Raw genomic sequence first — 72,089 nt, 5'->3', positions numbered from 1 at the left:
GGACCCTTTCCTGACACCTTACACTAAAATTAACTCCAGATGGATTACAGTCTTAAACATAAGACCTAACACCATAAAAACCCTAGAAGAAAACCTAGGTAAAACCATTCAGGACATAGGCATAGGCAAGGACTTCATGACTAAAACACCAACAACATTGGCAGCAAAAGCCAAAATAGACATATGGCACCTAATTAAACTCCAGAGCTTCTGTACAGCAAAAGAAACAATCATTAGAGTGAACCAGCGACCAACAGAATGATAAAAAATTTTTTCAATCTATCCATCTGACAAAGGGCTAATATCCAGAATCTACAAAGAACTAAAACAGATTTACAAGAAAAAAACAAACAGACCCATCCAAAAGTGGGTGAAGGATATGAACAGACACTTTACAAAAGAAGACATATATGAGGCCAACAAACATGAAAAAATGCTTATCATCACTGATTATTAGAGAAAAGCAAATCAAAACCACATTGAGATACCACCTCATACCAGTTAGAATGGCAATCATTAAAAAATCTGGAGACAACAGATCCTGGAAAGGATGTGGAGAAACAGGAACATTTTTACACTGTTTGTGGGAGTGTAAACTAGTTCGACCATTGTGGAAGACAGTGTGGTGCTTCCTTAAGGACCTAGAAATAGAAATTCCATTTGACCCAGCAATCCCATTACTGGGTATATACCCAAAGGATTGTAAATCATTCTATTATAAAGACACATGCACACGTATGGTTCATAGCAGCCCTGTTTACAATAGCAAAGACCTGGAACAAACCCAAATGCCCATTGATGATAGACTGGACAAGGAAAATGTGACACATATAAACCACGGAATACTATGCAGCCATAAAAAACATTGAGTTCGTGTCCTTTGTAGGGACATGGATGAATCTGGAAACCATCATTCTCAGCAAACTGACACAAGAACAGAAAATCAAACACTGCATGTTCTCACTCATAGATGGGTGTCGAACACATGGACACAGGGAGGGGAGCATCACACACTGGGGTCTGTTTCAGGAGGTGGCCAAGGGAGTGATAGCAGGGGGATGGGGAGGTCGGGGAGGGATAACATGGGGAGAAATGCCAGATGTAGGTGACGGGGGGATGGAGGCAGCAAACCACATTGCCAAGTGTGTACCTATGCAACAATCCTGCATGATCTGCCCATGTACCCCAGAACCTAAAGTACAATTAAAAAAAAAAAAAAATCCTGCCCTAATGATGAAGGAGTTCATTACCTGGGAGGTCAGCACACTGATAAATAATTATCATGGTCTGTGGCATATGCATTCAAACAGAGCAGAGCACAAAACATCATGAAAGCCCTAAGGAGAGGCTGATGCATGGGAGGAAGATGTTAAGGACGGTTAATGGTTATGAATTTCAGTTTAGCAATTTTAGGTCCTGGTTTTTATGTCTGGTTTAGTGATGAAGTTTTGTTATTTTAGGAAACTCCCTGTTCAAAAAATATAGTTCTATTTTGAAATGCCTTTTATAAGATTCAGCCCATGTTTTTAGGTTAGGTTTTCATGCTGTTTGTGGAAAATATGAAAGTAATTATCTGGAAAATGTTTTAAAAGCATACACATAGTCCTCCTTCAGTTTCCTACTTTTCTTCCCCCTCATTGTGAAAACTTGGGAGGGGAAAGCTGAGAGGAAAAAAGAAATTGCTATAATCCAACTTCCAAAGGTAACTTTTATTTCCATAGTATACATTCTTATATTTGGAGGGTTTTATTGTAACTTTCCAAGTTTTTTTTCTCTTAAAGAAAATCATGTTTATAGGCTGCATGTGGTGGCTCACAGCTGTAATCCCAGCCGTCTGGGAGGCTGACACAGGAGGACTACTTGAGCTCAGGAGTTCAAGACAAGCCTGGGCAACATAGCGATACCTCGTCGCTACTAAAATAATTAGCCAGGCATGGTTCTGGACACCTATAGTCCCAGCTACTTAAGAGTCTAAGGTAGGAGGATCTCTTGAGCCTGGAAGATCGAGGCTGAATTGAGCTATGATGCCACTGCACTCCAGTCTGGGTGACAGGGTGAGACCCCGACTCAAAAAAAAGGAAAAAAGAAAGTACTGTTTATAAATTTAATTCATGTCCTGGTGCTTCTGCTTCAGGGGCCTGAGGTATGCCCACAGTTGTGTTGCGTAATGTGTGGAGACACTACAAAAGAGTTATGGGACATGGCATTGTCCTCAGTTAGCCAGCAAGCTTGTGGAGGAGTTTAGTCAAACTGTATGAAATAAGTAAATACTGTGTAAATTGGTATATTTCCTGTTCATATCTCCTGAAGGTTCGGAAGGGTTCTTGAAACGTCCCGTCTGAAGAAACAGAAGCATCAGACAATGTTGATGGAGGTCATGATTCTGTCATTTTGGATCCAGAGTGACTTGAGCCTGGGCTAGATGAGGAGGATCACTTCTTTTGGAAGAACTAACAATTTTTTCCCTTCAGTTGCGTTATGGAACTCATTTTTCAGAGGCTTAAATGTTGTTATGGTGGTGTTCCGCTTTGAATTAATCAACAGATACTGTGGCCCTAATGTAAAGGTTTATGGTCCAAACTGTTTTTTCACAGGGACTTTGAGGAAGAAGATGACAATCCCGACCGGGTGTCAGAACTGAAGAAGCGAGCTGGATGGCAAGGCCAGTGCGATCCTGAGTCACACTGAGGAGAGGCTTCAATAAGGAGTTCGTGTTGGGCTGATAATTAGTTAACACGATGTATATATTTTTTGGAAACAGAATGAAGCGGAGGAAACGCTTAATACTTAAAATTGTTCTTGATTAGTGGAGGAAAGTCTTAATACTTAAAATTGTTCTCGTGAGTTTGAAAAGTCTAAAACCCTTAAGTTTTGAACTCAAGGGAGAAGGTATAGTAGAATGAGTGTGAGCATCAGGCTTTGCAGTCCTGTAGAACAGAAAGGGGCTGCTAGCCTGCCTCCACCTACTTGTGTAATTGTGGGAAATTACTTGACCTCTTTGAGCCCCAATTTCCTTAACCATAAAATGAGGATAATAATGCCTACCTCAGAGGGATGCTGACCATAGATCATTATAGCACCCCGTATGTTATTATTCACATTATGATTTGTGTTTATTATTATGTGACTCTTTTTACATTTCCTAAAGGTTTGAGAATATATTTAATTATGATACAGTAATGTGTGCAATTTTTCAATGTGACCTGATTCTGAGTAGTTTGAAAATCATTCCAATGATCTTCACCAACTACCAGCTGTCCTTAAGTACAGTCCCTCATAGGATGCACAAAAGAGTCTGGGTTGGAGGGTCAGCCCTGGGAAGCGTGGGGTGGTCTGCAGATCTTGTCAGAAGATGGCAGTCCTGTAGATGATGAAGGAAGAGGCCAGAGGTGAGGAGAGGAAATGGTAAATGTCAGAAACTAGAGAGTGATATGGAACAAATGAGGGACGCATGGCACACAAGTGCTGGGTCCTGTCATGTGTTAATGTCATCTAATAGTGTGTACTTTAGTGAGAAGAGAATATTTCATGAAAGAAGAAACAGGCTTCACTCAGTACCTCTCACAGGTACATGAGCCAGACAAATACAGGGAACAGTGCTAAAGTGAAGAGTAGGGGGAAAATACATTTAGGGTCACTAACAAGCACTTGCTGAAACTAGAGTATATAAGTTTTTTTTTGTTTTTTTTTCTGAGGTGGAGTCTTGCTCTGTTGCCCAGGTTGGTATACAGTGGTTCGATCTCAGCTTACTGAAACCTCTGCCTCCCAGGTTCAAGGGATTCTCTGCCTCAGCCTCCCAAGTTGGGAGGCTGTATTTTTAGTAGAGACGGGGTTTCACCATATTGGCCAGGCTGATCTTGAACTCCTGACCTCATGATCCATCTGCCTTGGCCTCCCAAAGTGCTGGGATTACAGGTGTGAGCCACTGCGCCCAGCCAGGAATATATACATCTTTTAAAGATTTAACAATTTTTGGCTGGGCGTAGTGGCTCATGCCTGTAATCTCAGCACTTTGGAAGGCTGAGGCAGGTGGATGACAATGTCAGGAGATCGAGAACATCCTGGGCCAACATCTTGAAACCAATCTGTACTAAAAATACAAAACTTAGCTCAGTGTGGTGGCGTGTGCCTGTAGTCCCAGCCACTTGGGAGGCTGAAGCAGGAGAATTGCTTGAACCCAGGAGGTGGAGGCTGCAGTGAGCTGAGATCGTGCCACTGCATTTCAGCCTGGTGACAGAGTGAGACTCCATCTCAAAAAAAAAAATTAACAAATTTTAAATCTTAACATGCAAAACCTGTGGTATAGAACCCAACCTCACACATACGCTGTATTTACATTTAGACATCTTTCATCTTTCATCTCTGGTGGTCTCTGGCAGTCCGTAAATCTTTTCTTGTTTTTCGGGACCCTGACGTTTTTGAGTACTGCTTAGGTATTTTGTAGACTGTTGCTTAATTTTGGTTTGTCTTTCAATTGGACTAAGGTTATGGACTTTGGGAAAAACCACGAAGGTGAAGTGCCCTTGTCATCACATCTCGTTTCAGATGAAGGTTTGGGTGAGGGACCAAACACTTGGCAAACAATGCCAAACATTTGGCAATGTTCTCTGCCAAATGCCGTATTTGGAACATAAAGTGCATCAGGATCTTTTCCTAACAGTTTAAATGCTTCGTGTGGAATGCAGTTGAGGTCATGGGGTTGAAGATGAAAGGTCCTCCCCCTCCTCTTGGACACTCCCTTCTCCCAAAGGGGAGGGTCAGGGGCTTCAATCCTGTCCATGAAAAAATTCTATGGAGATATATTAAATCCTGAACAAATAACCAAGGAGCTAAGTGAGGCAGTTTGCTTTTACGAAGTGGCATTGTGAAATTTACCAGGAGGGTTTTTTAAAAAAATGGTATTGGCACCAAAGAAATGCAAAGGGTGCTCCTGAAAGGGGCGATGCTGAACCTCTTGGAATGACTGTAATTATACTGTCTCCTGCTCTCTAAGCCAGTGACAACATGTGCTTAGAGAGCTCTTCCGTGATGAGCAGACCCCTCATTCCTCTTTTTCTGGATTTGCAGCTGCATTGCAGGGGCAGCTTAAAATAACCCAAATCCAGGCCAGGCTGCAACTGATGTGGGACCTTCCAGTCTACAGAGCCCGGGGCAGTGCCACATAGAGACTGCAGCCATTATGCTGTATGTCCTTCTGGGGGATGCTAATGACCAGAGGATTGGGATAGCCAGGAAATACAGCCTACCCTCATCTATTCCCTTTTCTCCTGGAAGAGATGTCTGCAGGACGAACATCTGGAGCCTCTAGGAAAGAAATGCTGCTATACAAGCTCTAAAGGTGACAAATAAAATCACCACAGCCTGTTGTCACCAGGCAGGCCTGTGGTGATCAAGCAGCATGGCTAGGATTTGGGGTGCATTTCGGAGGACCCAGGCAGAAAAAGAATGGCAGAGGCTGTCAGCCTGCTGCACAGCTGCAAACATGCTAAGAGAGACAGACAGGCAAAGCTAACATCTCTCAGGGAACAATTAGCTGCCATCAAGCCTTTAGCCTCTGCTCAGACCTCTGCAGGGTGTGAATGTTTGCAGATGTCCTTCTGTTCTAACACCGTCTCTTCTTCACACACATTGAGAAAAAGGAAGCTGAGAGTACATGCTGCAAGAAGTAGTCACTTGATTCCGAAGGTCAGTTTAGCCCAGGAACAACAATGATCAGTTCCATGGTGCTGTGGGCCAACACACGCAGAGTCAGATTGTGTAACTAGTCATATAACGCCTCATTTAATCCTGAATAACTCTATGAGGTGGGTCAGCTCGTTTCATGCATAGGGAAACTGATGCTTAGCGGGGCTGAGCGGGCTGTCACCAAGGTGGAAAAAGCCAGGTAAATAGAGTCCAGCTAGGTACGGCTGTCACACTGGAAATGCCAGTGCAGGTCGAGACTGACTGCAGCATCTCAGGCCAATCCCAGGCAACAGGAGTGACAGCTTCCACCTGAGGTGTAGGGGGCTGGAAGGGACATTCCTCTTGGGGACCCAGAGCTGACTCCTGGGACTCCACACTTAGCCCCCTTGCCACCATGGTAGGCGGGGGCAGGAGCTGTGAGTTCAGCCTGTGACTCTGCTATCTGGGCAAGTCCCACCACCTCCCTGAGTGGCAGTGGTTAATTGCACTGCCCGAGAGCCGCCATAGAGCACATCAGCTGAGAGACCCTGGCTCCTGAGTGCGGCCCACAGAGCAGCAGCCTCACGGCACCTGGGCCCCAGCCCATGTCTACTGAGTCAGAATCTGCACCTCAACAAGACCCTGACTCCAGGGACGCATGTTAGAGTCCAGGATGCCTTCTGAGGCCCACGCCTGAATTCCGGCTTCAAATCCTGGCTTGGCCATTTAGTGGCTGTCATTCCAGCTGTTACTTCATTACTCTGTCAGGAATCGATTCAGGTTTTGTGGGCCTACATCTTATATAGTCTGGAGTATTTTCCTTAAGAAAAGAAGAATATAAAATTACAAATACAAAATTAGGTACAAAAGTGATGTCTGGAATGTAAAGACCACGGCAAATCACAAATATTGAAGAGCTGACAAGTACCGAAAAATGCTCAACAATCCAGATACCTAATTTCATGTTTTTATGAACAGTACACTTCTGCAACACTTTTATCTGGTATTTTGGGGCTCTGATGGACTCTTCCTCTGGCTAGGACTTTATAAAAGATAATTCAGCCTTTCCCCTAACCAGGTTGATAGAAATGTTTCACTAGGGAGAGTTGGAATGGGTAGAATATGCCACTTCACACGTAGACACACTCATAGATAGAACACGACTATCGATTTCCACCCTGAAAATACAACAGCTGCAGTGAATTGTATTTCTTGCAACTGCCATTGAAGAAAAAAACAATCCATGATGTGCTTATAAGCATAAAGGCCACATTAAGTACATTCCTGACAAGAGACGCCTTTGTTGATGAGAATCGACTCTGCTAACAGTTTTACAAGTCAGATAATTGGGAGAATTCTCCACAGTAGCTTTGGACTCCATGTGCTACAGGTCTGGGGTTCCTCTACTATTCATGTTCCTCTACATACACGCAGAGACACACCCCTGTCACCATGCTACTGGGTGAGTCAGGAAGTGGACAGAGGGAGTAGTCCTGGATCCTGGAAGCCTCATCTTCAACCTCCTCTCTCCTCACTCCTCCCTGCTAGACTTTGACACCACTGCCCACAAACCGCACCTCGCCGCCGCCCCCCACCGGCCATCTGCCCTAGGATGGGGAAATAGTGAAAACAGCTGAATCATTGTGGTAGGGCCCAGTTAGGTATGGATTTTTGAAACCCCACAGGTGATTCAGATGAGCATCTTTATAGGAGTTAGTCTGCCGCAGTTCCATGTATGCTGGCAGAAGACACGAGACTCCAGGGTCAGAAACAAAGCACAGCAAGCAGCATTGGTTCCTTTCGTTCTCTGGCACCACAGGGTGATGCAGAGTGGCCCAGGTGAATACAGAGCACATATTGGGTTCATCATACAGAAGAGCCCGAAGTTTCAGAAACCCAAATCTTCTGAAAGGTTGAAAGAACTGCTGGCAAACCTGCCCAACTTTTATACCAGAGTGAGATATTATCTTTTTTTTTTTTCTGGAGACAGGGCCTTGCTTTGTCACCCAGGCTGGAGTGCAGGGGCTCCATCATGGCTCACTGTAGCCCTGACTTTCTAGGCTCAAGCAACTGTCCTATCTCAGCCTCCAAAGTAGCTGGGACCACACACCATGCCCGGCTAATTTGTTTTTGTTGTTGTTGTTGTTGTTTTGGTAGAGATGGAGTCTCATTATGTTGCCCAGGCTGATCTTGAACTCCTGGGCTCAAGTGACCTGCATGCCTTGGCCTTCCAAGGTGCTAGGATTACAGGCATGAGCCACCGTACCTGGCCAACATTATCTTTATTATCATACACAGTAAGCAAATCTCTCTTCCCTGGAGGGAGACACTATTTTTGTCTGCCAAGATGATTTCCTTTATAATCTTCTTGAAAAAAATCATTGAAAAGATAACTAGAACAAGACTGGGTATGGAGGCTCACACCTGTAATCCCAGTACTTTGGGAGGCCGAAGTGGGTAGATTGCCTGAGGTCAGGAGTTTGAGACCAGCCTGGCCAACATGATGAAACCCTGTCTCAACTAGAAATAAAAAAATTAGCTGGGTGTGGTGATGCATGCCTGTAATCCCAGCTACTCAGGAGGCTGAGACAGGAAGATCACTTGAACCCAGCAGGTGGAGGTTGCAGTGAGCCGAGATCATACCATTGCACTCCAGCCTGGGTGACAGAGTAAGACTATGTCTCAAAAAAAAGAAAAGTTAACTAGAACAAAAGTGCAGTGCCCCTGCTCATAAACATGCAGAAATACAAGAAACTCCTGGAGAGTTTTCTCCTAACACACTCCTGGTTGAGGATCACTAATATAGGATATTGTTCTATTACTACATGCTTTTCAGTTTTCAAACAACTAATTGAGAAATTACCTCCTTATAATACAGAGGATGGCTGCCTCGTGGATGGAGAAATGGGCAACTGACTTATGGTGTGATGGCAGCTACCACTACATAAATATCATTCATTTTCTGAATATTATACAAAACATCAGATTCACATTTGCAAAAGTAGGAGTACTGTAAGGGTTAAACTAAACAGTATATGCAAAATGTTGCCACATACTAGATAATAAATGTTAGTTTTCTTTCCTCTTCTGCCCTTTGCCTACTTCACAGCCTATCCGGCTGCACAAAGCCAACAAGACTTAGACTTATGTCTTTTTCCTGCTACGGATGATACTGCTGGAAGGAATCCTTTGGGTCCTTTAAATGTGTGCCAGGAGAGGCACCCAGCCTGCTAAAAGGGTAATAAAAAGGACTGTGCCACCGGCAACCTGTTGTCTAGGACTTACTGATCCACCACTCACCAATTCTACCTTGCACCTGCCTGTCATTCCTCCTGACTTTCTCTCCTCAGTCCCCACTCCAATCTCACAGTCCTAAACCTGTTCTCATCCCCTGCTGATCACTGCTGACCTTCTCAAGGCCACCTTCTAGAGACTCTCTAGACTGCAGGAATTACTCCACAGCTCTTACTTATTGATTCATTTAGTGAGAATAACGGTAAGTAAATGAAACTATCTCTATTCACAGATGGTGTGATCTCTTACCTAGAAAATCCATAAAAAACCTTTTAGAACCAATAAATAAGTACAATAAAGTTGCAGGATACAAGGTCAATATGCAAAAAAATCAATTGTATTTCTATAAAGGAGCGATGGATAATCTGAAAATGAAATTAAGGAAACAATTTCATTTATAATAGCATCTAGAGAAAAAATAGGTAAGATAAACCCAACATAAGTGCAAGGCTTCAAAATCACACTGTATCCCATAAATATATACATTATATGTCAATTAAAAGCAATAAAAGGATAATAGGAACTGAAGGAATTTTCCATTTTACTTCTAATCAGTAACATTTGGTACTTGCAAAGCAAATGAGAGTCGTATATTGTAAACCTTATAAGATATGAAAGAAATTAAAAGAGACATAAATAAGTGGAAAGACATGCCATCTTCATGAATCAGATTTAAGTATTAAGATAGCAATATTTTCCAAATTGACACACATATTCAACACTATCCTCTTAAAAATGCCATCTGGCTTCTATGTAGAAATTGACAAACTGATCTTAAAATTCACATAAAAATGCAAGGAATCCAGAATAGCTGAAACTATCTTTTTTTTTTTTTTTGAGACAAGAGTCTGGCTCTGTTGCCCAGGCTGGAGTCTAGTGGTGTGATCTCGGCTCACTGCCACCTCCACCTCCCAGGTTCAATCAGTTCTCCTGCCTCAGCCTCCTGAGTAGCTGGGATTACAGGTATGCACCACTATGCCTGGCTAATATTTGTATTTTTAGTAGAGACGGGGTTTCATCGTGTTAGCCAGGATGCTCTCGAACTCTTGACCTGTGATCCTCCCACCTCAGCCTCTCAAAATGCCGGGATTACAGACACTAGCCACTGTGCCTGGCCAACAACTAACAATAGATTTGGAGGACTCAAATTTCCCAATTTCAGAACTTAATACAAAGCTCTAATAATTAGGACTGCATGGTACTAGAAAAAGCTAGACATGTAGACTAATGGAATAGAACTACATTTTTTATTATGAATAGAAATAAATCCTTACTTTTATGGCCAACTGATTTAGACAAGCCTAGACAATCATATAGGAGATGAACAGTTTTTTCAATAAGTGGTGCTGGGACAACTGGATATTCACATGCAAAAGAATAAAGTTGGGCTCCTATTTCAAACCTCACACAAAAATTAACTCAATATGGGTATAGTCTAACACGCAAGAGTTAGAACTATGGAACTATTAGGAGAAAACATGAGGACAAATCTTTATAACTTGAATTAGGCAATGGGTTCTGAGATAGACACTGAAATCACAGGCAATAAAAGAAAAAAATAAGTAAATCTGACTTCTTCAAAATAAAAATCTTTTGTTCTTTAAAGCACATAACCCAGAAAGTGAAAAGACAGCCACAAAATGGGAGAAGATATTTGCAAACCATAGATCTTACAAGGTAGTCCAAAATAAATAACTCTTACAAATAAACGAGAGGACAACCCAATTTGAAAATACGCAAATGATTTAAATAGACATTTCTCCAAAGAGGATATACAAATGACCAATAAACACACAGAAAGCTGCTCAACATCATTAATCATTAAGGAATACAAATCAAAGCCACAATGATACACCGCTTCATATGCACTGAAAAAAGACAGAGTAACAGTGTTGGTGAGGATGTGGAGAAACTGGAACTCTCGTGCATCACTGACAAGATCAAAAAAGATGCAGCCCATGTGTCAGTTCTTCAATGTCATCGTAAAGACAGTCACCATATTAGCCCAGCAATTCCACTCCCAGGTGTCTCTCCAAGAGACATGAAATATATGTCCACACAAAGGCTTGTATGCAAACGTTCATGCCAGCATTATTCATCATAGCCAAAAAATGGAAACAACCCAAGTATCCATCAACGAATGAATAGACAAACACAATGTGGTATATCCATAAAATGAATTATTATTCAGCAATAAAAATGAATGCGGTATTACTGATGCATGCTCCAACTTGGGTGAACTTTTAAATCATTATGCTTAGTATAAGAAACCAGACACAAAAAGCCACACGTTTTACGTTTCCATTCATAGGAAATGCTCAGAATAGACAATTCTGTAGAGACAAAAAGTAGATACGAGGTTGCCAGGAAAGAGTAAGGCATGACTCCTAATGAGTACAGGGTTTTGTGGGAGAGAAGCGTGGTGAAAATGTTCTAAAATTTAAAGTGGTGGTGGTTGCACAATACTATAAATATGCCAAAAACCACTGAACTATAAACTTCGGAAGGGTGAAATTTATGACCTGAATTGTATCCCAATAAAACTGTTTTGTTTTGTTTTTTTTAAGTGAGACCCAGCCTACTCAAATTTGTGATGGTAATCTCCACGTAACCTCATTTATACTTACTAAATTGTGAAGGAAGAGAACCTGGGTCCACACACACTATAATCAAGCAGGTTTCCTGTATGTGGTTGCATATGGCCCAGTTAGAAAATTGTGCCTGGCATTTGACCTGCTAAAAAGCCAAGTTCCACATCGTCTAGAGTTCAGTGCAGAAATAAACCTGGTACATATAAAGAAACCACTCCTGCTGGAGGGGCGGTGCCCTGGTGGAGCTGCCTGTGCCCCACCCACCGTCCCATGCCTCAAACCCCTCTCACTTGTCAGTCTCCCCTGGAACAGCTACTTCTGGAAATTCATATAGCCAAGGAAAGGCAAAAATAAAGAAGAAGCCAACAAAACACAGGAATACGTCAGTTGACTTGGGTCAATGGCATTACGAACTACCCCCAGAGAAGCCTGGACACATCTTCAATGTCTCTGTTTTCCTTTCTGCCCTCCCCCAGTGCCCACTCCATCCAAAGTCCCTTTACCAAGCTCTGTGACAGTGGCTTTCCTAAGTATCTAGAATCTGCCTGCTCTCCTAAGGCTCACTGCCTCCCCCAGTTCAGGTTCTATCCGCCTCCTTCCTGCTTTCCCTACCTCCAGCCCAGCCTAGCTATAACCCACTGGACAGAAGCCCCATTGGGTCTGTTCACATCCCAAATTTGTGCAGAAAATCTGGATTGGGCTGCCCAATCCAGAACAAACACGCCAGGCCTTTCTCACTCTGTCATCCAAGTTCAAAATCCAAGAGAGGAGTTTCAAGAAGGAGGAGCTTGGGAAGTTACCCACTGGGGTCAAGATCCATGGAAAGGTCATGTAACAAAAGGATTGAAAAGAATCACTTGTGATGTGGTCTCAGGGAGGTTACTGCAGACTTTGGAGAAGCCGTTTCAGGGGTGAGGTCCGAAGCCAATGTGCACTGGATAAAAGAACAAATATAGGTGGATTCTCAGCTTTATGAGATGTAAACATTGAGAGAAGCAAAATGCAAAAGGCACTGATGTTGAAGACAGTTTTCTAGTTGCCTTGTTACATTTTCAATGTGCGACTGAAGGGGTGATGGGAATTGTTTCAACCGAATCACAGCACATTTCGCCCTTCTCATGACCTGGTACACGGAAAAGCCTTGGGAATTATTAGCTGCTGCTATTAATATTGAGGGCACCCATATGTCTTCAGAGCCAGGATGTTAAATGTTCAGCCTCTGAATGTCTAAAATGAACTGCTGAGAGAAATGTTGCAGATCTAAAAATTAGAAGAAAGTTACTTTATTAAATATAATATTTTAGAATATAGGTTTTATAGAAAGTATGCTGTCTTAGCTTCTCTAGAAGCTGAACTTAGGACAGTCCCACGGTTAAAGGGACCGAGCATTCTGCCAACAACCAGCCCCACCTTGCCAGCCAGGCCAGTGAGCCACCCCGAAGCAGGGCCACCTGCCTCAGTCAGGCCTGTAGGTCACTTGCAGCCCTGACGTACAGTCTGCGGGCAACCTCCTGAGAAATCCAAACTGGACCACTCTGCTAAGCTACTCCCAAATCCCTGACCACACAGACGGTGAGATAACAAATATTCATTGTTCATTTAAGGCACTACGTTTTGGAGTAATTTGAGAAACAGATAACTAATACAGCCCTGATGGCAATCAGTTATTGGCTATGGGATGCTGAGGGAGTGGATAACTTCCTAGCACAGTGGCCTCTGCTCTGCCAAGGGCAATTCTTCAGGAAGCAGGCAGCTGCTGTGAGCAATACTCAGAGAAGCTGGGAGATCAGTGCATCCTCCTGGGCAAGGCACCAATAGCATCCACTGGGGGTGTTTATCATAACTGTAGAAATATTTTGCACTTCTTTTGAAGGTCCCACCTCCTTAGTGTGTGTAACCAGGAGGTACACAACTAGAACTGCATCCACGAGGCAGCAGCAGTGGGAAGCAGCAGGGTGATCTAGAGACACTTTATTACTAAATCCTGAAAAATGCTTGCAAATATAGAAAGTGCAGGTAGAGATGATCAATAATAACTGACTATAGTGTCTTCCCTTCATTGCTATTCAGGTCTCGCTTTCCGATAAGACACTTCATAACTCATCCTTAAGTGTTGGAAGTGGGAGAGAGGGAGTGCAAGGTGGCACAGGAACGAGGTCAGGGAGGGAAGAGACACTATGTCGCATGACAATGTCTCAGTTGTCATTTCAGGTTCTGGCTGCTCTCTCCACTGTACAGGGAAAGCCACCAAATAGAGGGCAAACTGCCCCCCAGTCTCAGAACACCCCTTTTCCCAATCCCTAGGGGTAAGTGCAGGAGGCCCTGAGCATTTAATGGAGTCAGATGCCAAGTTAAAACACCCAGGAGACCCAGTTTCTATGGCGCCTTAAGAAAAGGCAGAGTGCAATTTCCAGACTTCGGTGGCAGTTGAAAAATAAAAGACTCTTGTGGGTGTGAGACAAAGGCTGCCCCAGAATGCCCAAACTTTAGCTTCAATAAAACTATGATAACATAACAAGGCAGTGCTGGGGCAGAAAAGAGAGCCACATAGGGTCTTTTGCTCTGGCAGAATCATACCTGGCTGAGCAACCAAAGTGTCTCCTCCCACCTGCCTCCTCTGATGTGCATGTTTAGTGACACCATTTGGGTTTCTCCAACAGTCTTTGTGTGTGTGTGTGTGTGTTTGTATTTACAAAGAAGGATCTGGTCACCAGAAGCTCAGATGCTAATAACTCTTAACAAAAATGCATTCACAGTGAACAAGTGAACACTCAGACTAACACAGAGCACCTGTGGCCCTGCGCTGCTTGGAGTGAGGCGGTTTTCTGCAGCGCTGCTTCCCATTCACCATCAGCATCAGAATCAGCATGAGTTTAGTGACTGCTTGTTGCCTGGTTTGCAATGATGACAACAATGATGGTGATGATGATGACGGTGGTGATGGTAATGATGAAGACGATTATGACGTTAATGAGCCCATGGACCAGTTTTAGTGCTGCCTATTTTGAAATTAAGAAATACATGATGACAGGAACTGAGTTCAGGTAGCACTGGGCTACAGGCAGATGACTGATGACTGTTTGTTGGCTAGCTTATATGGAACTCTTATGATGAGCCTAAAGTAATTGATGATGATGATAATGATCATGATTATATGAGGAAGATCTGGGAAAGCATCACCTGGCCTTCAGTAGCTAATACACAGTAGTAATGAATGACTTATTTCTGGGCTGGAATAGGAATTCATGGTATGGATATGGAGAAGGAGGAGACTGTAAATCAAAACAGATAAGCATGGTCCATTTTCAAGATACTGTGAAGGGTACAGGTTGAGCAATCCAAAAATGTGAAATGCTCCAAATTCTGCAATTTTCTGAGCATCAACATGATGCTAAAAGGTCATGTTCAAAGGAAATGCTCATTGGAGCATTTTAGATTTCAGATTTTCAGATTGGGAATGCTCAACCAGTAAATATAATGCAAATATTCCCAAATCCTAAATCTAAAACACTTCTGGCTCCAAGCATTTCAGTTAAGAAACATTCATTCTGTACTGATGTGGAGGCCAAGAATCTTGAATTTTATTTGCCAGGTAAGGAAACAGCATCATTAGTAGGGTTTCCTAACCCCAACAGTACTGACATTTTGGAACAGATAATTCTTTGATGTAAGGGTCTGTCCTGTGTGCTGTGGGGTGTTTAGCAGCATCCCCGGCCTCCACCCACTTGACGCCAGCAGCACACCTCCAGTAGCTACTGTGTAAATTATCTCTGGACATTACCAAATGGCCCTGGGGAGGGCAAGCACCCTCGCTGAGAAGCACTGAGCTAAGAAAAACAGCAGACACCACGGAGCAGTCGACAGAGGCCAGCCCTAAGCAGAAGAAATATCAGGTGGTTCCTGCAGGGAGAGAGACTGTTCTCTTCCAGAGAAAAGAGGTGTCGCGACACTAAAGGAGGACCCAGAGGCAGGACTTCAGAGCAGCAACCTCACAGAGCCATGATTCCGGAGCAGTCTCAGTGCCTGCTGTCACCACCTCGGACGCAGCAGGCCCCACTCACCTTGGCTAGAGCCGCACCTGACTCGCCGCAGTCAGGGAGATGTCACTGCCCTCCTGAGGCCCTCTCATTTGGAAAGCACCTTCTTCAGGGCATCCCAAAGGAAGCCGGAGCTCCTCTCTTCAGCAGGGCTTTGAGATGTTTTCTAGGCCAGGTTCCTCCCTTCACAAAGGAAACACCCAGGGAGCAGAAAGGCAAGGGGCAAGCCGTCCCTTGTAGTAGCAAGGTCGACCCAAACAGGAAGTGGAATCCTGCAGGGAAGCTGCCCCTAGCGACCCAAACAGGAAGTGGAATCCTGCGGGGAAGCTGCCCCTAGCGACCCAAACAGGAAGTGGAATCCTGCGGGGAAGCTGGCCGGAGCTGCTCTGCCTGCCACAGGTCCCTGTAAAAATGGTAGAATAAGTTCTAGGAAATGCAAAATGTGGTTGAGGACCATGGGACATTTTAAAAACTACACCTTGGTTTCCAAAGAAACAGAATGCTATTATGAGAGGCCCTGCCTCATTAGCCTCGGTCAGTGTCAGCGTGTGTCTGAGCACAATGCCCCGTGGTTTTATGTTGGACAGCAACTCAGCTGAGATGCTGCCTTTTCTTCCTCAATCGGATTCAGAATGACGGCTTCACCTGGGGCTCTGAAGCAGCCAGGCTGGCGTCTCACTGAGACACCTAGATCCAGAACAAAGGACCACCAGAATGAAGCTCCACCACTGCACAGCAGAGGAATGTGCACTGCACCCAGCAGTGACTGGGGCTCGGGCTCTGGAGCCAGTGTGGCTCCTCACAGGCTTGTGTTCTGTAGGGACTGAAATCTCCCAGCAAATGGTGGACCAGGTGGGGTCCTGGAGCAAAGAGCAGCATGCAGGACTGGGCTGTACCTGGGGTGTCAGTACCCCCTGCAGAGATTAACAGGGCCCACAAAGGGGACTGAGGCCTCTAATTCAAAGGGTGAAATAATCTAATGAGTGCAGCCACACAGAATGAGCAGGTATGGGGGAGAGAAGGAATTCACTGAGGTGCTGGCACGAAACGGGGGAGGCTTTGTAGGGCTCCCATAGCTTCACCCTTGGGCCCAGGGTAACTCCTAGGGCCCTAAGCCAATTTGGAGCCCCCAGCAAGACAGGGAGCAGGGAGCCCCTAGAGCTTCAGTGTTCTGATATGAAAAAGTAGGATAATGAGGCCTAACCACAGGTGACAGTGAGAACAAGGAAGAGCACAGGAGAAAGTGCTTCATGGGCCCTAAAGTGTGGAGTAAATGCTCGTTGTTACTGGCCTAATTCCATATGCTTTACAAGTGGTACTTTCATTGTAATAAAGCTTCTGCATTTCAATGGGAGAAGTTCTAGGGTTATTTTAACTCCTGATAAGAAAATAATATGTCTATGAGAGAGCCTGACCCTAAGGCATTCAGTTTGCAAACAGGCCTGGGCTCCCTGCCAGAGCAGGCCGGCACTCTCCCAGGATGCCAGGCCCTGGGGCGGTTTCAAAGACAGCAACCCAAAGCCGTGCCAACCCTCCTCTAAAGGCACAAAAAGTCCCTGCAGGCTCCTGGGCAAACACCCAACTGACCCTCAATGTGGGGACCAACAGTGGGAGGGAAGCTATACCCTGACTCCACACTAGCAAAGACAAATGAGCTGGAACTCAGCTTCTTTCTGCTCTTCCTATTGGATCTGGTCCATTCAGAAAGGCCTTGGCAGCACTCCGAAGCCACATCTTCTGTGGCAGGTTGTTGGCAAAAACAAGGGTGATGACCTTCCCCTGCCACATGGTTAATGTTCCTCTCCTCTCAGCGTGAGCAGGGATCTGGGGTGCATCTGTGACTTGCTTTGACCCATGGGATCAGCAGAAGTAATGTTGTATATCTTCCAAGCTGAGGCTGTATGTGACCTTGTGGCTTCTGCTGTCTTGAACAGTCCTTGACATCCACCAAGGGAGCTCCCTCTAGAGCGCTTCATGAAAGGCCACATGAAGACAGAGTCTCTGATACCATATTAACCATGTCTTTTTATGTATTCTGATGCTTCGACATCTAGGGCCTTGCTGACTTTGGCAAGCCCATCCCTCTCAGGGTTAGCCAGTTCCTAGAGACAGGAAACAAGTTGCCCATGAGCATGCATTTCACACACAAACTAACCAGTCCAGAGCTCATGCCCACAGCTACCCACTTCATCAGCCTTCCATAGGACTCACACACTCTAGGCCAATATTCCTCTGCCCTAATCACCCCAGGGCCAGGTACCAGATAACTAGGGACAGCCCCTAAGCCCAGAGCCTGCTGAAATTACTCATACTGTAGTACCTAAACCGTAACCCAGTTCACCTTGCCTCACTCATTCCTTCCCATGGAAAACACAATAAAGGCTCTTGCCCATGTTTTCCCATCACTCCTGCCTTCTCAGTGACCACAGTGCCTCCTCATGTGCTCCTGCATGGCATAGTACTTTCCCTTCTCATGGGATCTGTCAGTCACAACCTGTCTTTTTAGTGGCAATAGACACTTGATCTGTTGGTCTCTCTGCACCTGAAGAATAATAAAATATATATGTATATATTTTTTAAACCAACTAAAATTTATTTAAGCATAAATTTACTTTCCCATTTGTCTACAACCACAGTAGACCTGGTGTCCTGGTGGAGGAATCATCATACTACGGTCCTGTTCCCACCCAGGTGACAGGAACCCAGTGTCAGAAGGAGCCTTGTGAGGATCCGGTAACCTACCACAGGTTGATTCTCCTCTTTCGTTGGTAATCTGATGATGCAGAGGATTTCCTGGGCCTCTTGAGCCTCTTCCTTTCCCCTCGGGAAGCAAAGGTGAGAGTCTGAGTGGACCCTCCAACAAAGTTGGAGGACAGAGAAAAGCTCTCGTTTCAGATGAAGATCCACCCATTGGTGAGGGATCATATGGAGAATGTTCTCTGCCAAATGCCGTATTTGGAACATAAAGTGCATCAGGATCTTTTCCTAACAGTTTAAACTGTATTTCGGTTAATTTTTGTCTGCTGTGAGCATTTTCTTTCCTTAAATCATTGAGGTTTCCTTTAGCAGTCCGAGCTGCCAACCAATTACGATGTGCTTTTTTCTCATAAGAAATAGTCCGCCATTGAAAGTAATGAATAGTTCTCTTCAATTCTTCTTCAAGATCTTTGGCTCGCTTTCTATAGGTCTCCAGCTTCTCGGTGGCATGGACGATCTTTTTGTCTACTTTAGAAAGTTTCTCTTCTTTCTCTAACTGGCTATTTTCCTGTAATGTTAATTTCCTATAGAGTCTCATTTCATTTTCTTGATAGAATTGAGTCATTAAGTTTCTGTTGAAGCTTCTGATTCTCTTTCTAAATGCGTGCTTTCAGACTGCAAAGATGATTGTTGAGTCTGAAGATTTTTAATGCACTGTGCAAACTCTTTTGTTTTTTCGACTTCAGATAACTGAAAATCAATTTATTTCCTTTGCCCATCCAAGATTTTTAAAGAAGCATTTAACTTGGCAGCATGAATCAGTTTCTTCACAGCTCATTTTGGAGGATGATCTAAGTAAGCACATTCTTCTGATTCACTGTTCATTGCTAATTTCAAGTTCTCATCTTCCATTATGTCTTCTCCAAGCATAGCAGCCCAGTCTTTCATCTTCAGCAAGCGTTCAGTCAGAGTCTCGATGTGATTGTCTTTATCGTTTAGAACTTGCTCTGTGTGTACTCTGGAGTCTTCCAATGTTATTTTCTGTTTATTGAGTTCGCTCACTTGTTCTTTCCATACTTCAGCTTCTTGCAAAAGCTGTTTCTGGCTTTTCTGAAGATGAGAATTTTCATTCAAGGCACCTTTTATTGCTATCTTCAGTTGTTCTTCATTCATTTGAGATATCTTGAAGATGATTTTGGCTTCAGCTACTTGTAATTTGAGAGATTTTGACTCATCTCCTAGAGACTGTATCGTTTTTGAAATAACAGCCATCAGTTGATTTTGTTCAGAATGTTTTGATTTCTGTTCTTTTAACTCTTTTTCGAGACCAAGTATTTCATCCTCAAGTTCATCATTGGACCTGTTCAGCTTTTCACATGTTGCCTCCAAACTTCGTGCCTCTGTTGCCTCCTCCTCAAAGCTGGCCTCCTTTAAAGATGACTCTACTTCACAGCCTTCATGCTCTTTTTTTAATAAGGGTAAATATTTCAGGTAGTTTACATTTTTCGTCAATTAGTCCAGAGAGCACACCGGCAAGCTTTTTCTCTCTTCTCACATAAAGCCGACTCCTAACCGATCTCAAACTTCTCCACAAAAAAATGGGAACAGCGAAAAATCCAACAATAGCCGCCCTATCACGAATTCCCATGGAAACCCATAAGAATTAGAATGTGCTGTCATATTTTGAGGCAGTGCTGCCACAACCCTGCGTAGCTCCACCAGGACCAACCCCAAGTAGGGCTGAGAGGTAGACCCGGGCTCCTGCACAGCGCTAAGTCTGCTCTGGCAGTTGCCACAGTAACCGGGGCAACAATAAGCAGCAAGAGAACACACAGCCTTCCATTTGGAACCCAAATCTTCACGTGGCAACCGGAGCCGACAAGTGCGGAGACCCCTGCTGGGGGAGCTAGGGGTACTCATAAGCCCCACAGGCCCATGCTGCCCACCCTGCCTCCTTGTTACACTTTACATCCTGAGGCAGCGCTAAAATCTATATTTTAAAACAATATCGCATGGAGAGAAAGACTCAGGTGATCCAGCATCCCAGCTATGCCTATCACCCAGCTGACATCCTAGCTAAATGTAGCCGTGTGCATGAGCCCAGGTGAGGCCAGCAGAAGAACCTCCCAGCTGACAGAATGATAAGCAATAACAAATCATTGTTTTAAGTCCCAAAGCTTTGGGGTCATTTGTTATGCAGCAGTAGCTAACTGAAATATCTGCCACCTTATCACTTCGGTGTTTCAGTATTTGTGGTCTGAAATCATTCATTTGGGCACTTGACTAAGATTATGCCTCATGGTAAATTCTGATTCGTAATTTTATAGGTAAAATACACATTTTCTTATTGACCTTTGCTTCATTGAAAAGAGATTTATTTAGCTCCTCCCAAATGAGACAGATCGTGATTTCTAGATTAACTCCTTTCATGAAAGGGTTCATCTCTGCCTAGCACATCCTCAGTGTCCCATGTACAAAAGTAAAACGTTCATGTCGTTCCCAGAAGGCCCAGGGCACTTAGAACAGTGCTGGCACATAGAGAGTGCTCCTCTTCCTCGTCCATCAACTGACCTGCTCTGTGTCCATTTCTGCAACACTGGCACTCCTTCAGCACGGATGATGCACCGCCCTGCAGTGAGACATCATCTCCCATGCGTGCACGTATCTCCAACTCCCCCAAAAGCTATCTCCTTCAGGAGAGGAACCAAACTACCTACAAAATGCCCTTCATGTACTAGGTGTTCTATAAATATTTTTGTTTAATCGGTTTCTAGAGATCTGGAGACTCTTTCTGGTTTTGGTTTTGCTAGGCACCAGTTGGCTGCTCTGAAGCCGTCACCCATGTTGACCTAATCGTGGGTGCTCACATTGAAGCAGAGGTCACAACCCGCAGCGGGACCGAGCCTGAGGCGCCGGGAGGAGGCTGCGCACTTGTGAGCACCTCTGAGGAAGCTGCGAGAAGCCTGGCGGGTGTTGCTCCGGGGGCAGCCCAGGCTCGCGCGCAGGAGAAGGTTCAGGAGGCGCGTGTCCTGCAGTGCAGCCGGAGCCCCTCACTGACTTCACTGCTGCGACCCCCGCGGCTCTCCCGGAACCGCACCGGAGTCGGCTGTGCACCCAGCCTTCCCTCACCGCAGCTCTCGGAACGGCAGCGCCATAGCCGCCGCTGAGCCTCTAGGGGGCGCTGCTCTCCCGGCTGCTGTGAGCACCTCCGAGACCGTGACTATGGCCCTGGCCGGGGGGCGGCCAGTGCGGGTAGAGAGCCCTCCGGTGGCCCTGGGTGCCATGACTAAGGTTCCTGTCAGCGTCTGCATGGAGCCCATGGCGTCCCAGCCCCTGCGGTCCCCCGTGGGGACCCTGGTGACCAAAGTGGCTCCTGTCAGCGCCTCTCCTAAACTCAGCAGCTGCCCTAGGCTGCCTGCTCCTCAGATGGTCGCTGTGAAAGCCCCCAACACCACGACAATCCAGTTTCCTGCTAATTTGCAGCTTCCTCCAGGAACCGTTTTGATCAAAAGTAACAGTAGTCAGTTGATGTTGGTATATCCTGAGCAAGCAAGAGCCGAGACCACAAGTAACATAACTTCAAGGCCAGCAGTACCAGCCAGTCCTCAAACAGTCACAATCTGTATAGTGCCCTCTGTGGCTGTGCCTACCAGTGTTGTCACAGTAACTCCTGAAAAGCCACTGATTACTGTAGCTACCCTGAAGTTTGGGAGCATCATCCACCCCCTCAAATGAGCCCAATTTTAAAGCAGAGAACTCAGCAGCTGTTCAGATTAATCTTTCTCTGACAATGCTAGAAAACGTGAAGAAATGCAAGAACTTCCTTGCAATGTTCATAAAACTAGCATGTGGTGGATCACAGTCCCCAGAAATGCGGCAAAATATGAAGAAACTGGTGGAACAACTTTTGGATGCAAAAATCGAAGCAGAATTTCCTAGGAAACTGTATGTTGAACTCAAGTCTTCACCTCAGCCTCACCTGGTTCCTTTTCTTAAGAAGAGTGTGGTTGCTTAGACAACTTCTGCCTAGCTCCCAGAGCTTCATCCAGCAATGTGTTCAGCAGACTTCTAGTGAGGGAGTCACTGCTACCTGTACTACAACAGTAACAACTTCTCCTGTGGTGACAACAGTGTCCTCAAGCCAGTCTGAAAAGTCCATTATTGTTTTTGGAGCAACAGCACCCAGAACTGTGTCAGTGCAAACTCTGAACCCACTTGGTGGTCCAGGGAGAGCAAAAGCTTGAGTTGTGACACTTCATTCTGTGGGCCCAGCTGCTGCAACAGGAGGAACAATAGCTGGAACTGTTTTGCTTCAGACTTCAAAACCACTTGTGACATCTGTACCAAACACAGTGACAACAGTCTCACTGCAACCTGAAAAGCCAGTTGTCTCTGGAACAGCGGTAACACTCCCTTTCAGCAGTAACTTTTGAGAAACTTCAGGTGCAGCCATTTGTCTTCCATCTGTGAAAACTGTTGTTACTTCTGCTGGGACCACATCTGACCAGCCTGTTACTGGCACTCCAATTCAAATCAAACTTGCCCAGCTGGACCCTGTCCTTTCACAACAGCTGGGATTCCACAGGAAGTTAAAGTCAAGCAACCAGTAGTTCAGCAGCCTTTAGGAGGCAATGAATAACAGGTGACCAAACTCACATTCCTCTGCATTGACCATTCAGAAATCTGGACAGAAGATGATGCCAGGGAACACAGTAATACCTACCAGCCAGTTTCCTCCAGCGTCCACTCTAAAGCAAATTACTCTGCCTGGAAACAAAATTCTGTCACTTCAAGCATCTCCTACTCAGAAAAATGAAATAAAAGAGAATGGAACAACATGATTCAGAGATGAGGATGACATCAGTGATGTGACTTCTATGACAGAGGTCAACCTTAACGAAGAAAATGCCTGCATCTTAGCAACAAACTCTGAATTGGTTGGCACACTCATTTCAGTCATGTAAAGATGAATCATTTCTTTTTATTGTAGCTCTACAAAAGAGAATTTTACACATTGGTAAAAAGCATGACATTACAGAACTTAACTCTAATGCTGTGAACTTATCTACCATGCAACACAGGAACCTTCTAGAAAAACTGACTGCAATTGCTCAGCATAGAATGGCTACTTAACAAGGCAAGTGAAAATTATATCTTGTGTAGTGATACCAGGTTACAGCTCAGTTTCTGAAAAAGCTGGATCAATTGGAGAAGCAGAGAAAGGATTTAGAACCAAGAGAAATGTTGCAGCCAAGAGTCATTCTAATAAAGAAGACCCAGAACACCTGAGATTAAAGCAGAAGGCCAGATTACAGCAGTTGGAACTTGCACAGATACAGCATAGAGATGCTTATCTCACAGCTCTTGCAGCTACTGGACCAAGGAAGAAGAGACCACTAGAATCTGGAAGTGAGGGTTTAAAAGACAACCTTCTTGCTTCTGAGACATCCAGCCTGAGAGCCACCAAACAGTTGCTTCATCCAAGAATCACGAGAAACTGCCTCAGGGACTTGATATTTTGTATGGCACAGGAACGGGAGATGAAGTATTCTCGAGCTGTATACCTGGCCCTTCTGAAGTGACCACTCCACTCTCCATCCAGATCCTTGCTATTTATTGCCAAAGAAGACACAACGAGCATTGTTGCACTGTCCTGAAATTTCAATTTCTGGAAAATAATCACCAATACAAAAGCATTGTTTACAGTTAGAAACTTTATTAAGTCTTACCTATCCGTTCCATGGGGCTGTTACAGACTAGAATTGTCTCTGTCTTTTGAAAATCTGTTATGAAACACACTGCACAGAATTAGGCATTTGCCTACCTGTGCATATAATTACAGCAAGTTAAGGCCCTGTTTGTTACTACCTGCCTCGTTTGCCAAATTGTAACATGTGAGGTGTCCTTTCCTAATATAGTGTGCATTGAGATGCCAGAGAAAGGAAGAGGCACTACAAGAAAATACAAAAATGACGATTTCATTCTGTATTGAACCTGTCCCAAAGTGTAGGTGCTCTGGGCTGGAATCAGAAGTTGCTCAGCTAACTATGACAGTCACTTTCTGTACATGACAGGCCAGAGTAGGGTCTATGGTAACTTTGTTTGGCTGAGTTCCAGTGTTGTCAAAAATGAGACAAATGGGGATAGATCATGCCTGGGGTTGCTAATTCTCTGTTTCATATCACCATGTGCTGTTTCTGATACCAAGTGAGTGGACATCCTTGTCAGGGAAACAAGAATTTGTCCTAAAAATGGAATCTACCGATATATCTTATAAAAATGAAAAAGGTGGAAAGTATTGGAAGGAATGATGGGGCGCTGCATTCAAACTGATGAAGGGAATGTGAAAATGGTATCCTAAAACAGGGAATGTGCTTCATAAGCCCAAGAGGGGAAGGGGCAGAATCAGAACTCCAAAACTACTGGTACATGTTTCGTTGATGAGAAAAAAATCACAGTACAACCAGAATGGAGAATGTACCAGATGTTTTCAAATTATAGTATTTCAAAAGCAAGATGTTATTTTTTGTTTTGTATTGTTTTAAATCCCAAGAAGGATGGTTTTTGCAGTTCCTACTGTCATAATATATTTTAGTTATCCTAAGTTTTAAGCGCGTTGGCACATTTAAAAAATCCTAATTGATGATGAAAAAATTTTAACAATAGGACTTTATGTTGGATTCTGTACTTAAAAGGTACTGTCAGTATCTCACTCTTGGGGATATGAGCACTAAATATGAGAAGCAAGTTATATATGTTCACCTGAGGAAGAAGCTGACAGGCAAAGCTAACCCACTTTAAAAAAAAAAAAATTCCATGTGTGGAATACAGCTGGTGAAAACTAATCACTGTAGTTAGAATCATATACAGAAAAAGATGATTGAATGCTACAAGAAGGTTTTTCAAAAATGGGAAGTGCTATACTTACAAGAATTCAGGGGGAGAAAAAAAAAACACCCCACATATATTATTCTTCATCCTGTTCTTTCCATTGGGACTGTTACGGCCATATTCTATGCTACAGTAAATTTTAAATTGGCCACATTTTCTTTTCGTTTCAGCAAGTTAGTAAAACGCTATATATTGTGTGTATGTTAAAGGAGTACTTTAAGAAGAGATCTTTGAGGAGTCCCTAGAAACCCACCTTATCAAACAGCTTCCGAGATCACAGCCAGGTAAATCCACAAAGATGGGAAAAAACCAGTGCAAAAAAGATGAAACCATCAAAGAACAGAGCACCTCTTCTCCTTCAAGAGATTGCAGCTCCTCAACAACACGGGAACACAACACGACTGAGGAAGAGTGCGATGAACTGACAGAAACAGGCTTCAGAAGGTGGATAATAACAAACTTTTCTGAGCTAAAAGAACACGTTCTATCAATGCAAAGAAACCAAAAACCTTGAAAAAAGGTTAGACGGAATGCTAACTAGAATAATCAGCTTAGAGAAGAACATAAACGACTTGATGGAGTTGAAAAACACAGCACGAGAATTACATGACACAAACACAAGTTTTAATAGCCAAATCAATCAAGCAGAAAGGATATCACAAATTGAACTTAATGAAATAAAAAGAGAAGACAAGAGAAAAAAGAGTGAAAAGAAACAAACAAACCTTCCAAGAAATATGGGATTATGTGAAAAAACCTAATCTACACTTGATTGGTATACCTGAATACGACGGGGAGAATGAATCCAAGCTGGAAAACAAGCTCCAGTATATTATCCAGGAGAACTTCCCAAGCCTAGCAAGGCAGTCCAACATTCAAATCCAAGAAATACAGAGAACTCCACAAGAGCAACCCTAAGGCACAGAATTGTCAGATTCACTGGGGTTGAAATGAAGGAAAAATTGCTAAGGGCAGCCAGAGAGAAAAGTCAGGTCACCCACAGAGGGAAGCCAATCAGACTCACAGCGGATCTCTCGGCAGAAACCCTAAAAGCCAGAAGAGAGTGGGAGCCAATATTCAACATATTTGAGAAAAGAACTTTCAACTCAGAATCTCATATCCAGCCAAACTAAGCTTCATAAGTGAAGGAGAAATAAAATCCTTTACGGACAAGCAATTACTGAGAGATTTCGTCACCACCAGACCTGCTCTACAAGAGCTCCTGAAAGAAACACTAAGCACGGAAAGGAACAAGTACCAGCCACTGCAAAAGCATGCCAAATAGCAAAGACCAAAAAATGCAATGAAGAAAATGAGTCAACTAATGGGCAAGAAAACTAGCCAGTAACAAAATGGCAGGATCAAATTCATATATTAACAATATTAACATTGACTGTAAATGGCCTAAACACCCCAATCAAAAGATACAGACTGGGAAGCTGGATAAAAAGTCAAGACCCATCGGTGTGCTGTTTTCAGGAAACCCATCTCACAAACAAAGACAAACACAGACTCAAAATAAAGGGATGGAAGATATATTATTTATTATTTATCTCCAGGCAAATGGTGAACAAAAAAAAGGAGGGGTTGCAATCCTAGTCTCTGATAAAATGCACTTCAAACCAACAAGGATCAAAAGAGACAAGGGCATTACATAATGGTAAAAAGATCAATCCAACAAGAAGAGCTAACTATCCTAAATATATATGCACCCAACACAGGAGCACCCAGATACATAAAGCAAGTTCTTAATGACTTAAAACGAGATTTAGACTCCCACACAATAATAGTAGGAAACTTCAACACTCCATTGTCAATATTAGACAGATCAACGAGACAGAAAATTAACAAGGACATCTGGGACTTGAATGCAGAGCTGGACTAAGCAGACCTAATAGACATATACAAAACGCTCCACCACAAATCCACAGAATATACATTTTTCTCAGCACCATATCACACTTACTCTAAAATTGACCACATAATGGGATGCAAATCAATCCTCAGAAAATGAAAAAGAATGGAAATCATAACAGTCTATCAGACCACAGTGCAATCAGATTAGAACTCAGGATTAAGAAACACACTCATCCGTACAACCACTTGGAAACCAAACAACTTGCTTCTGAGTGTAGACTGGATAAATAACAAAATGAAGGCAGAAATAAAGATGTTCTTCAAAATCAATCAGAATGAAGACACAACTTACCAGAATCTCGGGGACACCTGCTTAGCAGTGTTGAGAGGGAAATTTATAGCAATAAATGCCCACATGAAAAAAAAGGAAAGATCTAAAATCGACACCCTATCATCAAAATTGAAAGAGCTAGAGGAGGAAGGTCAAAAAAAATTCAAAAGCTAGCAGAAGACAAGAAATAACCAAGATCAGGGAAGAACTCAAGAGATAGAGAAACAAAAACCCCTTCAAAAAAATCAATAAATCCAGGAGCTGGTTTTTTCGAAAAGATCAACAAAACAGACCACTAGCCAGACTAATAAAAAAGAAAAGAGAGAAGAATCAAATAGATGCAATAAAAAAAGATAAACGGGATATCACCACCGATCCCACAGAAATACAAACTACCATCAGAGATGACTACAAACCAGTAAACCTGGAAGAAATGGATAAATTCCCAGACACTTGCACTCTCCCAAGACTAAATGAAGAAGAAGTTGAATCCCTGAATAGACCAATAACAAGGGCTGAAGTTGAGGCAGCAATCAATAGCCTACCAACCAAAAAACGTCCAGGTCCAGATGGGTTCACAGCCAAATTCTACCAGACATACAAAGAGGAGCTGGTACAATTCCTTCTGAAATTATTCCAAGCAATACAAAAAGAGGGAATCCTCCCCAACTCATTTTATGAGACCAACATCCTAATACCAAAACCGGGCAGAGATGCAACTAAAAAAGAAAATTTCAGGCCAATATCCACAACGAACATCAACACAAAAATCTTCAATAAAATACTGGCAAACAGAATGCAACAGAAAATCAACAAACTTATTCATCATGATCAAGTAGTCTTCATCCCGGGGTGCAAGGCTGGTTCAACATACACGAGTCTATAAATGTAATCAATCACATAAACAGAACCAAAGACAAAAACCACAATTATCTCAATAAATGTAGAGAAGGCCTTTGACAAAATTCAACAGCTCTTTATGCTAAAAACCCTCAATAAACTAGGTATCGATGGTACATACCACAAAATAATAGAAGCTATTTACAACAAACCCATAGCCAGTATCATACTTAATGGGCAAAAACTGGAAGCATTCCCTTTGAAAACTGGTACTAGACAAGGATGCCCTCTCTCACCACTCCTATTCAATATAGTATTGGAAATTCTAGCCAGAACAATCAGGCAAGAAAAAGAAAAAAGGGTATTCAATTAGGAAGAGGAAGCCAAATTGTCTCTATTTGCTGATGACATAATTGTATATTTAGAGGACCCCATCATCTCGCCCAAAATCTCCTTAAACTGATAAGCAACTTCAGCAAAGTCTCAGGATACAAAATCAATGTGCAGAAATCACAAGCATTTCTATACACCAGTAACAGACAAACAGAGAGCCAAATCAAAAGTGAACTCCCATTCACAATTGCTACAAAGAAAATAAAATACCTTGGAATATAACTAACAAAGGATGTAAAGGACCTCTTCAAGGAGAATTACAAACCACTGCTCAATGAAATAAAAGAGGACACAAACAGATGAAAAAACATTCCATGCTCATGGTTGGGAAGAATCAACATCGTGAAAATGGCCACAATGCCCAAAGCGATTTAGATTCAACGCTATCCCCATCAAGCTACCAATGACCTTCTTCACGGAACTGGAAAAAACCACTTCAAACTTCATATGGAGCCAAAAGAGAGCCCGCATAGACAAAACAATCCTAAGCAAAAAGAACAAAGCTGGAAGCATCATGCTGCCTGACTTCAAACAATACTACAAGGCCACAGTAATCAAAACAGCAAGGTACTGGTACCAAGAGACATAGACCAATGGAACAGAACAGAGGCCTCAGAAGCAACACTACACATCTACAACCATCTGATCTTTGACAAACCTGACAAAAACAAGCAATGGGGAAAGGATTTCCTGTTTAATAAATGGCGTTGGGAAAACTGGCTAGCAATGTGCAGAAAGCAGAAACTGGACCCCTTCCTGACACCTTACACTAAAATTAACTCCAGATGGATTACAGATCTAAACATAAGACCTAACACCATAAAAACCCTGGAAGAAAACCTAGGCAAAACCATTCAGGACATAGGCATAGGCAAGGACTTCATGGCTAAAACACCAAAAGCAATGGCAACAAAAGCCAAAAGAGACAAATGGGGTCTGATTAAACTCCAGAGCTTCTGTATAGCAAAGGAAACAATCATTAGAGCAAACTGGTAGCCAAAAGAATGTGAAAAAATTTTGCAATCTACCCATCTGACAAAGGGCTAATATCGAGAATCTACAAAGAACTAAAACAGATTTATAGAAAAAAACAAACAAGCCCATTCAAAAATGGGTGAAGGATATGAACAAACACTTTACAAAAGACGACATCTATGAGGCCAACAAACATATGAAAAAGGGCTCATCATCACTGGTCATTAGAGAAATGCAAATCAAAACTACACTGAGATACCATCTCATGCCAGTTAGAATGGCGATCATTAAAAAATTTGGAGACAACAGATGCTGGAAAGGATGTGGAGAAATAGGAACACTTTACATTGTTGGTGGGAGTGCAAATTAGTGCAACCATTGTGGAAGACAGTGTGATGATTCCTTAGGACCTAGAAACAGAAATACCATTTGACCTAGCAATCCCATTACTGGGTATATACCCAAAGAATTATAAGTTTTTCTATTATAAAGACACATGCACACGTATGTTCATTGCAGCACAGTTTACAACAGCAAAGACCTAGAACCAACCCAAATGTCCATCAACAATAGACTGGATAAAGAAAATGTGGCACATATACACCATGGAAAACTACGCAGCCATAAAAAGTGATGAGTTCGTGTCCTTCATAGGGACATGGATGAATCTGGAAACCATCATTCTCAGCAAACTGACACAAGAACAGAACACCAAACACCACATGTTATCACTTATAGGTGTGTGTTGAACAATTAGAACACGTGGACACAGGGAGGGGAGCATCACACACTGCGGTCAGTTGGGAGGGTTAGGGGAGGGACGGTGTGGGGTGGAGAGGGTGGGGAGGGATAACGAGGGGAGAAATACCAGATATAGGTGATGGGGGGATGAACGCAGCAAACCACCTTGCCATGTAGGTATCTATGCAACAATCCTGCATGATCTGCACATGTACTCCAGAACCTAAAGTACAATAAATTAAAGAAAAAAAAAAGTGACTCCCTCTGGAAAACTGCAAGAAGAAGGTGAAGGGAAGAAATGGTTGCTTTGCATTTAAATCTTTTTACGCAATCTATTCTTAAAATCAGACAAGACTGTGGTAAATTTTTTCAATTATTAAAAAAAATATTTCATCTAATAAGAATGTGGGCCTTTGAAAAACCTATTCATTGTACTAGATTTCAACTTAATTAGTCACTCAAGTATTATAAAATATAGCTAGATTTACAGAAATAATTTCCTACCTACACTGATGGTATATTTAAACTTAAAAAAAAAAAAAGCAAAGCATACAAAGTACAAACAAAAGTAAATTTATTTACAAAAATTACAATAATTACAAACTGTACAAATTGAGACAACTTCCCATTCCTCCAACAGAAGCCAAGAGCCTTTACTGTCAAATAAGAGTTTTTGTCATTTTTAAATGACACACAAAAATATGATCCCTATTTAGTTATTCACTGCCAGTTTAAAAATGCTTTTCTAAATAATTCCAGGAAGCCTATGAGTGATATGTACATGGATCATTTCCCTCAACTCTATTTCCTTTGTGCTTTACTGTATTCACTACATGTTTGATAATATGTTGTATTACCTTTGAAATGAGAAAAAAGATACATTGTCTAAAACTCATACATCAAGAAATAGTTGTATAAGCATATTACTTAAACACAGAGGTTAACCACCAGAAATTAAAAGTGGTTAAAAGTGACTTCTGGGAAACTGCAAGAAGAGGAAGGTGACAAATCCAGCACAACTGGAACAGAACAGGGTAAACAGCACTTAGCCACTGCTTTTTCTTTTCAACAGTAAATTTTGACTATTAGGGGCTTAACACTAAAGCTATAATCTTTGGCTTCAAAGAGAAAGTTCATTTTGACTTTTAATGGCTGCACAATTCTACCGAAGCCACTGTTTACCTGGCTATTCTTTGCCATCTGTAGTTTATCCTACCCTGCTACTGTTAAAGAAACAGAATTTGACAGTATTCAATTCTATATATTGTCTTTTACAGTTTTTTAATCAGACTCACTACTACTGCTTGAGGAGTCGGTTGACATAATCTCTACATCGTCTTCATTTTCTTTATTATGCCCAGGAGGTTCCAACAAAAAGTCACTACTATGATTTGGTGGTAACATATTCATTGACATGTCATTTGACTGCCATGGATACTGAGGAGCAAGGACATCTGGAAGAAAAAAGGAATCACAGATAAGAACAGCTCCATTTGTAATTAATCTAGTACTAACTTTTCCCTTTATACAAACAATTTGAAGTATATATATTTTTTAATGTTACTTTTTTCTTTTCTTTTTTTGAGACAGGGTCTCATTCTGTCACCCAGGCTCTAGTGAAATAGCACGAACACAGCTCACTGTAGCCCTGACCTAGGCTCAAGAAGTCCTCCTGACTCAGCCTCCTGAGTAGCTGGGCTACAGGTACATGCCACCACGCTTGGCTACTTTTTAAAGTTTTTGTAGCAATGAGGTCTCCCTATGTTACCCAGGCTGGTCTCCAACTCCTGGGCTCAAGCTATCCTCCTACCTCAGCCTCCCAAAGTGTTGGTATTACAGGCATAAGCTATTGTACCAATTTTTTTAAGACTAGGAAAAAAATACACATTTAGCCAAATTAGTAAAAATCAAATTTATCAAGAAAAAGTATCATATTTTAGCAACTGGGAACTTTTTTTAAATCATACTACTCTGTAAGAAACTATTCAAATAGTCAGCTGATATAATTTTTCTTTTGTAAGACATTTACAATTACAAATGTTTCCTGTATCTGTGTATCCATTATATGTATGTATAATACATAATTATGTATACTAGGTTATGTAGATTATTCTACATATTATAAACAGGTAATAGGTACTTCATTTAGTATTATTATACTAGGTTTGAATGATTTCTCAACAGAGGAACTGCTATTGTAAGTGACTCTCATCAAAGAGAGGCTGATTTTCAATGTATGCATATAAAATATCTTACAAAAAAGTGCCCAAGTCACATTAAAAGTCTGTATTTCTGATGCAAAGGAACAGAGCACATAAACAGGTATAGTTCAAGACTCAAAGAAAGAAGGCAGATTTTTAAAGGGTCAAAAGAAAGAGTTACAGTGTTAACTAGAAAGGCATGCCAGTTAGCTTCAAATCTACCCTTCTCTCTGGCCCCTGAAACCATTTCTCCTTTGCCAGCTGCCACAATTAAGTTTTGTCAGTAGAGGGCACAGGTGAGACTCCACAGGCAAATAAGCTTGACTTCCTGGATCAGGTGTTTTTTTCCTTTACTGCTGTGATGCCTGGTTCGTGTGCAGGACATTAAGTGGTATTCACCACAGCAACTTTCAGTGGCATCCCTAAAGGTGGTTTCCTAGCAGGTTTCACCACAATCCCAAAGGGCAGCTTCCAAGCAAGTCTCCCTGGAACCCCAGTGGGTAAGTTCCTGCTTGCCAGCTCTGGCCTCTGACGCCTCATCTAACTTCTCTGCCATAGAGTGGGCCACAACTACACTACACCCTCTCCAATGACAGCACCATGATTTGAATATCGGCCTTGGGATGGGGCTGGGGAGGACCATTTCTAGGTCTGTCCCTTCCTTGGTCCAAAATGTAGCAGTGACTCCCCATACCTGTTTTTCTTGTACTTTCAAAAAATGAGAAATATGAGGTGATACCCAAAGATATCACAGTGGGTTCCCCAGTTTGTATTTTAGGTAGCTAACAAAAATGATGCATATAAAACATTATTAATGACATAGGGACCACCTTATGATGTAACATTAAGCAAATAATATACAGGGAAAAAAGAAAACAAGCTAAATATTTAAAATCATTACCTCAGAAAGGGCTGGGTTTTTTTTTTTTCCTTTTTTAAATGCCTTTTTCTACTTCCCAAATGTTCTACCACATTAAAACAAAAGTCACCTACAAACTACAAAAGATGAGGAATAATATAAAATAAATATATATAAAAACAGCACAAACCTACGAAAAACTTCAGGAAAACAGAAGTTCAGAATGAACTGGGTCTCACAGAAATACTATTTTATAAAGTTTTAAAAGTTTATAAAAAGGTATTGTTATTCTGTTAACACACAGGAGTGTGTTCACTTTATTCTGTAAACAATCTTACTCTGTTTGCATAGCATGTTTCACAATTATAAAAAAGCTATGTTTAGAGCAATAATTTAAAAAGAGAAGCCAAATGCCTGAGGAAAACAGTGTAATATTTACAAATAAGAGAGAGGTAGCTTGCTCTAATTTCATACCTCCCTCAAGGAGAATCTTTAGAGAGCAGAATAAACTGGCAAATAATCTAGCTACTACAGTGAACTGGGTCTGACAGCTGAGTACACTGGCTCACACCTGCAATTCCAGCACTTTGGGAGGCTGAGGTGGGCAATCACTTTGGGTCAGGAGTTTGAGACTAGCCTGGCCAATAGGCCGAAACCCCGTCTCCACGAAAAATGCAAAAATTAGCCAGGTGTGGTGGCACGAGCCTGTAATCCCAGCTACTGGGATGGCTGAGGCACGAGAATCACTGGAACCCAGGAGCCAAGACTGCACCAATGCACTCCAGTCTAGGCGACACAGGGAAACTCTGTCTCAAATTTAAAAAAAAAAAAAAAAAAAAAATTGCTGGGCACCAGCGGTGGCTCATACTTGTAATTCCACCGCTTTGGGAGGCCGAGGTGGGCAGATCACCTGAGGTCAGGAGTTTGAGACCAGCCTGACTGAAGAAAAAAATTAAATAACAATAATAGTAATTTGTAGCAGCTGTTAAATAAGGTAACTTTTGCTGTGTTGTGTGCTGTTTAATACCTCCTCCCCAGCTCTGCTTAAGACATTAACTGTCTCTCTGTAAACCATTTGACATTATCTATCCTCCCCACATTCTTAGGAAAGTTTCCAGGCATCTAAGGGTTCCTATTCTTCTTGCAGATCAGCTGCAAGGTCACAGGCAGATAAACCTGAAGAATGCAAAACGTATTTCTCAAAATGTTATTTTTCAAATGTAAAGTACAACACAAGACATGCCACAGGTTAATTAACAGCCCTTTGTTCTTAGTTGTGTAAAATCGATGCCTACTTCATTATCCTGCATCACAAAGGTACATAAAAGGCACCCGTTTTCTTTATGCTGTGCTCAGTTTTCAAATGCAAATCCACTGAGCTGGTGCACCTAAATAAAATCCTCCTGTTTCACCCATTGGTCTCTCCAGTCTCCTAATATCTGCAATATGACCAACATAGAGAAATGAGACCAGCCTGGCCAATATAAGAAAACCCCATCTCTACTAAAAATACAAAATTAGATGGGCGTGGTGGCACATGCCTGTAATCCCAGCTACTTGGGAGGCTGAGGCAGGAGAATCGCTTGAACCCAGGAAGTGAAGGTTGTGGTGAGACAACGTCGCACCATTGCACTCCAGCCCGGGCAACAAGAGCAGAACTCCGTCTCAAAAAAAAAATAATAATAATTATGTCGGGAATCTCAAACTTGCTTTACAGCCAGATATCCCATCCTTGTCATCCTGGAAAACCTGGATCTGTCTGCAAATACTCTTCAGCTTAACATTACCTGGCAATCTTCCTGCTGCAAGTGCATCCCCTGGTAAATGGCCATTCACACCATTGGTGGAAGGATTGTTCATCTGACCTAGTAAACCACTTCTCATCTCTAAATCAGTTGGGTAAGGTCTCCGGGGGTCCCCTAAAACAATAAAGACCACATTTAATTCAATCATATTTTTAAAAATAAGCATTAATATGTTCTTTTAAGTACTAACTTCCCTTGGTTCACAGTGAAAAATTCAGGCCACATTTTCAATTTTGAAATATAAAAGTAATCTGGCCAGGTGTGGTGGCTCATGCCTGTAATCCCAGCACTTTGGGAGGCCAGTGGGGGTCAGACTACCTGAGGTCAGGAGTTCAAGACCAGCCTGGCCAACATGGTGAAACCCCATCTCTAATTAAAAATACAAAAATTAGCAAGGCGTGGTGGTGTGCGCCTGTAATCCCAGCTACTCAGGAGGCTGAGGCAGGAGAATCACCTGAACCTGGGAAGCAGAGGTTGCAGTGAGCTGAGATCGCGCCACTGCACTTCAGCCTGGGCAACAGAGCAAGACTGCATCTCAAAAAAAGAGGATTATAAAACTCAACTTATAAATTGTTATTAAGAATATAGTATTACTTCTTAAAATACATGCATTTTAATTTCTTTTCTAAATCTTCCCAAGAATACCCTATTTTCTATACATTAAAAAAAATGAAGTCATTTTTTTATAAACATTCCTGATGACAACTTAAGAAAATTAGAATGATCTCAATTATTCAAATTTAAGTTTATTTTCTAGCAAAAAAATGACAATGATATATGTTGTAAGGGAGAAAAAAATCATGACACTTATAAGACAGAAAGGACTGGAATGTTTATTGGAAGGGGTGTCCAAATTTAAACCTTTTTTAAAAAAAAATTCATCTTTATTTTTTTCCCCCATACCACCTTGTTCAAGATAAAACCTTTTTCTAACCAACCTCTTTGATCTTGTCATTCAGAAACTAATTTCTATAAGTGGTGAAATAGCAGGAGCAGGTAATGTTCATTCCAAACATGAAAGCACACTAAATAGCAGTTTGGAGTTAACAAAAACATGACCAGATTTGGACCGACTTTTTGGGCATGTCCACCAACTGCAGATTACTCATCCCCAAAATTATAGTCACCCTTAGTGCATGGTAACACAGCACCTTCAGGAGTTACTGGAGATAACTATTAATATTTCCCCTTCCTCCAGGAAGGCTGCTACCTTATGTCTCCTGTTTTATGTTTCATCCACTGTCAATATAGTTGCAGCTTAATACTCTCTTTGCCGTCTAATTATCCCAGCTCTTTCCAAGCCTGTGTGTTCAGTGTTGGGTGCACAGCACTTTGTCTTTGGCATCTAAGAGAATTGGAATTGACCTTCTCAGCTGGAACCTTTGTGGAAATCCCAATGGTTCTAAAAAGTTGGCTCCTGGCCAGCCCTGATATAATGGTATATAAATCCAAAGCTTTAGAAGTATCACATTATCGGCCGGGCGCGGTGGCTCAAGCCTGTAATCCCAGCACTTTGGGAGGCCGAGGCGGGTGGATCACGAGGTCAAGAGATCGAGACCATCCTGGTCAACATGGTGAAACCCCGTCTCTACTAAAAATACAAAAAATTAGCTGGGCATGGTGGCGTGTGCCTGTAATCCCAGCTACTCAGGAGGCTGAGGCAGGAGAATTGCCTGAACCCAGGAGACGGAGGTTGTGGTGAGCCGAGATCGCGCCATTGCACTCCAGCCTGGGTAACAAGAGCGAAACTCCATCTCAAAAAAAAAAAAAAAAAAAAAAAAAAAAAAAAAAAAAAAAAAAAAAAAAAAAGAAGTATCACATTATCTTGTACTTTAAAAAAATTATCAATTTATTATTTCAAAAGAGGAAAGAAATGCAGTCCCTAGCAACAATGGCTTTGTAGGAAACCAAATTTATAAAACCCATGGCCTGTATCATTACTTATAAACCATTAAAAATGTGAAAATATGTAGCAGAGGTTTCAAAGGATAAATACATTCTATATTAAATCTATTTCTGTACACAGTCACCTAAGAATTTTCAAAGCCACATATATCTAGTACAAAAGAGAAGTATGTTTACCTGGAACCCAGGTTAGTGGGGCACATACAGCATTACTTGCACTGATCCTATGTGCATACTTAATTATTTCTTCAGAGGAGATAGCACCTGAAAGAGTTAAGAGGATAGTATAACCTGTAGTATAACAAACATACAAGTTTAGAAGTATATTTATCAGTTACACATCATACTTAATTTGAAATTATCTGAAAATAAAATAATCTCAGTCACCCACCTTCCTTAACAATACCTACATATTTAGTATAAACTTAAATCTCCAAAAACAAGATACTAATTCAGAAAAATCAGCTGACATAAACAAGTCTGGGAGATTAGCATGACAGCACTCAATAATCTCAATTATTAACTACTGTTAAATACTATTACTCTTCTGAAAGCAATAGTGAGCACAAATAGAGAGAAAACAGCGTTTCACTTCTCAATGACATCCAAGCTATGAAATCAGAGCAGACAATTCACACCACTGTTTGATTAATATGCCCTGAGGCTCTTAAATAGGCCTGAGTAGAAAGATGTCTACAATGTCTTCATTAGGTTTAAAAAAAAAAAAAAAAAAACTAAACTAAACTGCTAAATAATATGTATGGTATTACCTGACTGTTTAAAATATACGTACATATGTGTATTTGTATTTTTACTACATACATACTCACAGATCTAGAAGAAAAATCTAGAAGGACATATACCAAACATTAATAGTAGTTACCACCAAGAAGTGAGAACAGCACATTTTTTATTTTACAAATTTTAGATACTGTTTCAAAGTAACAAAGTGTATGTGTGTAAAATTTTTGAAGATTAAAAAACAAAATCAAACTATCTGGGGAGGAAGGCAGCAAATCACACTGCCATGTGTGTACCTATGCAACAATCTTGCATGTTCTTCACATGTACCCCAAAACGTAAAATGCAAAAAAATAAAAAAAAATTTAAAAAATTTTAAAAATCAAACTATCATCTAGAATTCAATAGCCAGCCTCAGTCATCTCTCCCAGAGATTTGTTTCTTGCTACAAATTTCTTTCTAAGCCTAACTTAACTCTTAAGAGAGTATTAGCTATTTTTCACATGTAACAATCAAAACATGGGCTCCTAAAAAAGAGGACAGACAATAAATCTGAGATGACTAAATGTAAAACCGTATCTACAAGTCATTAAAGGCAAGTAGCCAAAGTTGTAATTACAATTCTGACCGTCAGTATGACAAACTAACAAGTCAAGTAATATCTGTAACAGGAGCCTTTGACAGAGGGACAGCAGCGCAGGAAGGCTTATGGGCCTCTGCACCACCAAATGTACTTGCATGCCAAGGTTGTAGCTAGCTCTGACTTCATGATGTTTCAGTTCCAGCTCAGTTGTCCAATGGATGTCCTTTTACTCTCTGCCCTAGCCTTCAAGATCTGGTACAAATCCCACTTACAGCCCATACTTCTCTTCCCCTCTCCCACCAATTTTATAAACTCACTGTTTTTACTGCACATTCTGGCCCACAGCAAAAAACTGCCTTGTATTAACTGCTTTTTATTATCTGAAAAAGGATGTCATATTTCTACCTCCCTCACAACACCTACCACAATAAGAGAACATAACATACTTTACAAGAAAAATTTATTCAATATTTTCAACAGCAGCAAATGATTATCAGTAATATCCTCTCATATTGGTTTCTTGAAAAAACTTAACTTTTCAGGTAATTCCATCTTCCCATAATACTAACCTTTTCTTGCTTTTTCTATTGACTTGAGTTTCTCCTTTGCTTGGTAAACAGCTGTTGCCTAATTGAAACAACATTTAAAAAAATGTGTTTTATTCTTAACTATATCAAACATAGTTTTTGGCTTAATTCACAAGATCATTTATCCCATAATAACAGTCTTCAAAACTTGGAAATCCCCACAATTTATTTGTAATGTTCTATAATATCACTTGACATTATTTATTTCAGTCATATATAATGAAAGAACTATTAATTTATGAACTAGCCTCCCATTCACAAATTAGTTGTAGAAACAAAATATAAATTGTTTACTTTTTCTTCATGTCTTCATAAACATACAGAAGACAACCAGACCATGCACGACCCAAAAGCATCCTATTCTTGCAACTAGTTCAAGAAAAAAAACACCTTTTTTTCCCCTAGTTTGGAAGATACAACCTTGTATTCAAATTCTTATTCATTTATATGTCACCTCAATGTTTAATGACTTTATCACAAAAACACCCCATCTAACTCCCCGGGTACATACACTGAAGGACAAAATGAAGTTAACTTAGTGTATGCATATCCTCGACTATGACACAGTGGTTAAGAGTATGGAGTCAGGCCAGGCACAATGGCTCACACCTGTAATCCCAGCAGTTTGGGAGACCGGGGCAGGTGGATCATTTGAGGTCAGGAGTTCACGACCAGCCTGACCAAATGGTAAAAACCTATCTCTACTAAACATACAAAAAAAAATTAGCCAGGTGTGGTGGCACACGCCTGTACTCTCAACTACTCAGGAGGCTGAGGCAGAAGAATTGCTTGAACCCAGGAGGCAGAGGTTGCAGTGAGCCAAGATTGTGCCACTGTACTCCAGCCTGGGCAACAGAGCAAGACTCTGTCTCAAAAAAAAAAAGAGTATGGTATCAGAGAGATCAAGGTTTAAATTCAATCTACATTTTAGCCTTCATGGGCAAGTTAGTTATTAAAAAGTCTTGGTTTCTTCCTCTAAATAACAACACTGACTTTACATAAACTGTTATGAAGATGGAAGGCATATAAAATGCAAGGCACAGGGCCTGGTACCTAAGTGCTCAATCAATATTCGTTACTACAATTTAAATCATGAAATTCAGTTTTATGATCCTGTGTTCAATGTCTTTAATTCTTTCTTTATAACACAAAGTTGGAAAATCAAACAAAGTAGATACTATTATATGAAAAATGCTTAAGTATCCAATAAATAGTAACTGAAAGTCTGTTAGTATCCTTAACTACAATAAGCTAAAAAATGAATACACCAGAGACTCAAAGGAAATAGACCAAACTATGAATAGTGGCATTCTTTAAGCAGCTGAACTAAAGGCAATTGTTTCCCCTCCTCTTTCCATTATTCTATATTTCCTGAATTTCTTTTGATGAGCAAGTATTACTTTCACAAGGAAAAACATTTTAATATATATATTATTAAGTGTATAAATATATATATATTTTGAGACAGAGTATCACTCTGTCACCCAGACTGGAGTGTAGTGGCACAACCCTGGTTCATCACAACCTCCGCCTCCATTCAAGAGATTATCCTGTCTCAGCCTCCTGAGTAGCTGGGATTACAGGCATAAGCCACCATGCCCAGCTAATTATTTTGTATTTTTAGCAGAGATGGATTTCACCATGTTGGCCAAGCTAATCTTGAACTCCTGACCTCAGGTGATCTGCCCACCTTGGCCTCCCAAAGCTGGAATTACAGGCATGAGCCACTGTGCTTGGCTGATTTTAATGTATTTTTTAAAACTATTTACTAGTGAGTTGTTTTCTTAGTGGGGAGGATTAATTTACCCTGAAATGTGCAGGGTTCTAGTTATTAGAGCTCATTTTGACACATTTGTTAAGAGATCGTCCGCAGTAAGGATGCCAGCAATGTCTGGTTGACATGAGAATCAAGCTCAGCTATTTCTGCAAAACCACCATATTATATTAGTTAGCATTTAGTTAAGTAACTGGACAAATAATAGCAAATAAATTGCCTCTTTGAAATAGTAGCCAAAACAACAAAGGAAAAACCAGGATCCTTGATACAGGTCCAAATCCTACCTAGATGAGGATGAAAGACTAAATTAATGTAAATGTTAACCATTTTATAAAATGTGTATATATTTTTACTGATTTCAAAATACATAAAAATAAAAATTTTCCCTGATTTTTATCCTAAGGATCAGAGACCAAAAAAAAAAAAAAAGAGAGAGAGATTTAGACTACTGATAATTAAAACTTAAACCAGGATAAAAGTAAAACTTTCCATTTCTATAATTCAAAACTGTAAAATCCTTAAGTAATGGAAATGTGGCTCAAAAGTAATGCAGGCTATCTGAAAACAGTAAGTAAAAAAGAGAATGACAATAGCCTTTCATTTAACCACTGGCAATAGTTAGTGACAAGATGGACAACATGTCATTTTTAGACCTGGAAAGTCTAGTTTTCTGCTCTTCAAAATACTGACAACAGATTTTTCAGAAATCGATTAAATAATACCGTGTTTCACCTTAAGAATCAACCTCTGTCAACTTACCAGTATTTGTTCTGCTTCCTTTAGCTGTTTTTGTAGTTGCTGAATATCACTGTCTCTCTTCTCTACTTCTTTTTCCAAAACTTGCATTTCATGATGAATTTTTCCCTGATTAACTGCCAATTTCATTAGTTCTTGAAATTCCCCATCTCGGTGAATTAATAATTCCAGGACCTGTCAGATAACAGTCAATTAAATCAGACAACAGAATACTGAAAGGCTGCATTCCAATGAAACGAAGAATCCATACCTGAATTGACTAGACTATAAAATTTCAACTTTCAAAATATTATTCCTCATTCTTAAGAATAAAAATAGCCTACCTACAATTATTTTGGGAAACATTAATATCAAACTTCTCTAGTTTTTCGGCTGTTCATACAAAATTAAAACTAGTCTTTCAGAACTAGCAATATGCCAGCATGATCAGGTTTACTGATTTCCTAGGGAAGATAAAATTTAAAAGTTTAATCTTATGGCTGGGCACGGTGACTCCTGCCTGTAATCCCAGTACTTTGAGAGGCTGAAGCAGGCAGATCACTTGAGGTCAGGAGTTTGAGACTAGCCTGGCCAATATGGTGAAACCCCATCTCTACTAAAAATACAAAAATTAGTTGGGTGTGGTGGCAGGGCACCTATAATCCCAGAATCGAATGAACCTGGGAGGTAGAGGTTGCAGTGAGCCAAGATCATGCCACTGATCTCCAGCCTGGGTAACAGAGTGAGACTCCATCTTAAAAAAAAAAAAAATGTTTATCCTTAAAAATACAATATAGGCCAGGTACGGTGGCTCACACCTATAATCCCAGCACTTTGGGAGGCCGAGGCAGGCGAATTACCTAAGGCCGATAGTTTGAGACCAGCCTGACCAACATGAGAAACCCCGTCTCTACTAAAAATACAAAATTAGCCGGGCATGCTCACACATGCCTGTAATCTCAGCTACTCAGGAGGCTGAGGAAGGAGAATCGCTTGAACCCAGGAGTCGGAGGTTGTGGTGAGCCGAGATCACGCCATTGCACCCCAGCCTAGGAAACAAGACTGAAACTCCATCTCTACAATAAAACAAAACAAAAAAACAATATAATGAAGATTCTCCCAAAATTTGGCACTTGAGGCGATTTTAGGTATGGCACCAAGAACTTAAAAAACTTTTAGTTACACATTTGTGATAATACATATTAGAATAAATGTAACTGAGACATTGAAACTGATTTTATGCACAGTACTGCTTATGATGAAGATGATCTTAAAAATACAGTTATTTCAAAAACCAGTAAATAAATAGGTGGTATGCAGATATGGCAAAAAACCATGATGGCTAAAACACATAAAATAGAAAATCTGGCAGTTCATCTCTCTAGTTCTCCATTTGCTACCTGCATGACATAGGCAAAGTTACCACCCTCCCTGAGCCTGTGCTCTCATTAGGAAAAGGAATATAATACTACTACATAAAGCTATTGTGAGGATTCATTATATAACGCATTTTAAGTACATACATGAAGAGTTCAACAAAAGCTAGTAACTACAATCACCATCCCAGTACAGAATTAAGATGCAGGTCTAGCCTATATACCCTTACTTTTCTGTGCTAAGTAGAAAATAATACTTCAGAAAGAAAATAGCTATCAAAATTCAGAATCAATTTTAAAACTCTTTAAAAACATTTGTTAAAGACTAAAAAATACAGGTATGCCTCTTCAAGTTCCCTTTTATATAAAGTTCCTCTCATTTTTATAGGAATTCTCCTAATACAACAGACAAAGACTGAGTTGCAAACTGCCAAATATTAAGAGTATTTTAGATAACAACAGAAAGCTTCTTCTGTAAAAAGTATATTGTATTTGTTTAATAGGCCTCTAATCCTCATTCCTCCCACATCATAGGAGGAGAAAGCTAGGTTTCCATTTCTATAAAAGCTATATTATTAAAGCAGGTAGTACACATAAGTTCCATGACAACCTTTAAAAAGTTTATATAGTTTGAACTAATTTGTTTACTACCCAAGAGTAAAAAATATTCTCTTCAGATCTTATTGTTCAATAGGGAAAAATTACTCAACTAAAGTCAGAAGACTTAGGTTCTGGTTCCACTCACCATTAACCTCTAGTTCATCTGTCCACCCTGGAGCTCAGTCTCACAGGAGGTTGAACTGAACATCGTTAAGATCCTAATTCTAAAATTCTACATAAGATTATAAATATCCAAATAAAATTGTGGCTAGAAAATTTTCAGATGGGCACATCCCTCTCTAATATTAAGAGTTTCAATCAAAATTACATAGGAATCCACAGTACTAAGTACAAGATACAATTCACAAAATTGCTACTCTTTAAAAAGTACAAGAAAGGTCAGTGCTGATTATAGGTCTTAATTATCGCCTTCTGAATAATCTGTGTGCCTGGTTCATAGCAAGCATTTAATAAGTGTCTACGAAATAAAGTCAAGCTTTATATTTTCCTTCTTGCACATTTTGTATAAATTCCTTTTTAATCCCACAAGTATTAATAGAGTACCCGAGAGACTAATAGTCTTCTATTAACAAATTTATCTCTAGCCTCTTTCTTTTTTAAAAAAACAAAACAAAAACCTTACTACCCCTAAGGTTAGCTGCTTTTCCAGGCTTGTGGCCTCATCTGGATACCCTCTTCCCTTTTTGAGGTTCCTTGACACTTTTCTATTGAGTCCATCAGATTTCCCTGCCCTCAAAACATGTCATAAGATAGAACATAATGATGCAGATAAAAGATGTATTACTGCTCTTCTTGCACTTTTCATCATTTTTAGAAAGGTTAATCCTCTCCATTCATTTTCTCTTAAACAGTTTTTTGGCCAGCTATGGTGGCTCATGCCTGTAGTCCCAGCACTTTGGCAGGCATCGGTAAGGAAGACTGCTTGAGGGCAGGAGTTCGAGACTAGACTGGGCAACACAGAGGGACTCCATCTCTACCAAAAAGAAAAAAAACAACTTTTTTTTTTTTTTTTTTAATTAGCAGGTATAGTACTGCATGTCTGTATTCCCCATACTGGTGAGGATAAGTGGAGATAGCTTGAGTCCAGCAGGCTGAGGCTACAGTGAGCAGTCATCACGCCACTGCACCCTAGCCTAGGCTACAGAGCGAGAACCTGTCTCAAAATAATAATTGTGCCAAAAATGTAATATAAAATTTATCCTCTTACCTCTAAAAAATTTGTGAATCAAGGAGAAAAAGTCTGTTCATTGTAGAAAATTAGAAAGCACAGAAAAGTGAGAAAATAAAAACTGCCCACACTTTCACACCTATAAAGCGATGTCTACTAAGAGTTGTATGCTCTTTTATTTCCATTCATGTTCAAGTTGCATTAGGAAACTAGGGAACTACACTTACAATAAAGGGTAAGTTTATGAGCATTAACTTTTGATTCTAGATACTGTTGTAATCTCCACAACAAACCTTTCTTGGTTAACTCAAAAGACAAAAATAAATAAATGTGTAAGTATAACTAGAATTATAAGAGAAAATAATAATATACTGCTAAATGGGTAGGCAACTATTCTTGAGCACACTGTTATCTTACATAAGTAATGCAAAGAAAATATCAATTTTAAAGTTTCAATTAATAACTTAAAAGGATCCAATCTTCCTGTTCTCAAACAAAGTAAATATAAATAGAAAACTTGCAGAAATCAAGTTTTTTTTGGGGGGAAGGCGGGGGACAGAGTCTTGCTCTGTCACCCAGGCTGGAGTGCAAACGATCTCGGTTCATTTGCAACCTCTGCCTCCCAGGTTCAAGCGATTCTCCTGCCTCAGCCTCCTGAGTAGCTGGGCTTACAAGTGTCCACACCATGCCTGGCTAAGTTTTGTATTTTTAGTAGAGACAGGTTTCATGATGTTGGTCAGGCTTGTCTTGAACTCCTGACCTCAGGCGATCCACCTGCCTTGACCTCCCAAAATGCTGGGTTTATAGGCATGAGCCACTGTGCCTGACCACTTTTTTTTTTTTTAATTAAAAAACAAAGAGAAATTAATTAATTTAAAAAGAAGCCACTTACCTGGTTTTCTTCTCCAGCCTGTAACAACTTTTGGTTTCTTGAAATTGCCAGCATTTCTATAAGTTCCCTAAAAGAAAAAACAACAACAACAAAAAGCCTTTCATGGCATGCTGAATACCAAGGACTGCTCCCTACAGTCCACTATGACAGTGAACTTCAGCTCACCAAGGCTCTGTTGTGCTGGTTACCTAACTTATTTATAAAAGTTCTACTCAATACTATCATTATATAAATAGCTATTACCTAAATACCAATGAAATATGATTGTGACTAGAAAGAGCTCTTTCTATAAAAACCTAAGCCTAATGCTTGGAAAGACTCAATAGAGGCTTGCAAAGGATAGCTATAAAGAAAGGACCAGGGAAAAGTCATAAAAACTCAGAGTCTGCCCTAAGACTGTTTGATGAAAGGCTAAGTTCTCATTTTGATTTGATCCAGAAATCAAACTAGAAATTGTAGACAATGCATTATGAGTGATTCATGCAAGAAAAACTCCTACATCAGGGGTCTACAGGCCAAATCCAGCACATCTGCAGTTTTTGTAAATAACATTTTCCTAAGACAGTCTGCTCATTATACATATTGTCTATGGCAGTTTTCCCAATACAAAGGCAGAGTTGAGTTGTTACAGCAGAGACTATATGGCCTGTAAACCCAAAAGTATTTATTATCTGACCTTTGCAGAAAAAGTTTTCTGACTCCTGTCTTATATAACATGATTAGTGAATGAATATATGTTATATATTTTAAGGTAAAATAAAACAATTAAGGGATGCATGGATCATTTTTTAATGATTCTCCACTTTATTTGAATTTTTAAAAATATATTTTATTGCATTTTAGGTTTTGGTGTACATGTGAAGAACATGCAAGTCTGTTGCATAGGTACACACATAGCAATGTGGTTTGCTGCCTTCCTCCCCATCACCTGTATCTGGCATTTCTCCCCATGTTATCCCTCCCCAACTCCTCACCCACTGAATTTTTAAAATTAAACATTTATCAGCTAAGAGGAATTTTTATACATAATAAAATGACATACTTTTAGAATGCTCACTTAATAAATATGCCAGTTTTCCTATATGAAAATTAGTATCTGATCAGGAAAATAAGATTGGGAAACATGTATAGCAGGTAATGTTTATATATTAGTTTCAAACTTATTGATAGATGAGACTTTTGAGAAATTATGCAGGAGGGGCAGCTTCACAACTAGCTACATGACACTGTTCTGATCAGACTGAGTGCTTGTACTTTCTCACTGGCTACCAGGCTATTTTTACCTTCAAATTTCCACCTTCCTTCCAGCTAGCCTCATACCATTTTTCTGGACCATGTCACAACTGGACCCAACCCTTCTTCCCACTACTACTTTCCCATACCATTATTTATGAATTAATTAATGAATGAAAAAAGTAGATATAAGAATGCAAAGTCTTCATTCAGTAATTCATCAAATATTTATTGTGTACCAGGCACTTTCTAGATACTTAAGGTATCAAAGTGAACAACGGCACTTAAATTCTAATATAGGAGACAAGAATAACTAAGAGAAGAAATAAAACTAGAGTGATAAGGGTTGGGAAGGAAATAAAGCAGTGTTTTATTAGAGACTACTGAGGGAGTAGGCTGGCTACTTAAATAGGGTGGTCAGAGAAGATAAGGGCAGAGCTTTGATATAAGACATGGATTAAATGAGCAAAGTCAGCCAAGACATCTGGGAGGAAAGAGCATGGCAGAAGACACAGTTCAGTGGCCGAAAGATGGATCTGAGGAGATGTAGCCAGGGCAGAGTACACAGGGGAGACGGATGCAAAGTGAGGATGTAGCAGCCAGGTAGCCAGGGGAGGGATTATGCAGGGCCTTGCAGTTAAGGTAAAGATTAGTGTTTCATTCTAAATGCAATGAGAAGCCATTCGATCATTTTAAACCGGGAAATGCCATGATCTGATTTATACATTTAAACAACTATTGAGCTATTTGGTAAACAGACTGTAAGAGGGCCAGAACAGGAAGCTGGGTGGTTTTTGTAGTGTTCCAGGCAAAAAAAAAAAAGATACTGGTTTTGACTAGGTCCTAGCCTCTGGGACTTAGTAACGCTGATGGGAGAAACATGGACAAATTTCAGATATCTTTTGGAGGTAGGGCTAACAGGACTGGCTGATGGATTTAATCAACAGTGTATGAAAACAGCATGTTATGTCAACCTTTTTGTGTAAGCCACAAGTGAGACATAGAGAGTTGAGAACCTTTGGTCTAAGTAAAAGCTGGTTTCAGGTGGGGTAGGGGTGGTGCTCATTGGAGTGGGGCTATGGCAGGAGATGTGGGATAAGCCTTTCTCTGTTCTTGCAAATCTGGGAGTGTGAGTCCACAGAAAGCTTTACAAGGCTTGCTTTAGGGACAGGAGTACAAGGGAGGTAGAAGTCTCTAAGACTTAGTCATGTTCTGTAACAGTCCAGGACAAAATGGAAACCTCTGTCCTCTCCAATTGTGAAAAAAAGGCCAAAGAAAGCCTGCACTCAGTCTGGTTAAAGATGTGGAAATTAGAGTCCTGTCCTGCTACAAAGAAGGTGCATTCCTGGCATACCACATTAGAATCCAGCCCCATTTCCCCACAGAAATAAAATTTCCATAGGGTTTAGAGCCTACATTATTAGTGGCAATACATTTTTCAAGTAAACAGAATTAAAAGGCTGGTGTGGAAATCTCAAGACTCCTATCAACATGGTTCTGTGGGACAATGAGTTCTGAGTTACAAACAGGTTAAGAGAAACCGTTTAGCGGCCAGGCTCGGTGGCTCACACCTGTAATCCCAGCACTCTGAGAGATCAAGGTGAGTGGATCACGAGGTCAGGAGTTCAAGACCAGCTTGGCCAAGATAGTGAAACCTCATCTCTACTAAAAATACAAAAATTAGCCAGGTACAGTGACAGGTGTCTGTAATCCCAGCTATTCAGGAGGCTGACACAGGAGAATCTCTTGAACCTGGAAGGCGAGGGTTGCAGTGAGCCAAGATAATGCCACTACACTCCAGCCTGAGTGACAGGGCAAGACTTCATCTCAAAAAAATTAAAAAAAGAAAGAAAAAAGAAAAGAAAAAACGTTTAACTACAACTTGTGTTTCAACTTTTTAAATTCCTCCAAAGACTACCTCCTCCGATTACATTTTACAAAGTAATAAATATCTGGAAAGGCTATATCATCGGGTTAACAGTTTAAAAAAAAAAAAAAAAAACAGGGAGGGCTAACATGGGGATAAACACCAGATATAGGTGACGGGGAGGAAAGCAGCAAACCACATTGCCATGTATGTACATATGTAACAATCTTGCATGTTCTTCGCATGTTCCCCAAAACCTAAAACGCAATAAAATATATTAAAAAAAAAAAAAAACCCTAAGTTACAAATCCACTGTTTTTTAAAGATGCTCAACCTAAAAATATGTAAGGTCCATTTGTGAATTTTCTTCTCATTTTCATAAATGCAATCCAGACACAAATTCCGTTCAGAGACTGACAAACTTCACAGATCACAGAATCAGTACACATAACTATGTCTGAGTGAGCACATGAGACTTTTCTGAAAGTCAGTCACATCAGAGCAGTTTCATTCTGTGAAGAAGTTCCAACGATCCACCCACCTTGGCCTCCCAAAGTGGTGGGATTACAGGTGTGAGCCACCACACTCGGCCCTAATACAGTTTATTTTAAACAGTGGATTAAACACACAAGCCGTTTAATTTCTGGTGTATGTGTTTTAGGGTTCTCTTCCATCATTAAATATCATGCTCACCTGGTAACTTGGTTGTAAAGATGAAGCGCTGTTTATAAGTAGATCAGGTATATTTTAAAATACAATAGATAAGATTCATTCTAAAGCTGTCAAAGAATGTTGGCTACAGAAAAGGTGACATTTGAGCTGGATTCTGAAGGATAAATGAATCATTCACCAAATTGAGGGTAGACTGGGATTGGCACTGAAGATGTAAGTCTGGCTAAGGAATTTGAACTTTACCTCATTGGACAACGCAAACCTACCAATGAGATAGGTTTTATATCATTTTTCTGCAGTAAAGTGATATAACAAGCCTTTTGAAACTGGTCTCGGCCAATATAAAAGGATAAAGTGCAGAAGCATGAGGCAATTAAAACTGGGAGACTGAATTTAAGAAGCAGTTACTAACAGCGGGGTAGATACGAGACGGCAAATCTGAGCAACATTTTAGGAGGCAGAACCAAGATAATTTACTATCCAAGCCAACATGAGGGAGTCAAGGAAGGCTTCAACTTGCGATACTTATAAAAAGTAACAGAATATGAAGAGTGACATCTAATTTCATCTCCTACCTCTGCCACACAACCATCCCAAACAATTCGCAACTCCACCAAGCCAGGCTTTTGCACATGCTGTTCCATCTACCTGCTGCCTAGTGAGTCTGCGAGCTCATGCTTCCCAAGCAGCCCTTTCTTCAGGGTGCCTGTCCTGCCAACATCCAGGAAAAGTGTCCATCCCTCATGCTCCAGCGCAGCGCAGCCCGCGACAGTTTACAATCTGTCTTTCTTTACAGCTGACATCCAGCCTACCCTTCACTACTGTCTCCCCAGTGGTTGGCAACCAAGGGGCGTTCCATAAATGTTAAGTGGCCGGCCGTGGACGAAAGGGGCTCAGACCGCGCGATTTCTTAATTTCCAAGATTACTATCATTACTAAAATTCCCTCTATTGGGAAAAACCGCCGCCCAGAGTGCCAGAGGGCTGCGGACCCCACATCCATGACCATCGTGCACCCGAAACTCCCGCGCTGGCCCTCCCCGCCGAGCGCAGAGAACTAGCACAAATGAAGGGCCGGCCGGGGTCAGTCCCCCAGCCCAGCTCCAACCCGGCTCTCAGGCTTGAGGCATTACCTAGACAAGACTTCCAAATCCTCAAGCGCAGACAACAGCCGCTCTCGTGTGCTGTTACCACTTGCCACTCCCAAGCCGCCTCCCAGCCGCTCCTTCTCCTTCTCACCACTCGAAGACGCAGCCATACTCCTCACTGTCCTCCCGCCAGAGCACGCGCAATACGCGCTGACGCAGGGGCGTGGCAGGGAGGCAGGCTCGGAAGGCGGAAGAGTCACCCAGTCAAGGAGCGAAAGCCCGGGCGAGAGCGCCCCCTGTGCACCTGGAGGCGCACTGCGTACACCGGCGCCATCTGCTGGGCCAGCGAGGTCTTTCGGTCCAAAGCTTGGGAGCGACAGCTGAGCCGAGAACAAGGGGTCGAGAACACAGTCTGATTCTCCTGGCATAATGCTTTTTTTCTTTTCTTTCCTTTCCTTCCTTCCTTCCCTCCCTCCCTCCCTCCCTTCTTCCTTCCCTCCTTGCTTCTTCCTTTCTTTTCTCTCTCCTCCCTCTCTCTCTCTCTCTCTCTCTCTCTCTCTCTCTCTCTCTCTCTCTCTCCCCCCTTTCCTTCTTTCTTTTTTTTTTTTTTTGACAGGATTCACTCTGTTGCCCAGACTGGAATGCATCATTGCAATCTCGACTCGCCACAGTCTCCGCCACTCGGGTTCAAGTGCTTCTCCTGCCTCAGCCTAACAGTTGGGATTACAGGCACGCACCACATGTCCAGCTAATTTTTTATTTTTAGTACAGATAGGGTTTTGCCATGTTGGCCAGGCTGGTCTCGAACTCCTGACTTCAAGTGATCCGCCCCCCTTGGCCTCCCAAAATGCTGGGATTATAGGCGTAAGTCATCGCGCCTCGCCTTGAGCCTAATGTTTTTCAAGCAGCGATGAGAAACTTTTGTGAAGTGGTTTTTAAGCCTTTGAGGGAATTACATAATGGTCTACCTCTTATGTTAGTTTCCTCATGAGATGGGCCGGGGTCTCCTCAGACAGTGTTAACCTCTCTTTTGCCTCAATTTCCGTACTGCTGTTCCAACCCTCCTGTCCGCCTCTCCTGCAGGCTGTAGCAAGCACCCTAGGACAGAACCATAATCCAATTTTCCCCCATTTAAAAAAAGTGTGGTAAAACATACACAACATAATATTCACCACCTTAACCATTTTTAAGTGGAAAGTTCGGTGGCATTAAATACATTCTTGCTGTTGAGCAACCAGCCATCTCCAAAACCTTTCATCTTGTAACAAACTCTGTACTCACTAAATGCTAACTCTCTATCCCTTCTTTCCCCAGGCCCTGGCAACCACCATTCTACTTTCTGTCTCTGTAAGTTTGGCTACTCTAGGTATCTCATATGAGTAGAATCATTCAGTATTTGTCTTTTTGTGTGTGGCTTATGTCGCTTAGCATAATGTCCTCCAGGTTCATCCATGACATAGCCTGTTCTGGAATCTCTTTCCTTTTTAAGACTGAACAATATTCCATTGTTATGTATATGCCACCTTTTGTCTATCCATTCATCTGACGATGGACAGTTGAGTTGCTTCCACATTTCTGTAATCCATCTTTATAGCCATACGTCTTCCAACAAAATGTTTTGCTCATTACTCAGGATAATTATTGAACTGAAGGAATCAATACAGTACATAAATGGTATTTAATTAAAATAGTTTAAGTCATTGATGTAGCACACATTCCAAACCAGAACTGGTGTCAAAGGAAAAAATACACCTTGGCCTACTTTTCCTGGAGATAATAATGTAGTAAAGATCGCACTCTACCAGAAAAAAAAGAAAGTTGCAAGCCTATTGAGAATGAGGACTACATATTGCTATTATAAAAGACAGTCTGGGGCTGCCTCCCTTTCATGAGGCAGTAGTACCTGCGGTCCTTTCACTTCAGGGTCTCCTCCTCTACTCTGTCTTTTTGGAGGTGGTAAGCCTGACTCCTCCTGGGCGCCCAGAGTTGACATCTCTTTCAGAGACTCAAGTTAAATAAATTCACTCATAGCAACTGCTGCGTAATCTAGATTGCTGATTTACTCGTGATGTAATAGTGTTAAACATATTTTTTCCCTTAGACAAACCCACATGAGAAGCCATATTATCACAGGATGTTGCTTGTTAAACTTGGATCAGAACAAACAAGGATAGATTAAAAATTAATGATGTAATCATGAGACTTTGTATTTCCACAGTATAGGGATATTTGCGTTCAAGAGAATGGATTACTTGTGTTCATAGGTCGGGTTACCTTCTCCCCTAGACAGTGCAAGAGATCCTTCTCACCTTTTGTTTTCTGATCGTCCCCTGCCTCTGCTGTTGGCTAACCCTTTCTTGTTAACGCAGGCAATTCTCAGGCAATGAGTTAAAGTAGATTGAAGTTTTGTTCATTACACTTACATTCAAAACATGCCTCCCAGTACCCTGGTCAATCATTTCTTACGTTTAGTTTCTGGGGCGCCAAACTTTTGCGGTATGTGTTAGTTTTGTTTACTGAACTCTCACAGGGTCATATTGGGCCATGACTTGGTAGGGGGAGAGAGAACATTATGTTAGTGTAAACATAAAAACTCTAGGATTCTAATCAGTTAAAAATGACCAATTATAGTCCTACTTTTCAGACATTGAGGATCAGTGTATGGAGCATATATGTGTATTGTGAACACCTGACCTCCTCAGAGTTATTGCAAATTCATATACATATTAAATAGTTTCTATAGACTGATAAGTAATAACATATTGCACAGATATACTGTCTTGCAAATTGTACAAATCCAGGTGTGATAAATATAAATTATTTTATATAGTATTACTGAACTCATGGTAATTTGGAGTGTTAAGTACACATTTTCTCAAGCTGTAGATTCAAAAAGGACACTACTTTCTTGTGAAATTTTATTTATTTAACATGCTAGGCACTGTTGTATGCACTTAAAAAATATTAACTTGTTTAATTTTCCTAACACTCCTATGAGGTAAGTACTGTTACTATCGCTATGTTACAGATAGAAAAGACAGTCTGGAGCTGCCTCACTTTCATAAGGCAGTAGTGCCTGTGGTCCTTTCACTTCAGGGTCTCATCCTCTACTCTGTCTTTTTAGAGGTGCTAAGCCTGACTCCTCCTGGGCACCCAGAGTTGACAAGTCTTTCAGAGACTCAAGTTAAATGAATTCACTCATAGCAACTGCTGCGTAATCTAGAATGCTGATTTACTCACTATGAAAAGTAATATTGCTAAACATATTTAGCACTGAGGGGCAGAAACTGAAGGGCAGAGATGTTACTACACGTGCTGCGGTCATATAGTAAATGGAAAAGTCTGGCTCAAGGGTCTGTGCTCTTTACGACTGGTCATCCCAACTTTCTGTAAAGAAAGAAGCATCTTCATGTACTAAAAGGACTGAGAACCTCTGACCTAATACATGAGAGGACTTCAAAAAGTTCATGGAAAAACTGAATTAAAAGATAATAATTTAAAATATAAACTTGATTTCTCAACATAAGCTCCATCTAGTTCAAGACACTTTTGTAAATGATGATACCAGCCATTTAGTTCATCGATAAGGGAATGAGGGTCCTAGGAATTTAACCATGTCAATATTGTCTTTTTTTTTTTTTGTGACAGGGTCTCACTCTGTCACCCAGGTTGGAGGGCAGTGGTGCAATCATAGCTCGCTGCAATCTTGACCTTCCAGCAATCCTCCCAATACATTATGAACTGAAGAAAAATGGGTGCCCTTTGCAGATTCTTTCTTTATTTTTGAGGCAGAGTCTTGCTCTGTTGCCCAAGCTGGAGTGCGGAGGTGTGATCTTGGCTCACTGAAACCTCCACCTCCTGGGTTCAACTGGTTCTCCTGTCTCAGCCTCCTGAGTAGTTGGAATTACAGGCATGCACCACCAGGTCCAGCTAATTTTTGTATTTTCAGTAGATACAGGGTTTCACAATGTTGGCCAGGCTGGTCTTGAACTCCTGACTTCAAGTGATCCACCTGCCTCAGCCTCCCAAAGTGCTGGGATTACAGGCATGAGACACCGCACCCAGCCCAGATTTTTTAAAAAGTAGGAAACAAAAAGAAATCAAAAGTCAGATCAGGACTGTGAGGTGGATGTTCAATGATTTCCCATCGAACACTTTCAAAATTGTCCTTTGTTGTATTGATGTTTGATGAGAGGAATGAGCAGGAATATTGTGGTGGAGAAGGGCTGTCTGGTAAAGCTCTCTTGGGTGTTTTTCTGCTTAAGCTTTTGCTAACTTTCTCAAAACACTCTCATAATAAGCCATTGTTATCATTGTTTGGCTTTCCAGAAAGTTACCAAACAAAATGCTTTGAGCATCCCAAAAACTGTTGCCAGGCCCTTTGATCTTGACTGGTCTGCTTTTGCTTTGATTGGACTACTTCCACCTCTTGGTAGCCATAGCTTTGATTTTGCTTTGTCTTAAGGATTGTATTCGTGAAGCCATTTTTCATCTCCTGTTACAGCTCTTCAAAGAAGTGCTTCAGGATCTTGACCTCACTTGTTTCCATTGAATGCCCTGCTCTTGTCTGCAGGTGATCTGGGCAAAACAGTTTTGGCACCCATTGATTGGGAAGTTTGCTCAACTTTAGTTTTTCAGTCAGAATTGTATAGGCTGAACCAACTGAGATGTCTATGGTATTGTCTATTAATTGCTGGTCCTCTACAATTAGGGCACAAACAAGATAAATTTTTTCCTTGCAAATTGATGTGGATGGTCTGCTGCTGCAGGCTTTATCTTTGACATGATCTCATCCCTCCTTAAAATGAGTTTTCTATTTGTAAAACTGCTGATTTCTTTAAGGCATTGTCCCCATAAACTTTTCATAAAGCACATCAATGATTACACCATTCTTCCACCCAAGCTTCATGATCAGTTTGCTATTCTTGCTTCAATTTTAGTAGAATTCATATTGATCTGATAGGGGCTCTGGTCAAACTGATGTCTTATCCTTCTTGTGCCTCAAACTAGATCCTGTTCATACATGTTGTAACAAGTTAGTATGACTATTTTGGTGGAAAAGTATTTTTAAATGCATGTGTAGTTTTTTTATAATACATATTTTTCATGAAATTTTTAAAAACCCCCCATAGAAACACTATGAAATAAATGCATAGCTTGAAATTTTGAGTAAAAAGCAGCTACAAGCAGTTGGTGTGCAGGTTTGGAGGTGCAGCAAGAAACTCAACCAGGTCTGTCCCTAAGGGTCAGCAGAATAGATAGCTGAATATAATATGTGCCTTTTAAAAAATTATTATTTTTAAAATTTTTATTAGTATTATTAGTATTATTATTTGAGACAGAGTCTTGCTCTGTCACTCAGGCTAGAGTGCAGTGGTGTGATCTCAGCTCACTACAACCTCCACCTCCTGGGCTCAAGTGATTCTTCTGCCTCAGCCTCCCAAGTAGCTGGGATTACAGGCATATGCTACAATGCCTGGCTAATTTTTGTATTTTTAGCAGAGATGAGGTTTCACTATGTTGGCCAGGCTGGTCTCAAACTCCTGTCCTCAGATGATCCGCCCACCTCAGCCTCTCAAAATGCTGGGATTACAGGTGTGAGCCACTGCGTTTGGCCTATGTTACTTTTTTACAGCAGAGCTTCCTATGTTGTCCAGGCTGGTCTCAAACTCTTGGGCTCAAGCCATTCCCCCACCTTGGCCTCTCAAAGTGCTGTGATTACAGGTGTGAGCCGCTTCACCCAGCCTACTTTTTATTTTCATCAAACAATATATCCACATAGTCTAAAAGTCAAATTGTACTCAAAAACTTCTAATGAAAAAAAAATTCTAAATTACCACCTCCTGAGCCCCACTTCCTAGCATATCCTTCTCACTAAAGGTGGGCACTCTCAGCATTTTTAACTGTTACTTCTATTCTTTGCTCACATATTTTTAAATAATATGCATATATTCTATATCTCTGTTCAACTGTTTTTGAAATTTATTTCCTATTATAATTAATTAGAATTTTATCTCTCTTATATATGTCATTTATCTTCCCATTAGTTAGTACACAATTCTTGCCAGGCATGATGGCTTATGCCTATAATCCCAGCACTTTGGGAGGCTGAGGCATTTGAGACCAGCCTGACTAACATGGTGAAACCCCATCTCTACTAAAAAAGTACAAAAAATTAACTTGGTGTGGTGGCACATGATTGTAATTCCAGCTACTTAGGAGGCTGAGGCAGGAGAATCATTTGAGCCTGGGAGGTAGAAGTTGCAGTGAGCTGAGACTGTGCCATTGTACTCCAGCCCGGGCAACAAGAGCCAAACTCCTTCTCAAAAAAAAAAAAAAAAAAAAAAAACAAAAAGAAAACAAACAAACAAACAAAAATTTTAAAAGTCACACAATACTTTGTTAAATCAATACTGTTTACATTACTACACTATTATCCACACAAAACTATGTAATTATTATTTGTGTGACATACCTAAATATCCCTGTAGAGATTTTTATTTTTCCTGTAGAGATTTTTTTTAATGGAAAAGAAAATATCTAAAATATTAAAGTGCATTGTGCATCTTGTGGAAACTCTTTTCACTATGTATCTATGTATGTGTTCACTGGGTCAAATGTAAAATATATTTTTTACCATGTACTGAAAAAGTGTGAATGCTTTGGAGATGGGGTCTTCAAAGATGTGATCAAGTTAAAATGAGGCCAATCGGGTAGACCCTAATTCAACCTGCCTGGTGTCTTTATATGAAGAGGAAAAGATGCCAGGGATGCCTATGCACAGAGAAAAGACCATGTGAGAATATAGCAAGAAGGCTGACATGGCAAGCCAAGGAGAGAGGCCTTGGAAGAAACCAGTCCTGCTGACGCCTTGATCTCGGACTTTTGGCTTCCAGAACTGTAAGAAAATAAATTATTGTTGCTTAACCCACTCAGTCTGTGGTATTTTGTTACAGTAGCCCTCATAGACTAATAAAGAGGGCTTGTATGTCAATGGGCATCTGGAGATGTCTAATCATTGCTTTGCCATACCTTTGACATACTTGCCCGGGTCTTGATTTGTCTTACCTCCTTGGCAAGGGCACGCACTGGGCTAAATGCAGCTGTGCCTACTACATGCCTATACCAGTGCAGCTGAATCTGGATAGAGACTGTCAAACAAGACAGTCAGTTTGTTGTAACTGAAATTCATGACTTTAGCCCCCAAATCTCCTGTGGGTCCTTAGAGCTTCTGGCCAATGAGACTGTGCATCCCTGTTCTGACCCCTCTCCACTGTCCTCCACACCATTTCACACCATTGCCCCTCTCCACCCCTTAACACCTCCCTTCTCTTCCTCTTTCTCAATTTAGGATCTTGCTTCACTTGATTCACTGAGAAAAAACAAAACACATATTCAAGGTCAAGGGTGAGACGGAAAGTCAGATTCTGGTATTTCCTAGCAGGCAGGGAGTGAGAGAAGGAAAACAGACCCACTTCATTCATTAGCCTTTCTCCAACAAACAAAAAGCCTTGAAACTCAAGACATGAACCTCAGAGTCTTTAATCCCAAGGAAAAACAAAACTCAATTCAGGATCAAGCTCCAATATCAAGAACCACCATTTACAATTTCTGAAAACATAAATCACCTCTCAAAAAGCTACTGGGAGAAAGGGATGAATTCCCAGAAAGTTACTGGCGAGTAGGACAGCAAATTCAACTTTTAAAATCAATTACAAAGCCTCAAAATATGCCATCTTAACTGCTTTTAATTAGCCAAGTTATCTCACTTAGATCCAGTTAGGGCTGCTCTACCTCAAGAGAAGATTCACCCCTTACTCCTTCACCTCCCGCCATCCTAGTTACACTGTGAGGCTTTCCTCAAAAGAACCTCCTCTTGCTCTTTCAAAAACAATACAACAAAAAACTCCCACTGTTCAAAATTACTCAGTCAATTAAAGTCAATAGCCCTGTAGTAACTGTGGCATGTGACTTAAACACCCTACATTCTTGTGCCTTGAGAATAAAAAACAGTTTAGGTAAACCTCTCATTCTCTTTATTTATTTATTTTTATTCATTTATTTATTTGTTTTGAGACAGAGTCTCGCTCTGTCGCCCAGGCTGGAGTGCAGTTGGCTCACTGCGACTTCCACCGCCCACATTCAAGCAATTTTCCTGCCTCAGCCTCCCCAGTAGCTGGAATTTCAGGCATGTGCCATGACACCCAGCTAATTTTTGTATTCTTTGTAGGGACAGAGTTTTGTCATGTTGGCCAGACTGATTTTGAACTGCTGACCTCAGGTGACCCATCCGTCCTGGCCTCCCAAAGTGCTGGATTACAGGTGTGAGCCACCGTGCTCCGCCTCATTCCCTTTAAATATTTACAGTGTGCTACAATGGAAAAATCTGGAATTTATCAGATCCTCAAATAAGAGAAATCCCTCCTCTCCCTGAAATTCTCCAGGCATCGTTAAAAACTTACCACTTCTGAGTAACTCAGAAGAAAGGTGCGCTTCATCTTTGACCTTCTTTTGGTAGATTTGTTGATTCAAGTTCTGTGTATATGCCACACTAAATGCTGGGCCTTTAGGGGTGAGCAAGACAACAGTGGTCAGGAAAGGCTTTCTGGAGGAGGTGAAAGCAGAGACTCTTAAGATAGAAGTTGACTGGAATAAGTATCAGAGGTGGGCAGGAAGATTGGCAGGGCTAGAGGAAGAAGGACTAGAGCAAAGAATCAGTATCAGAAAGCAAATTGCCAAAATATCTCACAACTTCTTAATTCACACGTGTAGTGCATTGAATGGTGGCCTCCCCAAAATATATGTCCATCTCCCAGAACTTGTAAATGTGACTTTATTTGGAAAGGTTTTTGGAGTTGTAATTAAGGATCTCAAGATGAGACGATACTGGATTATACAAGTTAACCCTAAATCCAATATCGAGGTGTCATTATAAGAGATACACAGAGGAGAGACACAGAAGGAAGAGGAGATCATATGAAGACAGAGGCAGAGACTGGAGTGATACAGCCACAAGCCAAGGAATGCCTGCAGCTGCCTGAAGCTGGGAGAGGCAAGGACAGACTCTTCCCTAGAGCCTTTGAAGGAGCACAGCTCCTTAATTTTGGGACTTCTCGCCTCTGCAACTGTGAGAGGAAAAATTTCTGTTGTTTCTAGCCAGGCAGGTTGTGGTAATTTATTATAACAGCCCTAGGAAACCAATATAAGATGAAAAAAAGTCTAGTTTGAATGAGCAAAACTTCTCAAATTATTCTAAGAAAATACAGGTTCATTTTATCCTAGTACATAAAACAAATCTCTAAGTGTTCTTGGGTGCCTGGAGAGATGAATAAACTAAATGCATTTATATTAGCAGCATCAATTTGTACATCATGAGTTAAAACATTAAAAACATTTTGTGGGTTTTTTTTTCAACCCCACCTGCCTCCCACGTCTCCCAGAGGCTCCTCATTTTGTGTTATTAAGTCAAAGTCCAGGTTATGGAATAAAAGCTAAAGAGATCTCAGAAGTCATCTGGTCTAGCCTGATTCCAGTCTGTGATCAAACCCTTTCTGGTAGAGGGGAGGTGGCTACCTCACATCAGCCAATTTTATTTATTATGAGCCCCAATGTTCCTCAAGATAGTTTTCACATATTGGGCACTCTGTCTTCTGAAGTCATAAACAAAACATTTGGGCCAGGCACAGTGGCTCACACCTATAATACCAGCACTTTGGGAGGCTGAGGCAGGCAGATCACGAGGTCAGAAGTTTGAGACCAGCCTGGCCAGTATGGTAAAACCCTTGTCTCTACTAAAAATACAAAAATTAGCCAGGCGTGATGGTGTGTACCCATAGTCCCAGCTACTTGGGAAGCTGAGGCAGAAGAATTGCTTGGACCCAGGAGGCGGAGGTTGCAGTGAGCTGAGAGCACACCACTGCACTCTAGCCTGGGCATCAAGAGTGAAACTCCATCTCAAAATAAAATAAAACAAAACAAAAAACATTTAATCTGTATTTCAAGGTTTTTTTAAACCATAATTTATTAAGGTATTTTTTCTTATAAAAGTTTTATATATACATGTATATTTTTATTACTTTTTAAAATTTTCTAGATTTTCTCTGATGCATTTTAAAATATTTAAAATATTTTCATATATATACACTTCATAGAAAAAATATATATATTTTATATTTACATATATTTTTTATATTTATAGATTTTCTATGATATATATGTGCATATATATATGACACATCACAGAAAATCTAGAAATATATAAAAACATAAAAACCACCTGTTATCCTACCATTGAGAGACACACATTGTTAACATTTCGGCTTATTTCATCTCCAGTTTTTTATTTTTTCACCCATGTAATCAACAACTTGATCATCCTCTGTTTCATACATTCTAGTTTGTCCTTCATAAAATGTGGCAACAAAGAGGAAAGATGCTGTTGCAGGTCCAGTACGACTAGGGCTGCAGGAAAAGAAACTTTTCTTAAGGTCTGGGAAATCACTATAATGAAGTTGAATGACCAGAGCCTTCATAAAATGACTAACCTCATTCATTAACCTCAGTCATAAAATGACTAACCTCAGTCTAATGATTTACGGTCTCTGCATTTCAGCTTCTCCGTCTATAAAATGGGGAAATGAGGCATGGTGGCTCAAGCCTGTAATCCCAACACTTAAGGAGGCCAAGGTAGGTGGATCATGAGGTCAGGAGTTCGAGACTAGCCTGGCCAACGTGGTGAAACCCTGTCTCTACTAAAAATACAAAAAAATAGCTGGGAGTGGTGGTGTGTGCCTGTAATCCTAGCTACTCTGGAGGCTGAGGCAGGAGAATCGCTTGAACCCAGGAGGCGGAGATTGTACCATTGCACTCCAGCCCAGGAAACAGAGCAAGACTCTGTCTCGAAAAAAAAAAAAAAATTTTTTTTTAATTAAAAAATAAAATTAAATGGGGAAATGAAGTTTTCCCCATTTTTGCTGGAAAGCATAGAGGGATGTATGTAACATGCTTGCTGCATGGTATGTGCAAATAAACAATTACAGAAGTGGGTAATGTTTACGGAACCAGGTATTGTTTCATACTCTATAGGTACAATTACTATCCATGTCTTACAAGGACAGTGAGACACAGAGAGGTTAGGTCATTCATCCAAGATCACATATTGGGAGGCGGCAGCAGCCAGGCAGTCTAAAGTCAGAGCTAGTATTCTTCACCACTACACCAGAATGTCCATCAACTATCATCAGAATTACTGTACTTCTTTCAGTGTATCTCAATGGGTTGGATAAGTAATAGAATAGATAACAAACGTTAATGCATCTATATAGTGGAATACTATACAGTAACAAAAAGGAATGAGCTACCAAAGCCACCCTAAGACATGGAAGAATCTTAAATGTGTATTGCTAAGCGAAACAAGCCAATCTGAAACGGCTAAATCCTAGGTGATTCCATTTATATGACATTCTGGAAAAGGCAAATCTATAGAAATAGTAAACAGGTCAGTGGTTACAAAGAAATCAGAGGGTGAGGAGACTTGAGTAGGCGAAGCACAGAGGATTTCTTTAAGGTAGGGAAATGATTCTGTATGATATTGTAACGGTAGATACATGAAACCATGCATTTATAAAAACCCATATTACCTTATAGCACAAAAGATGAACCTTAACGTTTACAAATTTTAAAAATTATTTAGGAAGTTTGATGATCCCAGGATGGTGTGCAGAATGTGAAAAAAGAATCTAACTATTTTATAAACGTTTCATCCCCTAAGGAGGGGAAGAAAAAATTGCAGACAAGGGGAGAAGGCTAGAATGATCCATGTGGTACTGGATTAGATCAGTATGAACTCTTGTATAACTTAACATAGGTACACATGGCTACAAATAGAAATATTTATGGACATGTGTCTATACAGTGATTAGTATACACACATGTATCTCTTTGCTTTTAATTACCCAGGGTCAAGGAATCCTTCATAGCAATGCAAATAAACTATAAAGGATTCCTTGAACCTAGGTAATGAAAAGAAAAGACATTTATTTGGCTCACAGTTCTGTGGGCTGTACAAAAAAAACATGGCAAGAACATCTCCTTTTTTTTTTTTTAAGTTTTAACAATATTTAAATAGTAGAGATGGGGTCTTGCTATGTTGCCCAGGCTGGTCTCAATCCCCCTGCCTCGGCTTCTCAAAGTGCTGATATTATAGGCATGAGCCACTATACCCAGCCAAACATCTGCTTCTGGTAAGGACTTCAGGGAGCTTCCAATCATGGCAAAAGGGGAAGGGGGAGCAAGTGTGCCACGTACTGAGGGAGGAGAAGGCAAGAGAGAGAGGAGGAGGTGCCAGGCCATTTTTTGACAAACACATCTTGAGGTAACTAATAGACCTGGAACTCATTCATTACCAGGAGGACTACACCGAGAAGTTAATGAGGGATCCGACACATGATCCAAACACCTTCCCCGAGGCCCCGCCTCCAGCACTGGGGATCAAGTTTCCACAGAGATTTAGAGGGGACGAATATCTAAACTATATCAGAGTCTGGGTGCAGTGGCTCAGGCCTGTAATCCCAGCACTTTGGGAGGCTGAGGTGGGCGGATCGCCTGAGGTCAGGAGTTCAAGATGAGCCTGGCTAACACGGGAAAAACCGGTCTCAACTAAAAATACAAAAAATTAGCCAGGCATGGTGGTGTGCCCCTGTAATCCCAGCTACCCGGGAGGCTGAGGCAGGAGAACCACATGAACCCAGAAGGCGGAGGTTGCAGTGAGCCTGAGCAGAGATTTTGCCACTGCACTCCAGCCTGGGTGACAAGAGCGAGACTCTGTCTCAAAATAAAATAAAATAAAATAAAATAAAAACTGTGTCAGAGATCAGGGGTGAGGGAACAACTTACAGAGGAGGAGGCTGACAAACACTATTTCAGCTTCATGATCAAGGAAGACAGAGAAAAGTCACGTTGATAGTAAATACCTGTTACAGATTGAATTGTGTCCCCTTCCCCGCCCAATTTCACACCCTAACTCCCAGTACCCATGAATAGGACTGTAGCTGAAGACAGGGCCTTTCAGTAAGCAATAAGTTCAAGTGAGGACCTTAAGGTCCTTACTCAAGCTGCTGGTGTTCTTAAAAGACACAGAGAGAGAGACCCTAGGAAGCTGGATGCATGGAGAAAGAGCCACGTGAGGACACAGTGAGAAGGCAGCATCTTCGCAATAAGAAGAGAGGTCTGGGAATAAACCAATCCTGCAGATTTTAGATTTCCAGACTCCAGAACTGTGAGAGAACAAATTTCTGTTGTTTAAGATATGCAGTTGCTGGGCAAGGTGGCTAACGTCTGTAATCCCAGCACTTTGGGAGGCTAAGGAGGGCGGATCACCTGAGGTCAGGAGTTCAAGACAAGCCTGGCCAACATGGTGAAACCCCATCTCTATTAAAAATAAAAAAAATGTGCCGGGCATGGTGGCTCAAGCCTGTAATCCCAGCACTTTGGGAGGCCGAGGCGGGTGGATCACGAGGTCAAGAGATCGAGACCATCCTGGTCAACATGGTGAAACCCCGTCTCTACTAAAAATACAAAAAATTAGCTGGGCATGGTGGCACGTGCCTGTAATCCCAGCTACTCAGGAGGCTGAGGCAGGAGAATTGCCTGAACCCAGGAGGCGGAGGTTGCGGTGAGCCGAGATCACGCCATTGCACTCCAGTCTGGGTAACAAGAGTGAAACTTCATCCCAAAAAATAAATAAATAAATAAATAATAAATAAATTTAAAAAATTAGCTGGGTGTGGTGGCAGGTACCTATAATTCCAGCTACTCAGGAGGCTGAGGCAGGAGAATTTCTTTAAGCCGGGAGGCAGAGGTTGCAGTAAGCCGAGATCACGCCAATGCACTCCAACCTGGGCAAGAAGAGTGAAACTCAGCATTAAAAAAAAAAAAAAAAAAAAAAAGACACAGCAGTCTGTGGTATTTTGCTGTGACAGCCCTAGCTGACTAACACCAGCACTCTTGACAGGATGTGACAGAAATGGCACTTTACCTCTATCTTCCTCCAAACTCATAACTCCATCGGATAAATCCCAAGTGAAAGGCTTTCTGCAAAACACTTGACCCATACTCTTCAAAATATTCAAGGCCATTAAAAACAAGGATGCTCTGAGAAACTGTTATAGCCAAGAGGAGCCAGTAGAGACACTATGACTGAAGGTAATATGGTGTCCTGAATGAGATGCTGAAACAGAAAAGCAACATTGAGCAAGAACTAAAAAATTCTGCAAAACGCATTGACTTCAGTTAATAATAACGTATCAGTATTGGTTTCTCTTTCTTTCCCTTTCTTTCTTTCTTTCTTCCTTTCTTCCTTCCTTCATTTCTTTCTTTCTTTCTTTCTTTCTTTCTTTCTTTCTTTCTTTCTTTCTTTTCTTTCTTTCTTCTTTCTTTTTTTCTTTCTTTCTTTCTTTCTTTTGAGTCTCACTCTGTTGCTCAGGCTGGAGTACAGTGATGTGATCTCAGTTCACTGCAACCTCCACCTCCCAGGTTCAAGCAATTCTCCTGCTTCAGCCTCCCAAATAGCTGGGATTACAGGCACACGCCTGTCTAATTTTTGTATTTTTAGTAAAGACTGGGTTTCACCATGTTAGCCAGGCTGGTCTGGAACTCCTGACCTCAGGTGATCCACCTGCCTTGGTTTCCCAAGGTGCTGGGATTACAGGTGTGAGCCACCATGCCCAGACCAGTCTTGATTTCTTAATTGTAACAGGTGTATTAAATTATTGTAAGGAGTTAATAATAGGGGAAACTAGTATGAGACAGATGGAAACTTTACTATCTTCACAATTTTTTCCCAGGATGGAGTGCAGAATTTTTTTTCATCTCACTGCAGCCTCGACCTCTCTGCAGGTGATCCTGCCACCTTAGCCTCCCCAGGTAGCTAGGACTACAGTCATGGGCCACCACACCTGGCTAATGTTTTTGCATTTTTTTGTAGAGACAGAGTTTTATTGTGTTGCCCAGGCTTGTAAGACTATTCTAAAATGAAAAAATTTATTTGAAAAAATCTTTATGTTTTTTTAGATGCATTACCACTAAATTCTATTTAGATATTCAACAATGTTTTCAGTATAACTATGTAATTGCTGTTCAGGCAGAGGTGACAATTTCTTTCCTATACAGCTTTTAGTTCTTCCAGTAGTTTCTATTCCAGTAGTTTCTATTTCTTTTTCTTCTTGCAATCTCTTATAATAATTTTTCATTTGTCTTTCCAAAAGTTCGAGCATATCCAGAATTGCATTTGTCTCACCTTCTTTTGGGGGAAACCTTGCCTCTCAGAGCCTCTGAAGCCAGCAAAGGCCATTTGGTGAGAGGCTAATTTAACGTGGTTCAGGCATATGGTCTTCTGGTGGCCTAACCTGATTTCAGGATAGAATTTAGGGTAGCTGGAGAAGTGAATAAATGGCATCTACACTAAGTGTCCTTTCCCGCTTTACTCATCTAGCATTTGGTGGTAAAGTTGATATAATTCCATTTCAAAGCAAAGGTATCTGATATTTCAGTTAGTCCCAATAGCGTTCATACTTTTAAGAACCTTCCAGGATTCAGGGACTTGAGGTAGAGGATGACTGCTCTCAGCAGCCAGTAATCAATAAATCAGTGCTGCTGAGGTACAGCCAATGAACCAAAACAAAACCACCTGATGATACCATCACCCAGTCCACATTTCTTCATTTGATGGACAGAGTCTCTGATAGATTTTGCCAAATTTATAAACTTGAGTTACAATCACTGTTAACATTCTCATCCTTCTAACATTCCTAAACAACAAGAACAAAGAAGTTTTGAGGACAAAGGAAATTTTTTGCACAGAATCGTACCTGTTTTGCACAGAATAATATATGTTTAAATGTCCTCTTAAATGCCACCATGTCTTTTCAACTTCATAGAAGCAGTACCTACCTACCACAGAGTAAGTGATCAGTATTTAATGGAATTTGTTTGACTTATCTAGCATCTGAACGTGAAGGTCAGTTTTACAGTCACTTCAACTTTTGTTTTCTCCCCTATCAAAATATTTATTTTGGCTCTATCAAGAGAGATTTCCCAGAAAAAATTTCCTTTCTGGCTGTTAGTAAGTTAGTTCACTTCCTGTCTCTAACTCTGTGGAAACAATTCATAAAAGATCAACTAGCATTCCCATTTTCCAGTTTTTCATTTCCTTGCATTTCAAATCCTGTTTGTTTTTCTGTGTTAGCCTCTAACATAGTAAGTACCTGCTTGATAAATACTTACTGATTTGATTTAATTTAGAAAAACACTTTATGATCTATGCAATATAGTTTAATTGGCAAAATTTGCCTCAGATGATCGTACCCTGTCTCTTAATGTTTATCACAATCCAGAAAGTACTACATGACCCTGTGTGCAAATGAGTCACTGTATCCCCCCCACAATGGCACAGAGATTAACATCGAAGTGGCAGGAAATGAAGAATCAAATCCACCTCTAAACCACCACATTCCCAGCTCACTTAGCCTTCTTGATAACTCCAGCATCATTTTCCATTTTTCCATTTACTTTCAAATTCATCCAAACTCTTGTTATCTGATTCTGACCTTGCCCAGAATATGTTTTTTTTAATCATTAGAAGCCATAAGGATGAGTTTACTGTTAAATATTTGAGTAAAAGCAAAGAGGTTAAAGGAGGTTTCTTGGCACTTGTCAGGGCAGAACAGTGACTTCTTTGTTTTTTCAGATTCTCTGTGGCTTGGCCTTGCCTCTTCTTGGATAACACGTTGCTCTTCGACACGCTGGGATTCAGCCAGGTCTGGTCCTCAATCCTCCCGTGTTAGCCCCTTCAGCCAGCCCCAGTCCAATGGTGAACACAGTGACTCCCTGTCCTCAGCAGTTAGCTTTCCAGAGAGTTGCCTGCCGACTTTGTGAATCTAACACCTGATTTAAAATTTCTAATTACAAACACCAACTTCTTTCTCCTCGAAGATCTGAAACTGCATGTTCTGCTCTTTGTTTCGACCTCTTATTTTCATTGGAAAGCCCTTGCCAAACGTTGGCCACAATTCACTCCATCTGATCCAGGTTTTTATCTCTTCTCAACCAGACAAATGCCGAATGCTTCATTTGCAGGATAACCAGGCAATCCATTTCCAAGATCTGCTGTATACAATGCTCCTGCCAGGCCAGTATGCTGTGCAAAGTGCCCCAAAGGTATTTCTCAGATTCTGGCAGGACGACCACTTTGCTGACATTCCTCAACAAAGGCCTTACAATTTCAAAAGGAGTTTAGATAGTTTGATTTTAGAAGTGTCAGTGGTTCTTCTCTAAGTCCTCAGACACTAAACCCACAAAGACCTTAATGCCGGATTTAGATGTGAAGTGGTGGAATTATGGAACACAAACATCATGTGGCAAGTGACCATCTGACAGACGCATATTTAAATCTGTTTGCAAAATTGTGCCCTGTTGGCTTGTTGGCATCCTAAGATGTTGGTTAATAGACTTCACATCCCCAGCACAAGGGAAGAGCCTGACACACGTCTATCACCAAGGAAAATGAGGTAGAGAGAAGTCCAGAGATTACAAAACTCTAATAAATCCTCTTTCTTAATCCACAAAGTACTCAGTGTACTCACAGTTTCTATTTGGCTTACACCCCTAGAAACCTGGGTAAGTTCAGGGTGACCCCAGGAAACGGGGAGAAAGGAAGACTTCAGGGACTGACTGTCAGTCAGTGTCAATGTCAGAGGTGAGGGAAGTGGGAGGAAGAACGAGGGATCCTGGAGGAGTCTGCAGGGGAGAACAGACTGTGCAGCAGCCTCTATCAGGACAGTTGGTGGACACTTGGCTGAACTGTCTCCTTTTTGCATTTTTTTAAGGAAACTGAATATAACGGCAGAAAACTGAAGAGACTTCAGATAGAAATCTTGTGCTCAACACTGAGCACAAGACATTCTGTTCCTTTATTCATTCATTCATTCATTCTGCACATTTATTGCGCAACTATGTTTCTAAGAACTATTTTAAATCCTGGTGATACAGTAGAGGACCAGTCAAACAATTCCCTTCCCTCCTAAAGCTTACCTTCTAATGGGGCAGGGGTGAGGGGCACAGAGTTAACAAGTAAATATTCCAGATAATTTTACTTTGCGATAAGTGTTTATGAAAAGGTGGGAACCACATTACATAGGTGGCCAGAGTAGGCCTCTTCGAGGAGGGTGGTGCTATGGCTAAAAACCAAGGGATGAAAGGAGAACATAAGTGTGTGACCACTGAGGGAAGAGCTCCAGGTAGAGCGAATAGCAAGTACAAAGGCCCCGAAACAGGGAGGACCTGGGGGTGTTTGGGGAAATGAGTCTGAATTAGGTTTCTATCTGCTAATGCACAAACCCGAGCTTTTAAAACCGCCTCAGAATGGCCAGGCATGGTGGCTCATGCCTGTAATCCCAACACTTTGGGAGGCTGAGGTGGGCGGATTACCTGAGGTTGGAAGTTCAAGTCTGACCAACATGGAGAAACCCCATGTCTACTAAAAACACAAAATTATAGGGTGTGGTGATGCATGCCTATAATCCTAGCTACTTGGGAGGCTGAGGCAGGAGAATCGTTTGAACCAGGGAGGCAGAGGTTGCGGTGAGCCAAGATCGCACCATTGCACTCCAGCCTCAGCAACAAGAGCAAAACTCCACATAAAAAAAAAAAAAGAAAAAAAAATGCCTCAGTCTAATGTCCTTCCACTTAATTATTAATATAATGTGGTAAGTGAGAAGACAGGTGAGCACAGGTCCTATGGGTTTACAAAGAGCATTTAGATCAACGTGGAGGTTCAAGATATGACATCTAAGCTCAGATGTAAATGATGAATCATAGCTATGCAGGGAATTTCAGGAAGTGCAAAATGTTAGATGTACAGTCGGCCCCCTTTATCCATGAGGGATATGTTCCAAGACCCCTACTAGATGTCTGATAGCACCAAACCCTCGATAGACTATGTTTTTTTGTTCTGATAACCAAGAGGCTACCAAGTGACTCTCGGTGGGTAGTGTATACAGCATGGATCCCCTGGACAAAGGGAAGATTCACATCCCAGGCAAGATGGAGTCGGAAGGTGCAAGATTTCATTGTGATACTCAGAATGGCATGCAATTCAAACTTACACGTTGTTTATTTCGGGAACTTTCTATTTAATGTGTTCAGACCTCGATTGACGGCTGGTAACTGAAACTGTGGAAAGTGAAGCTGTATAGAAGGTGACTACTATATTTGGAAGAAGTTGGAGTACCAGAAAAAGTGAGAGGTAGGAAACAGCAGAATAAAAGGCTGGAAAGTTAAAAAGAAGTCTTGAGGCTGGGCACAGTGGCTCATGCCTATAGTTATAGCACTTTGGGAGGCTGAAGCAAGAGAATCACTTGAGGCCAGAAAGTTGAGACCAGCCTGGGCAACATGGCAAGACTCGTCTCTAGAAGAAACTAAAAATAAATAAATAAAGCTGGGTGTGGTGGCTCACATCTGTAATCGCAACACTTTGGGAGGCTGAGGTGGTTGGATCACCTGAGGTTGGGAGTTTGAGACCAGCCTGACCAACAAGGAGAAACCCCATCTACTAAAAATAAAAAATTAGCCTGGGCGTGGTGGCACATGTCTATAATCTCAGCTCCTCGGGAAGCTGAGGCAGGAGGATCACCTGAAACCAGGAAGCAGAGGTTGCAGTGAGCCAAGATCGCGCCATTGCACTCCAGCCTGGGCAACGAGAGAGAAACTCTGTCTCAAAATAAAATAAAATAGCAAATAAAGAGAAATCATGTCACGAACTATATTTTTTATTTCCAAGGTTAAAATCTTAGATTTGGTTTTATATGTCGCTGAAGGATTTTTAAGCAAGGGAGTGACAGAACCACATGGTGACTAGGTTAAAGGGGAATGGGGAGAGACAAGAGGAAGGAAATCAGTGGATATATTACAACAGCCCAACAATCCAAGAAAGTAATAACTGGAGTCTGGCTCAAACAGTAAGGAATAAAAAGGAATAGACATTTTGAGAAATATTTAGTAGATAAAATAAGAATTGGCTGATTGAATTGGGAGGAGAGGGAGTGTGTTTGAGGTGGCGGGGGAAGAGTTAAATGGTTAGATTAGGTCATGGAGACTGGAGACAGTGTCACTAATTTAGGTGACAATACAAAAGAAGAAACAGATTTTGGGGAAAATGGAAAATTCATCATGGGCTCATAGCACTTGAAGAACACAGCCTGTAGTCCAGTTTATAGAGAGAAATAAAACTGCAGAAGAAGTTTATAAGTAAGGCCACGAAAGGTGAGAGTGTCAGGGTTCCTTTTATTTGGTGCCTGATAGAGACCAGGTGCTCCTCGTGGGGGCAGCCAATCGAAAGTACTTAATAGGGAATCTGTTGAGGCCAGGAATTCAAGACCAGCCTGGGCAACATAGGAAAACACAGTCTCTAAAAAAATAAAAAAGTTTTAATTAGCAAGGGGTGGTGGAATGTGCCTGCAGTCCTAGCTAATCGGTAGGCTGAGGCAGGAGAATTGCTCGAACCCAGGAGTTCAAAGCTGCCATGAGGTATGATTGCGCCCCTGCACTCTCACCTGGGTGACAGAGTGAGACTCTGTCTCTTAAAAGAAAAAAAGTACTTAATAGGACTTTACACTACCCACCTCTTACACCAGCATTTGCCTGAGAATAATCCAGAAACATGTTTCTTAACATATATACATGTTTAGGTGTATGCTTATGATGAAGGTAATGAATGTCCAATCAAGGTGGTGGGATAAAAGTAAGGTGTATACAACAAATGTCCACTAATGCAATAGTAATTCCAGACAAGGAGCTAGGACTGTGGGTGGCACAAGAAAAGGAGCTTTGATTTACAAGGCCAAGTCAATAGGAGGCACAGCCGTCTTTCAGGTGGTGGGAGAGTTTCCAAAAGATGGCCTACAGACAGGAACAAGCTTCATGTGTTTGGGGCAGGAGGGGTGTGAATCAGGACCCAGGGGAACACTGGGTGGGTGGAGGGATGGGAGTAGGATGCAGGGTGGGGCAGCAATCTGGAAAGGAGTTCAAACTCAGCAAGGCAGACAGAGGGTGATGTGGCAAAGATTATGTCAGTAAGATAGTTACTTCGTGGGCTCCTACATAAATTAAAGTCATTAAAATTAATTTTACCCTATGATTTTTTTTTTTTACACTCCTAGTGAAAAAGATGACACCTGGCAAACTTTCCCAAGAGTGTCTCTATACTTCTTTGGATAATTGATATCCAAGGCAGATGAGATTCAGGAGAGACTTTCATCCAACATAGACAAAAAGAGTCTTGCCGTTTGCTTTCACATTTGAGGTTTAAAGGACTTCGATTATTTAAGGGGGCTTAGTAAGTGTTGATTGAAATGACTTAGAAAGTCCTTTCAGTATCAAATGATGATGCAGTGTAAGCTTTCTTAAAGAGTGAATTTAAGTTTTACTGCTCTGAAGGCAGGTAATACAGAGAACATGAACAAAGAAACAGACCTGCTTTGGCCACTGAGGAGTCTCAAGAAAATGGCATGACCTCTTTTACCTGCAGTTTTCCAGTCTGTAAAATGGGGATTGTAATTTTTTCATTTATTCAGCAAATATTTTATGAGCATCTCCTGACACATCTCCTATGTGACA

At 41.1% G+C, this 72,089-nt stretch overlaps 1 protein-coding gene, 2 long non-coding RNA genes and 2 pseudogenes across 4 annotated transcripts in view; 3 read left to right on the top strand and 2 right to left on the bottom strand.

Moving 5' to 3' along the window:
• Positions 1 to 3,197, top strand: part of LOC108309553 — a 4,425-nt gene extending 1,228 nt beyond the window's left edge. Inside the window, exon 2 of the long non-coding RNA XR_001827383.2 lies at positions 2,311 to 3,197. This is a non-coding gene — a long non-coding RNA (uncharacterized LOC108309553). The remainder of the gene's footprint in view (positions 1 to 2,310) is intronic.
• Positions 3,198 to 15,997: 12,800 nt separating this feature from the next.
• On the bottom strand, positions 15,998 to 20,089 carry LOC108309550 (annotated as a pseudogene).
• Positions 20,090 to 20,773: 684 nt separating this feature from the next.
• On the top strand, positions 20,774 to 25,688 carry LOC108309548 (annotated as a pseudogene). The gene is made up of 3 exons (XR_005201465.1): positions 20,774 to 20,917; positions 21,094 to 21,294; positions 21,347 to 25,688. The product of XR_005201465.1 is annotated as a transcription initiation factor TFIID subunit 4B-like (transcript).
• Positions 25,689 to 30,863: 5,175 nt separating this feature from the next.
• On the bottom strand, positions 30,864 to 50,643 carry MED4 (mediator complex subunit 4). Its single transcript, XM_017535961.2, has 7 exons — positions 50,466 to 50,643; positions 45,562 to 45,628; positions 41,529 to 41,699; positions 38,975 to 39,032; positions 37,259 to 37,345; positions 35,159 to 35,290; positions 30,864 to 31,765 (listed from the first exon to the last, which is right to left on the bottom strand). Exons 1-7 carry the CDS (start codon positions 50,588 to 50,590, stop codon positions 31,593 to 31,595), a joined length of 813 nt encoding a protein of 270 aa, XP_017391450.1. The 5' UTR covers positions 50,591 to 50,643; the 3' UTR covers positions 30,864 to 31,592.
• On the top strand, positions 31,591 to 35,306 carry LOC119472322. The gene is made up of 3 exons (XR_005201457.1): positions 31,591 to 31,806; positions 31,902 to 32,015; positions 35,093 to 35,306. It is a non-coding gene; the product is annotated as an uncharacterized LOC119472322 (long non-coding RNA).
• Positions 50,644 to 72,089: the final 21,446 nt, after the last annotated feature.

The sequence above is a fragment of the Cebus imitator genome, unplaced genomic scaffold, assembly GCF_001604975.1.
Source record: "Cebus imitator isolate Cc_AM_T3 unplaced genomic scaffold, Cebus_imitator-1.0 Scaffold94, whole genome shotgun sequence".
NCBI lineage: Eukaryota > Metazoa > Chordata > Mammalia > Primates > Cebidae > Cebus > Cebus imitator.
Note: the sequence above shows the minus strand (reverse complement) of the source record. Positions and strands in the feature narration are given on the sequence as shown.

Bases quoted from the DNA above. Each gene is read 5' to 3' on its own strand.
- MED4 (XM_017535961.2), bottom strand. From the start codon at position 50,590: ATGGCTGCGTCTTCGAGTGGTGAGAAGGAGAAGGAGCGGCTGGGAGGC. The intron at 45,629-50,465 runs GTAATGCCTCAA...TTTTTCTTTTAG, and splicing joins GATTTGGAAGTCTTGTCTAG to GGAACTTATAGAAATGCTGG. The intron at 31,766-35,158 runs GTAATGTTAAGC...TTTTTCTTCCAG, and splicing joins TGCAGCAGGAAGATTGCCAG to ATGTCCTTGCTCCTCAGTAT.